At 39.6% G+C, this 72,089-nt stretch overlaps 1 protein-coding gene across 3 annotated transcripts; it reads right to left on the bottom strand.

Moving 5' to 3' along the window:
* Positions 1–12,278: 12,278 nt before the first annotated feature.
* Positions 12,279–69,054, bottom strand: LOC122908964 (myelin associated oligodendrocyte basic protein). 3 transcript variants are annotated; one of them, XR_006385056.1, is made up of 8 exons: positions 68,997–69,052; positions 66,508–66,570; positions 59,567–59,643; positions 39,900–40,109; positions 39,359–39,610; positions 26,501–26,720; positions 15,707–15,790; positions 12,279–15,593 (listed from the first exon to the last, which is right to left on the bottom strand). XR_006385056.1 is itself a non-coding variant. In XM_044252411.1 (6 exons), the coding sequence occupies exons 4-6, from the start codon at positions 40,103–40,105 to the stop codon at positions 28,056–28,058; spliced, it is 501 nt and encodes a 166-aa protein (XP_044108346.1). In that variant the 5' UTR covers positions 40,106–40,109; positions 59,567–59,643; positions 66,508–66,570; positions 68,997–69,054; the 3' UTR covers positions 27,742–28,055. The 3 variants fall into 3 exon arrangements, 1 of the variants encoding a protein (XP_044108346.1); XR_006385057.1 differs by lacking the exons at positions 12,279–15,593; positions 15,707–15,790 and adding an exon at positions 24,143–24,249; XM_044252411.1 differs by lacking the exons at positions 12,279–15,593; positions 15,707–15,790; positions 26,501–26,720 and adding an exon at positions 27,742–28,098 and having other exon boundaries at positions 68,997–69,054.
* Positions 69,055–72,089: the final 3,035 nt, after the last annotated feature.

Raw genomic sequence — 72,089 nt, 5'->3', positions numbered from 1 at the left:
CATGTTGCAGAAACCAGTCCCTCAACTGCTGGTTCCAAAGCCCACACAGTCTCCATACCACTCTGAGAACTGCTTACCATTGATGAGAAAAAAGACAACTTCCAAGCCCATAGAAAGTATCTTAGTAGCATCAAGTTGGTATATAATTTTCAGAAATGACCAAATAATCAATCCATGGGTCAGTACGAGGGCCATCCTGTCTGATCTCAGTACTCCTTCCACTTTATCTGGTGCATTTTTTTAAGGGTTTATTTATTTATTTGAGGGAGACAGAGAGAGAGAGAAAATAAGCGGAGGGAGGGGCAGAGAGAGAAGCAGACTCTGCACTGAGCAGGAAGCCAGACATGGGCTTGATCCTAGGACCCTGGAATCATGACCTGAGCTGAAGGCAGACGCTTAACTGGCTAAGTCACCCAGATGCCCTGCCACCTGGTGCATTTGAATAAAGGGACTGTTAAGAGCCTCACATAGATTTGGAAGAATGAGAAGGTTACTTGAAAGAAAAGAAAAACAAAAACAAAAACTAACAACAACAAAAAAAAAACTTAAAACAAAAACAAAACAAAACAAAACAAAAAAACAAAAAAACCAAACACTCATGTTCTAAGGGCTGGGAACAGGATAGGGATCTGTTCCCTTTTGCTGTTGGGTGTTCCAGGCTGGCTTACCTTGTCTGAGTGCTCTTAAGAGATGATCCCTGTGGCTTTGGGTAGTTTTTCTCAGAACTACTTTATAATATAAAAGGGAAGTTTTTGTAAGACCCAATTCTTTATTTCTATCACTTTATTTACAATCTGTAAGAAGTCAGCTTTATTTAGAGACTCATATACATCCTTAATGTTTATTTTCTAAGAGCTTCTTTTGTTTCTAATCTTTTCTTTCTAAGTCACATTTTAGCTATAAAGATTATAGTCACCAACGAGGGTTAGCAAATTTTTACTGGATTCCAGATGACATCAATACCTTGAAAAGAACTTGGCAGAAAGAGGACCTTCCTTTCTCAGAGGAGGGAATTTGCAAAGTAGCATTTTAAGGTTATATTAGATGTATCAAGATAAATTGTTAGTAATACATATAGAAAGTTGACCACTGAGCAAATACATATCACTGGTATTTTTTGAAATAATATTTGCTTCTTTCTAATCAAGTCTTATAAAAGGAGTAAACTCTAAGATGGCATATGCCAACATGTGCTCCATGGAGTATTAAGAGATGTTTGTGTTGAAAGGATTCTGCGGTCAAATCATTTAAGGAGATACTGTAGGAACCTGTTTGCTTAAAAATGTAGAATCCTCCCCAGAGTTTCCTAACATACTAATGGGAACTATTACTCTCCATAAATGGAATACAATACATAGTGTATTAGTTAGGGTTCTCCATGGAAGCAGAATCAATGAGGTACATAAATATAAAAGGAAACTAGTTTACGAATATTTGGTTCACATGATTGTAAAGGTTTAGAAGTCCCGGGATCTGCTGTCTGAAAGGTAGAAACCCAGAAAAGCTAGTGGTATCATTCAGTTCAAGTCCAAAGGCCTGAGGACTAAGAGAGCTGATCATGTAAATCTCAGTCTGAGAGCCTGGGATGAGATGAGGTGTCCTGGCTCAACAGTGAAGTAGAAAAAAAGAAGGACAGAGTCATTCTTTACCGACTTTTAGTTCTTTCCAGACCTTCAGCAAAACCAAAACGGAGGACCTTGGGACGGGCAATCTGCTTTACTGAGTCTCTGATTCAAATGCTAATCTCATCCAGAAACACCCTCACAGAAATGTCCAGAAATAATGTTTCATCAGGGCCCTGCATGACCATCAGGTTAATATATAAAATTAACACATAAATTTAACACATAATTTTTTGCCCAAAATTGTTCAATCACAGAACCAATCTATTTATAATTGAGTGAGGTGAAGGCCTGGCATTCGTAAAATATCTTTGGGAAAGGTGTTTTGGTTCCTTGATAGTTAATGAATTCCTTCTCTCATCATTGTCTTGGTACTCTGGCAAAGCACTGAAACAAATTTGATAAATGTCGACGGAACCCATTCTCTTCCTAATCCAGCAAGTTGCCAACTGGCAATGAATGTCAGTTGCAAGTGGCAGTATCAAATATCTTGGTATTTTTCTTGAGTTTGATAAAAACCTTGCAACACATTTTTGGCCCGAGGCCTGATCAGTATTTAAGCTTTCTGTGGACCACTCAGGAAAACACTTCTGCTTTTTCTTTTCTGCTTCATCAATTTCTGCCTTTATATTCATTGTTCCTTTCTTCTGTATTTCTTTGGATTATTTATTGTTTCCGTTTAACATTTGAGTAGCATGCTTATTTCATTTACTTTCATTCTTCTTTTCCTTGAAATAAGAATTTAATGCTGTTAACTCGTATCTCAGCAGAGCTTTAACTATATCCTTACAATTTGTATTGTTTTCTCAAAATATTGAAATTGGGGTTTATATTTCCCCCCTTTTTTTAGAGAGAGAGAAAAGCAGGGCACAGAGGAATAGGGTGAAAGAATCTCAAGCAGGATCCACAGTCAGTGCAGCGTTCAAAGTAGGGCTCAATCTCATGACTGTGAAATTGTTAGGAGTTAATTGGACAGTAGGTAGCCAGGACCAGGGTTCACTACAATAAAACATGGAGTCAGGACAGCTAAGACAAAACAACACTAACATCCTGTTTTGCAGCTTAGACAAGACCATCAGCCCATGAACATTAACCTAATGGGTAGGCGGATGCTTGATCAAAGCCCTGATTGGCATGCTTTCGCACACTTTGGTTGCTTAAGAAGTTCTACAAAAGAGCTCATAAACCCCCTAGACGTAGAAACTCCAACAACAAACCTCTTGGGTCCCCTCCCTCTTTGTGAACTTTGTACCATCACCCAATAAACTTGGCTTTGTTGCCCATCACTCTTTGTCTGGTCTACCTCTTCATTCTTCAAAGTGTTGTGACCAAGAACTGATGGCACAAAAGGAAAAGAAATCTGAAACAAGATCATGACCTGACCCCAAATCAAGAGTCAGATACTTAACTGACTGAGCCACCGAGGCACCCTTATATTTCCTCTCTGACCAAAAAATTGAGAGAGGCAGAATGGTGGTGGTATTTTTTTTTTTAATTTTTACTTTTTCTTTGTTCTTATTGTAGGTTCATTTCCCAACGTGGGGCTCAAACTCACAGCCCTGAGATCAAGAGTCACATGCTTTACCAACTGAACCAGTCAAGTGCCCCCCCTCACATTTTTGTTTATTTTTTTAAATTAGTAGGCTGTGGTGGTATTTCTAAATTTCTGGGTTTTATCATTATTAATTTCTTTCTTTTTTCTTATTTTTTTTTCTTTTACATTGAGGAACTTAAGGATTTTTTCCAACTTTAACAAGGTATACCTGACAAATAAAATTCCATATGTTTAAAGCATACAATATGATGATGGATACACATACACATTGTGAAATGATTCCCACAATCTACTAATTAACATCTATAACCACACACAATTAATTACCTCCTCTTTTTTTTTGTTGTTGTTGAGAATGTTTAAGATCTACTATCTTAGCAGATATCAAGTCCATAAAGTAATATTATTAATTATAGTTACTATGCTATACATTAGATCCCAAGAATTTATTCATCTTATAACTGGAAGTTTGTATTAATATCTTCCTATTTTCCCTGCCCTCCAGGCCCTGGCAACCACCATCCCACTCTCTATTCCTATGAGCTTGACTTTTTTTTTCCCTGCTATGTAGGTGATCCCACAAAGTGTCTTTACCTTTCTCTGTGTGGCGTATTTCTCTTAGCATAATACACTCCAGGTTATCCATATTGTCACAAAGACAGGATTTTCTTCTTTTTGTGACTGAATAATATTCCTCTGTGTGTGTGTGTGTGTGTGTGTGACACTTGTATATATTCATCCATGAGCGGACACTTATGTGTTTCCATACCTTGCCTACTATGAATAATGTTGCAGTTAACATAGCAGTATAGATCTCTCTGAGATAGTGCTTTTGTTTCCTTTGGATATATATTCAGAAGTGGGATTCCTAGATCATAGGGTAGCTCTATTTTCAACTTTCTGAGGAACCTCTACATTGTTTTTCACGATGGCTGCACACCAGTTTACGTTCTCACCAACAGTGTAGGAGGGTTCCGTTTTCTCTGCATCCTCACCAACATTTATTATCTCTTGTCTTTTTGGGAATAGACAATAGGTGGGATGTGGTATCTCATTGTGGTTTTCATTTACATTTCCCTGTTGATTAGTGATGGTGAACATCTTCTTATGTGTCTGTTGACCATTTGTATGTCTTTGAAAAATGGCCAGTTTTCTTAATCTTCCATAGTCACCTATATTTGCAAGAATAATGAATCCATACATGTCAATTACACCTATCTCACTAATTGTGTTATTAAGATTTCTATATTCTTACTTGTTTCTTTGCCTTCTTTCTCTGTTATGGACTGGGAGAAGGAAGTTAAAGTTATCTACTATACTTTAATCTTTTTATTTGCTTTCTTGTCCTTAATTTCAGTTTAATAAATGCTAACATTGTATTATTTTGTGAATAGATATTTGTTACTTTTGTTATTAAGTACACACTACCATTATATAAAAAGCACTAGTCTCACTTTTTGGCATTAATTAATATTCTTGTTTGATATTAATTTGATATGACCCTCCCTCTTGTTTTTTTTTTTTTTTCCCCCGCGTAACTCTGTCTTTTTTAAATTGAGGTCGGGTTCATGTTTCAGGTATACCTTTGCCCTTCCTTTTTTTTCTCTTTTTAACTTTTCTGAATCACTCTATTTCAGATGTTTTTCTTATATAAATTGCTTTGTGGTTTAATCTGATTTTTTTAAATAAGTAATTTGAATCTATTTACATTTAATAATATAACAAATGTATTTGGCCTTTGGTCTGTCACATTATTAAATGTTATGTGTTCTCCATTTTCTCAAGTTTTGCAGTGTGCATTTATTTTTTTGTGTGTTTATTTCTTCTTCAGAATGTTTGATGGGGTTATAGTGGCCTGAATTTGTCCCTTCCTCCTTGGGGATGCCTGAGGCAGTTTTTGTCCTGGTTGAAACTCTTACAAATATTCATTGATGGAATTTACTCATTAAAAGAAAAATGAGGGTGTGTCAGGGAAGGTTGAGGAGGAACTGCTGGTTGACCTATGAGCTGAGCTTGGGCACTCTGCACTCCTTACTCCCACCCCTGTCCTTTGAATGTGGGTTCCACTTGCCTCTCCTGCTCCCAGAGGCTGCTCCAAGGACATGACCTTGAGATGGTGCTATGGTGAGAATACCTGCAGGGTATGTGTTACTGAACTCAACTAAGGCCTCTGTATAAACTTTTAAGGTTTCTCAAGCAGGTACCAAGATCCATTCATCTTGCTGCCTTCAAAGACAAGCCTCTTATGTGAGTTCCCTTCCTTATTAAACCTGCCACCTACCAACCTGGAGTGCCTGGCCAGCCTCTTTCTTCCATCTCTCCCTGCCCTCCGTGTTTGGGGGCTGATTTCAGATTACATCTGGGAAGATCCCAAGGAGCTTGCAAACCAACAAGGTATTACAAGGTTGCTTTATACAGAGATTGCTTTTTATTTTCTTCTTTTTTCTTTTGACAGCTCACTTTGTGTATCTTCCTTTGGGTTTTTGTATTTCTGCTTGGTAATCTTCCTTCATAGGAGCAATTTATTTTTTTAAGAGGTTTGTTTGTTTGTTTTTTAACTCAAGACAAAATATTTTGTTAAAATGTTCATCTATTGCCTTGCAAGTTTCTTTGCTATCCTTTATCTGGTCAGTTTTGCTGATTTTTAAACTTTTATCTTTCCATGATTCTCGGTCAGCTTCTTTTTATTATTCTCAGCACTGGTTAGTTGTATTTCCCTGTCTGTTTGCAGCAAGTAGGTATTTTTGTTGTTTAAGTTTTAGGGGGTTTTGGAGGGGATTTGATTTGTGGGGGTCTTTTGGGGTTGGTTTCTGAGATTTGCCTTTGCTTGTTTTCTATCATACATTTTCTTCGTTGATGTTGTTTAGAATCAAAGATCATGTATTTTCTAATAATAAAGAATTGAACTATCTGCTTAAGGTTCTACCATGCATTTCCTCTCCTATCCTGACATAGTCACTATTCAATCCTCACCCCAACTTCCCAAATCCTTCAGTTCCTGACATGTGCAAGAAATGTTTTTGTATCACTTCATTGTGCATCCTTACCTACAGGATGTACAGTTTTGAAATCCACTACCCTATATCCACCGTTCTACTCACTTCCGTTAAGCAGACTATGCTTATTTCTGGTGCCTTTGCAGCCCTTGAAACTTAGATCTTAGCTCTCTCTCTCTCTCTCTCTCTCTTTTTTTTTTTTTTGCTTAAATGATATTTAATATATTGTCCCCTCATCTGTTGCTTTCTTATAATGTATAAGAGAAGATTGCTGTCTCACACAAATAAGTTCATATTGAAATTTCAGGTATATTTTCTTTAAAGAGATTTCTTTTTATTTTTTTTTCCCCAGCAGTTCCTGAGCAGTAACCCAATTATGTGGATCTCACAGAAATGTTTGCTTTCTCTCAAAACAAAAGAAAACAAAAAAGCAAACCAAACAAAAGAGTTGGCTTTTTCTATGGGGAGAAAGCAAAAGCGACCCACGACTCCCAGTCTTCCCATTTCCTTCAACTGAAAACTAGCAGGCATTGCTGTGAATCTAAACCAGGATTTTGCTTTCTTCATTCTGATGTCTTGGAGATTATCAATAATATCAAACAAAGCTTTCATTCATTTTTCAATATTACATATTTGTCCAATATATGAATTCCCAGTAATTAATCGGACAAGTTTTATTAATGAAATTCAAGTCAAGATATCTGTATTCAAGTCTGAAGGTAGAATGACATACATTAATTAGAGATGAATAACATTTCAAGGTAAAAGAAAAACACTGCCTTTTAGTATATGAAATATTTATAAATAGAGGGGCTTTTATTTGCTCTGTCTTCATGAAATATCTGTAACTAGAACTCCAGGTAAGCCTGGATGTCTGCATTCCTCAGTCATCTACATCTATAATGTGCCTAGTCAATGAAAGTTTTCAGGTTACCCAGATTATAATTAAAAAAATACCAGTTTAGAAGTGAACAATGTCTAGGGTGCAACCCAACACCTGTAAAATCTTGGGAACTGTTACCCAAATGTAGCTTTTTCTTCAAAACCCAAACAACCTGGTACCCTCCCATTTTCCCTTCCACATATGACAGGCATCCATTTTATACTTTGCTGCACATTCTTTGTGCTATTGCTCATTTACTTAATTTCTTTTCTTCCAACTTCCATAGACTTAAAGAGTAGGCACACTTCATAAAATAGAAGACTATGAATATATAAAAGTTGAGCCCAGGAAAATTCAGAAAAGCAAACTGAAGAAGAAAATTAAAATATGAATGTATAGACTATTACTTGTTAGAAGTGGAAAATGGCAAGAATAGTTTATTGTTTGCCAGAATCAGGTTTTTTCCTTGGGCATGCATCTAGCTTACCTTCTCCAGCCTCCTCTGCAGCTGGAGTCCTTTGTTTGAATTTCACCTAATAGGAAGTATACACACATAATATGTGCTACTTCTGAGCTGTGGCCCATGAAAACCTTCCGTGTGTATTCTTCCATATTCTATCCTCCTTCTTCTTGACTGGAAGGGACTTGACAATCATGACATCAAAAGCCCTCTACTGAGGATGGCAGAGCCTCTGTTATGCTAGGGCCTTAAATAACTCTGTCGGGGAGAGGTGTCCAGCCAATCCTCGTAATTGCCCAAGACTGTCATCTGAGCCAAGGCAGAAATTTTGATTGTCTTTGAGCCACTAATCATGTTGTGTTTGTTACTTAGTATAGCACCAATAATATATGTGATTGATACCAAGTACAATAAGCCCACATTTTCTATTTGGATTTCAGGTCTTTTAACAGCTAGGAAAAAGTCTAGACAGATATTTACCCAACAAATAACAGTTCAGGACATGAGTTAGTCTTGGTTTTCAGCTTTGGAGTACGTCTGAACTGGCACAGGGGAATAAATGACTTTCCAAACCAAACCAAGAGCACTTGGGCAATGTTGCCATGAGCCTCAAGAAGCTTCTGGGACAGGAGGCATCCAGTGAAACATTACCAGTTCTAATTTCCTGTAATCTCCAGTTACAGTCCTGTAACTGGAGATTGAGGAGCCCACATTATCTGTGAGACATTAAGTTGCAACCAGGATAAAAGCTGTGGTCAGTTTCTGGAGTCAGGCACTGGCAAAGTCAAGAATCCCAGGGGATGGTGGGTCAATATGGAAATTGAGAAAGCCAGGATCCAGGCTGCTGAGTTCAAATCCCAGTTTCACTCCTTACTAATTAGGGAGTCTTGAGCAACTTCTTAATGTCTCTGGGCTGATTTCTTTCTTCTTCTATAAAACTTGTATAATATATATGTGTCTCAAAGGGTTATTGTGCAAATTAAATACATCTAAATTTCAGTGTCTGGCACATAGTAAGCAATCAATAAATAGTAACTTTTTTTTTTTTTAAAGATGAATGAGAAAGATGATGGAGCATACCTGGGGGAATTAGGCTGTGGCACAAACCAGGAGCAAAGTCAGAAAGGGTGAGAACCAGGGTTTTGCTCAATAAAAATTCCCATCTGAAGCTGTAACATCTGACTTTTGGTCTTGCCCCACCTGATATAAAGTGTGGAGTAACATATAGGAGCAAGCCACCACTTACATGGGGCAACAACAGCAGGAATCACCCATCCCTGAGGGAAAGAACTTTAAGGTCTGGCAGCCTCACAGTGGGACACCAGGCAGTGTCGGTTCATTGAGATATACCAGGAAAAGAGGGCTGAAGAATGGAGCTTGCATTGGTGTCAGAGTTTCAGATCTTCTAAATATCATCTGTGTGACTTTGGGGTGAGTCTTTGAAACTAATTTTTTCTCATCTAAAATATGATAGTATTTAAAGAGCTGCTTATGATTAACAAGATAATGCATTATCTTATAAAATATCTAATAAGTCATAGCTCAATAAATCTTTAACACTTGTCAGTGGAAGGGAGGGCATGGTGTCTATATGGTCTCCAATGATGGGTAAGTGGCTGGGCCAGGCATGGGAACCATTCAGCTTATTCTAAAAACCACACTTGGGAGCATTACTAGTTGTTAGTAAGCACTTAACAACATCCAGCTTGTGCTGAGTTGGCTTTGATCTGTAAATACATTTAAGACTGTGAATAAGTGTATGCTCTGTCCAGTAGGCCAGCCTCAGAAATTTCTATTTCCTCAGCAGTACCCCTCTGTTCCCAGGGCTGCTCTTGGTCATGGTTTAGGACACTTTGTTCCTTCCCCCATGGCCACCATCAGAGTCTCCATGGTTTCCTGTGTTATGGCTCCCAGTTCACAGAGAGAAGTTATGGATAGTGGCTCTGTTTGCATTCTCTTTAGTATGGAGCTTTCAACAACTCCACTCTGCTGCCTTACGGGCTCAGATGACACCTATGCATGGGAACATTTCTGATTCTAAAACTTTGCTCACTCTTATAAGAAACTGTAGCATCTGGGACACCTGTGTGGCTCAGTGGGTTAAAGCCCCTGCCTTTGGCTCAGGTCATGATCTCGGGGTTCTAGGATTGAGTCCCACATCGGGCTCTCAGCTCAGCAGGGAGCCTGCTTCCCGCCCCCCCCCCCCGCCTACTTGTGATTTCTCTCTCTCTGAATAAATAAATAAATAAGTAAAATCTTCAAAAAAAAAAAGAAAGAAAGAAAGAAAGAAAGAAAGAAAAGAAACTGTAGGATCCATTCTGTATAATACTAATGTTAGCAAAGAATTAGTTCAAGAAATTTTTTCTGGAATATAGGAGAACAGAGACAGATTAACCCACAATGAGAGAGATGATCAATCTGGTCCAGTTGTTTCTTGAGATGGGGGCGTGGAGGCCCATGGGTATTAAAATTTAGTCAGAGGAGCAAAGTTAGAAACAGAAGGCCCAGATTCTCAGTGTCAAGTAGAAGCCACTGCCCAGGATCTGGAGGGAAAGATGTATTGGTCTATATAAAAGTAGTGATGGCAAGAGCCAGGAAGAAGTAGGGCATCATCAGAAACCACAAAATAAAAATCCATTCAGTATGAATAGGGAAGCAAATAAGAGAAGAAGGAGAGTGAGGGTAGGAATGAGTGAATTTGTAAGAGGAATATTATTCGAACTATGGACTCACCAGCCTATGACTACAGAAAAGAGACATCTATATTTCTGTTCCTAAGATAGCTCCAGTCCTTACCTTGTGAAGGAAATACCCCTAAGTTTTTCTCAGTGTTCACAGCAGGGCTGGAAATGCAGTCTTCCTCAGCAATTGCTATTAAAGCCAGTCAGTCTTCTCTTCATACTGGTGTTCACCACCTGCAAAGGTCCCTGTTTTTCCTGCTTACCAAAGGCCTAGAGATAGAGCCTTCTGAATTTTTTTTTTTAACACATCCAGGCAGCAGATGTTCAGTGGTGCCCAAAACACAAATTCTGTGATTTAAAGAGCCAGTAAAGAAGGGATGTTCATATGTTGAAAGCCTCCCTTTACATCCTCTCTCCAGGGGTCCTACCTGAGATGGCAGGAACAAGGACAATTTGGTTACAGCAGTTGGCTCTCCCCATTACTACAAATCATGTTTGACTTATAATTCTCACAGTGACTCCCGGGCAGAGAAGACTAAGCAGGGCAAACCTGCCAATCCCGAGTAGCTGATGCTGACCTTGGGCAGTGCTCACAGACTTGAAATCCCTCATTCTTTGGTTTACACATTTTACAAGGCCAAAACCCTCTATTCCTTGTTCTTCCCTAGATCCCATTGAGTTTCCAACCAAGTACTTCCAAAATGCCTCCACCAGACTGCCCCACAGCACTGCTGACTTCTTGCCCAAAGCACACTTCCACCACCACCTCCTTTGAGGAAAGTGGTTTGACCTCCTACCTGCATATGTTGGGCATGGTGCTATCCTTTGTTGATGATAAATCTGTTGTTAGTTGGTTTTATTCCAATTTTGTATAACTATAGTATATGTCTAAGATACGAATTCTGCAAAGAAGAAGATGCTAATCATAGGCAAGAACTGGTGCTAAAATGACCTTTTCACTTGGTTTATCATACCTTTAATTCTTACAGACATCAACTGGCATTACATTGACTCATTTTCCACTTGATTTTGGTGCTTTTGGTTGTTTTTAACACAAACACCTTTTTCCTCATATATTTATGACCAAACTTACTTCTTACCATTCTATTTTCTTTTCCTTCACTCATTTTTTTTGCTTCTTTAATTTTTATCTAATAATTTATCTAATTTTTAAAACTTTATTTATTTAAGTAATCTCTCCACCCAATATGGAGCTCAAACTCACAATTCTGAGATCAAGAGTCACATGACTCTCTGCTGAGCCACCCAGGCACCCCTGATTCTTTAATTATAAAATCTCCTTAGAAAGAAAAACCTCATTCAAAATTTATATTTTTATGGCATATTTTCCCTTTATTTCATCATTTTCCTTTTACTTTTTAAATACCTTTGGTACTTTTTCACCAACATGGTTTTTTTTTGTTTGTTTGTTTGACGTTACACACCAAATATTTTTTGTTCATCAGTGTCCATTTAACATTTTTCTGACGTCAGTAGGATTTTTTTCCCTCTTGGAATGAGGCCAAGGGGTCTACTACAGGTAAAAAAGTTTGTTCTGATTGGCCATCTGAGGCATATAACCCCATGATAATAAAAATAATAAAGAGATAGGATGCAGAGCCCCTTCCTGTGCAAAGTGAATAATTATTGGATAAATGGTTATAGCAACATGGCATAATTTGCAATAGTGCACATGTGCTGGTTAGTTGATAAAACTCAGTGCAGCTTTCAGGAGATGCCTCTATCCATGGTGCAGACATTGCTGGGCATACTTAGGCAAGATTGTGATTTACTGCTGGAAAGATAGGAGGAAAAAAACTCTTAAAGATCATCCTAGAATAACCAGAAACCCTGGTTCTCCCCAGTCCACTGGCATCCTTGACTACCCACATATATCACATTTCACAGAGATTTTTATAATAGTCATAGTGTACGGTGATATCCTTCTGACTATGTCCCGCTGCAGGTCCACAGCATCTGATATTTTCAAACTGTTGGTTATAAAACTTAAGTGTAGGCCTCACATGATTTGTATTAATCAATACACAGCTTTTTAAGTAAAAAATTTCAGAGACCAGGTATGTTTTTCAGGCAAATCTATTTTATCTTCTTTTTTACAACATTATGGACTTACGCCTCTTTGATACCATAGGGCAACTTTGCTTTCTTTCAACATCCCTAAGCTAATCCTGATTTTTTTTTCCTCTGCCCAGAATTATGAAATCAACTATCCCCCAAGGGTATTTGTCTTTTTCCCTAGAGAATAGTTTTAGAAGCCACAAGCACTAGTTCTACAAATAAGCTTGTTCCACATTCTGACTGGAATTTGGCAAGATGATAGCAAAAATATCCAACAGCATGAATCATTGTAGGGACAGAACAGATAAAGTCTCCTTTAAAAAATGTTCAGAATTTGTATTGATATTTTCAATTCACCTCTATTTTAGTAAGTTCTTCTTTCCTTACTCTGATAGAAGAGTTTATTCATCCATTTCAATTTTTCAACAACTCATTTTCCTTGTTTTTATTAATGTTAATTTTAAAAAAGCTCTGTATTTATCATACCAAACCATGGGTCTAAATATCAGCATTGCCTCCTCCAAATTCAGAAGGCTCATATCTTTTCTTCTGTTTTGAACTTCAGCTCAGCCATCCTGAAACTGACTCCAAAGTGTGGAGCTCCCATTGATTCTTTGGTTAGCACTATCTTCACACTAATATCTGGAAGGAAAGCAGCCCAAGCCTTTGTGTAGGAGAACACCAAAGAAACTAAGAGTTCAGAGCACTCAGTGTGATATCCCTGATGCCTTGTTTGCATAATAAAAGACAAAAAAATGCAGGTGATACACAAATACCCCTTCTTAAAATTAAAAAAAAAAAATCCACTGTCAATTATCTCTGTTTGAGCTCCCAGTTTGATTTGATTTGATTTTTCCTTCTTATTTATTCTTTCACTAGTGCCTTTGTATATCTATGTGACAGGATTTTTAGTTAAAAAAACTGCATTTCCTGCCCTTGGGTACTAGTGGGTACACCAACTTACAAGAGTCGGCTGCATTCATCACCCCTGATTCTGCACTCAGTGACATCATGCTCACAGCCTGCAATCAACCATAGCAGAAGTGTTTACACCATGGAAATTGGCAAACACTAAAAATCAGGGCTTTCCACCCAAAAATCCTGTTGTCAGGCATTTACAGGACAACTCTGGGTTCAGCTTTGGGACAACTCAGTTTTTCCAAAACCAGTCAAAATATCAGAACATAAAATCAATTAACATACAGAATTAGCAGAGTTAATATGCCAAACATTATGGTCAAGAATCCCCACTTAAGAAGTTTACATAGAATAGCATTTGGAGCTTTATGTAATCTTTGCAGTATTCATGGCATAATGCTTCCCAGAACCAACACTTAGAAGACAAAAAAAAAAAAAAAAAGAAGGCCACAATTGGATTACAGCACATTTTAGTTATAATATCCATTTAGTTATCCACTAGTTTCAAGTAATTTCCAGATATTTTTGATCCATCCCCAGGGGTTTTATTTCCACAACAGACAAACACAGACAATTCAGTAATTTCTAGTTATTAACATTTCTGTGGTATTATCCAGTTTTTTACATAAGTTAATATACACCATGCTCTTTCCTTCTTGATTTTGCATTCTGTAATATCTGTATCTTCTGAGTGATATAAAGGATAGAACCAAGGAAGTTATTAAGTATGAGGTCTGGCTCTGCCAAAATCTAAAATGGGCTGAAGGAATATTAAGTTTCCTTATTAGGTTTGAGTGGGGTTGGCCAACAAATTTGATCTTTCTAGTGGGCTGTCATGGCACCCCTGGTGTCATTCCCAGGAATGTAATGGCTTCACATATCTCATTGTTAAAAAGTGTTCATAGTAGAGGTTCTCATTTTGTTGTTCATTTAGCACCCGAGGTTAGGCAGGAGAAACATTTCTACCTGAGGGCTTTGTGTAGTTCAATTCCCCTGCCTTTTTATTGCCACTTGCCCAGAGAAGTGGCCTCCCCAGCTGAGGAAGCCAAATGCTCTGACTTGTTCTTCCAGTTGCCTTGGGAGTACTTGGCCTGATTCTGCTTTGCAGAGGAATAGTCTTCTGAGCTGGATCATACCTGAGTCTAGCATTTTTCCTCCCTACTCTCTGGTTTTCCTCTCCCCCAAACCCCACACCTTAAGCAGACTTCCTCTGGCATTGCTCCATATTCCCACTTGCCTTTTAAACTTGGCTGGGTCTGGCTGTGCTCACTCAAGGACACAGAGCCACAGCCTTGTTGGAGTGTCAGGCATCTGCCTGCGCTTGGCCACCCAACCCCCAGCACAAGACTGCTTCAGATGCCCTCATTCTCCTGAGCTTCCCCTACTAATACTACCCATTTTACATCCCTCCACATTCTGCAACATTCCATTATCTTCTACTGTGCTTTCCTACCTATTGCTACAGGAAGGTTGGGAGGGATGGTGTATTCAACTCTACCCCTTTGTCCACATGTCAGAAATCTGCCTGAAGCCACAGCACAACCCAGGTCCAAAATGAGTAAGTGTTCTGTTCTCTAAGACTTGTAACCTTAGAAAGACCCCAGGCTGATCATGAGTCTCCCACTTATCCCGCCAAACTCCTTTGTGTCTGGCTAATATTGTTGACTATTTCTATACAGGTTTTAATCTCTTATTTATTCAAGCCAGGAATTATTTCATATCTTCCCTTTGACTTCTGGGGGCTAGATATTTTTTAGATAGGCTTTCATTTTTTGTTGTCATTTTTAAAAATCTATTCCATTATAGAGAGCATTTGAGATATCATGGTTTCTGCTTATCACACAATTATAGTATTATGGGTCATTAAAATGTATGCATGGGGCATCAGATTGCATTTACCATTAATTGTTTGCTTTTTATATTCTTCATTTGTCATACAAATTTGTGTACCTGGTGTAGGTATATATGATTCATTTGTTTTAACTGCTGTTAAGAATTTTATTTATAAGTATACCATTGTTGATTTACTCATTCTATTAGTGAACATTTTTATTAATTCCTTTCTCTTTCTCTCTCTTCTTTTCCAATGGCAAACAATTCTTTACTGAATAGATGTATGTGTGCCTCCTTTTCTCATGAATGCAAGTTTTCTCCAGGATCAGTACCTAGAATTATAATTGCTTGATCATAAGTTATATAATATCTTATTTGGCTAGCATCCCCATTTTGTACCCCAGAAGTATTACAATAGTTTATAAATTTTTATCAGTGGCTTATCAGAATTTTTCCCAAAACTTGATAAATTTTTATTTTTGCCATTATGGTGGCTATACAACCATATTTTTTTGTGTGCATCCCTGAAGAAAGATATATATCTTCAGATTGAAGGAACTTGAGTCCTAAGCAAAATAAATAAAAATAAGTCTATACTTAGTGACATCATAATGAAAATTCAGAAAATGAAAGACAAAAAGAAAAATCTTAATCCAAGGAAAAATAACAATTTACTTACAATGGAAGAACAAGTAGACTGACAACATATTTCTCATTGGCAGTGACAGAGGTCAGAAGACAACAGAGGGGTATCTTCACAAGGCTGTTAAGGGAAGAAAAACCTGTCATATTAGAACTCTATATTATTCTCCCAGAGGTTGTATCTGCACATCCTCAACTTGCCTCCCCCATCTTGCTTCAGAAAGATATTTCCCAGGTGAACCATGAGAGACTATGGACTCTGAAAAACAATCTGAGGGGTTTGAAGTGGCGGGGGGGTGGGAGGTTGGGGTACCAGGTGGTGGGTATTATAGAGGGCACAGCTTGCATGGAGCACTGGGTGTGGTAAAAAAATAATGAATACTGTTTTTCTGAAAATAAATAAATTGGAAAAAAAAACAATAAATTGGACTTCACTAAAAAAAAAAAAAAAAAGAAAGAAAGATACTTCCCCTTGACCAAATGGTAGAGTAGGTGTCTGAGGCTGGGCAAATCTTAGAGCCTCATGCCCTCTGGTCACATGACCTGTTCAAAGGGTAGGTATATAAACAAAGAAAGAAAGAGCTCTCTTTCCATGCATTGTCTTCCTTTTGGTCTGTTCCATCTAAGAGTACTTATAGGAAGATTTTCAGGAAGAAAGAGAGAGGAAGAGGGAGAGAGAGAGAAAACTTTAAAGTTTCTAGTCAGAGTTCATTTTTTAAGTGACTGGATGTATAGGAGTAGCAGAGGGCAAGTAGGGTGTATAGACGGGAAAAATGTAGCCCAACCACTGTGAGAGATGGGAGACAGAGGCAACAAAAAATGGCACCAGATAAAAATGTTGACCATCGGTGGATGAAATTTAATAGGTTCCACCTACCAACAACTTAGCCAAGGAAACAGAACATCTTAATGTGTGCATAGTCCCTTCATAAGTACAGAAACTGCAGATCTGATATCCTTGTATTGTACACCTATGTTCTTTTTATTCAAATGTAAGACAACATAGTCCATTTACATCACAGAATTTCAGACCTGGGAATTTTCTTTTTTTTTTTTTTTTAAAGATTTTATTTATTTATTTGACAGAGAGAAATCACAAGTAGATGGAGAGGCAGGCAGAGAGAGAGAGAGAGGGAAGCAGGCTCCCTGCTGAGCAGAAAGCTTGATGCGGGACTCGATCCCAGGACCCTGAGATCATGACCTGAGCCGAAGGCAGCGGCTTAACCCACTGAGCCACCCAGGCGCCCCCAGACCTGGGAATTTTCTTAAAGGTACCCTTTCTTTGCATAGATGGGTGAATCAAAGGCCAGAGATTAAAGTATTTGGAGCAACATAGCTGAGTAGTGACAGACACAGAGACAGAACTTGGATTTCCTAACCCCAAGTCACTTCTTTTCCCAGTCACACCATCTCTGCACCCATAGGGACTGAGTTTTTGAAGTGGCCTTCCTAATGTTCCTGGGATAATTCTCTGTAGTAGACATGTTCTAAATGCTGGCTATCCACTATGTCCTTCTTTTCTCTTCCCATGTCTCTCCATTTTCCTCTGCTAGAAAGTTCTTGGCTTTAATGTTAAAGCTGATGTCCTAAAACCCTGCTATTAAGCTGAAGACCCCACCCCTCCTTAGAAGGGGGGTTAGCCCATGCCATCATAATAACCAAATGGAGTGGGAAAAGGTATCTTGCAGAAGATAGTATACTGATGTGGGAAAACCAAAGGTGACCCAGCAATTTGGTGTGGACTCTACTCCAAGTCCTCCTTAAATTGATGCTCAACATGTTAATGCATCTCAAAAAGAAAAAAATCCTACCCCAAAAGAAGTGAAGCCTTCAAAAGACACTATAGCAGAAGACCACCTCATAATCCAATTGGTAATACTTAGATTTTGTCATCAAGTCTACTTTATTCTCTTTCCAAAGTCTTTCTCTTCATATGTCTTATTCCTTTGGAGTTTCTTTCCTCCTCTGCCATGAACTTCCCCTTCCTTTGTCCAGAGCCCTTTGCCTCCACCCTAGGACTGTAAACACCACTTGGCAAGGCACAGTGTTTTAGTTAGCCAAAGATCTCATGTTCCTCAAGGTTTCCCCACCTCAGGGAGCTAAGTTTGTTCAGTGAGGGGTATGGATAGTGCATGCAAGGTTGTCTGCCCAGAGTATGGGACCAACACATTCTTTTCGCAGTCCAGTGTTGCTCTAGGTATTGTCCTATATCAATAAATAAACCACCTAGACTCTATTTGATCACAATACTCAGGTTCCTGAAGTTTTGTATGACTAAGAACAGGTAAGCTGACCTCTATCAACTAGAACTCTTTATAATATTCCTCCAGAAAATTTATTTCTATGTAAGTGTGTTAAATTTTTTAGACTCAAAAATTTCATCTTGTTTGGTCTGCACAACAGCCCTGAAAAGGGAAGTTTGGCTTAAATGACTTGCCTAAAGTAATGAAAAACAAAGCCATGCCCCAGCTCAAGTATTGTTATGCACATAAATGGTCTTTCCAGCATTTCTGCACATTTTCCTGAAACTTTCTTTGAACCACTACTTTGAACACCAACAATTGGAAAACTTACTAATTTACTATATTTACTCCAACATGAATGTATTGAAATTGTACAGAATAGCCAAGATAGAGACAACAGGATAAGAAATATCAAAAATTTAGAAATTAACATTTTTAGAAACAGATGATAAGTTTTTTTTTATAAATCAGGTTATACTAAAGGTTAACATATTCAAATGAAATCTTACTTTATAAGTATTAATTTGGATAAAACTAAATATGAATACCAATAGTAATATTGCTTGGGGCAGAGGAAAAGTGGTTTGGCCCAGACCCATACTCACACCCTTCCACCACAAGACTATCAACCAATAGAGCAAGCACCTGTATACAACCTGTATACAACCAATAGAGCAGTGCACCTATGAGCCCTGGTCTCTGTCCAGTATGGGTAGAGGAAATGGTACCATACACTTTGGGGCTCTCAGTTATCCTCTGGAATATCTGAGCTTTGTCTCTAAAGCCCTGATGGCTGGAAATTTCACTTCTGAGACTCTAATTAGTACTCAGTAAGTCTCAAAACGATTTTTTTCTTCAATATATATTTTCATTATTTATTCAATCAGCAAATATCAACCCAGTTGACCAGGGATACTTGTGATGGCCACACTTATCTCTGGATCACCTGCAGACACTTTTGTTTTGATCTCTTAGATACAAGTAAAAAAGTACTTAGTGCTCCTGGGTTCCAAGTAAGGAGGGTTCCTGAAAAAACATGGATGAAGATCAAAGTTCAGGTGGTCCCCTAAAAATTTAAAGTGGGAACTCAGATTTTAAGACAAAATGAATTCTGTATCTAAAAAGAAAACACATACACACAATCCTGATTTTTCCCCTGTGAAAATAATGTTCTCAGATAGGGTTCCTTGATGGCCCAGTCAGTTAAGCATCTACCTTTGGCTCAGGTCATGATCCCAAGATTCTGGAATCGAGTCCCACATCAGGTTCCCTGCTCAGTAGGGAGTCTGCTTCTCCTTGTCCCTCTGCCTCTCCCCCAGGTTATGCTCTCTCTCTCCCACTGTCTTAAATAGATGATAGAATAGATAGATAGATAGATAGATAGATAAAAAATACTGTCCTGGAGTAAACAAGTTTGTGGCATAATGCATCCTTGCATGAGAAAGTCACTATATAACATGATTCCAAATCAGTTATATCCCAGAGAGAGTTAAAAATGTTCAGAACACAGAGCTGCCTTGAGAAGCAGCTATATGAAGATTTGTTGGGTGATATATGTGGACTAATGTTTTTTCATTTTCACAGCAACTTGAATTTTGCAAGTCAGAAGAGGAAATTGGAATGGCATGTCAACCAAATCTCCTTCTGTATGGTAAAAGACATCACTATGTTTACCCCCCTACCTTCCATCTGCATATGATTTTGAGCAAGAGGAAAACAGGGAGTGGAAGGGAAAGAAACCACCTCCCCCAGGACACACGAAGCAGCAGAAGGAAAGAAGCCACAAAAAGGAAAGAATATCTCTCCCTCCCCTCTGCTACTCATATACACATTTGATGCCAAATGCTTCCAGATCTTCCTTTGGACTCCAGAGATTCTCTTATTAGGACTCCAAGAGTTCACTGAAGTGAAACTCACACTAGAAGAAAGGGGTGAGTATCACGTGAGAACCCAAGTTCAAGTATTTGACTGAGAACTTTTGGAAGTATGAGACAATGCAAATATCAGCAAATTAAAATTGTAGGTGAAAGCAAGTTAAGGAAGTAGAAATAGCCCTGACATAACCATCCTAATGGAGATGAGCACATTTGCAAGGCACAGTGAGTGGTAGCTTGGCACCAAGCCATGTGGGAAGGCAAGGAAAACTGGACTTGGAGGGAACTGGAGCCAAAACAAACCCGGCTTCGGGTCATCACCCCATCTGGATCATTCTTGGTGACCTGACAAGTGGGGATCCGATAACTCAAAGTGTTGATGGTTTGGGTAGAATCTCAGCTAACATCTGGGAATAAGATCTGGGGAGGACAGAATGAAAGCCAGAACAATAAAAATGTATGAAAGTTGTTGGTAGGTCTGCTGGAAATCTAAAAACCAAGTTCTTTTGTGAATTTAAGTTGTAGAAAAACAGATGAGTGAGGAAAGAGATGCAAGTTGGAAGAAAGACAGGAGCTGGAGGAGAGGAAGCTGTAGCCATTGGAAATGGTGGAGTGGAGACAAGGCTGTGGTCTCCTCCTGCCACTGGCTGTTCCTACCTTCCCAGCCCTACCTCCTGAGATCAGCAAGCAAATCAGGGGAGATATCAAGTCTCAGAAAATAGCTGTGGCTTAGGAAAATAATGGAGTTGAAGTTCTGAATAAATGTGCTTTGCAGATGACACTACTTGTTCTTCATCTTTGCATCAGAGGAGAAAAATCATAGAGAAGGAAATAAACAGGATCATTTAAAAAATAAGAGTGAGTTGGCAGATTACCATAGTAAAAAGATAAAGAGTCAGGGAAATTAGATGGTACCAAAATCCACATTAAAAAGAGTTGAAGAAAACAGACACCATTTATATTCCAAGCCAAATAATGAGTTATCAACAAGGCAGCAGCTGGAAGACAAAAGTTGGAAAATTATTCTTTTTTGTTTGTTTGTTTGCTGCTTATAGGAAAAGCTCTCGTTTAAAATTAAAGGCAAAATCTTGCAGCTGGCAGTAGACATCCATAATGATCTCCATCAGCAGACAACTAAGATTCTGTTAAAGGGTGTGACTCAGAAAGTTTATAAGCCACAGGGAAAGAACAGAGGCTTTTGGGGGCAGAAGGGGATGTTCACAGATGATTCAAGAAATGGAGAGGGAGCATAGATTGTGTATAAATCTATTAGATCACTATGTGAGGGTAAAGAAAGCCTAAGATACCAGATTTTTTCTTTTTGGTGCATTAAAATTTATTCCTGGATGGAAAAGAGTTGTTGCCTTCCCTGAGACAGAAGTTGCAAATAGCAAACCCAGAGTCTGGTGTACTTCAGAGATCTCAGACATAAAACCAAATCCAGGAAGATCACTAAACAACTTCTATCAATAAGAGGTCCTGGCTCCCATGGGACACTCCCTGTGAGAACTGGGGTATTCTACTCCCCACTGTGCAATTCACTTGGAAGAAGCATGCCTGGAAGTGGATTAGCTGTGAATGGGCTGCCACCCATGTAGGGTAACCTGGGGGGTGTCAGGAAAAACTTTATCCCTGATCTTTGGGCACACAAAATTTAATTGATGAAAAGTAGCCATAATGTCTACTGAGTGCTGCACCCACTGAAAGACAGACTACCCAACCCTCCGTGATGGTAGTAGGCACAATAGAGATATCTCTATTTCAGCATTAATCAAACAGATTTGCTTAGAGTTCAAAGTGGGCTGTGCATAAACCATCACCTGGGCCAAGGGATCATTTCTAGTTTCTGATAATATATATACCTCTAATATTGTTCAAGTGTGGCTTCATTAACAAAGACTGGGCCCCAAATCTCTTACTTTTTGCAGTGAGGGCTGGTTTTGACTAATGCTGATGCAAATAACTTCTTATCAGGAATATGTGTCACTAACCTAACAGATGAAGACTTCCAACAGTCATCGTCATCATCTTCTCAAACATGGACCCAGACAGTCCCAACTTTTCCTCTGGGTGAGCTTCCATCTCCTAACTAAAGGAAATCTTGGAAACCTAGACCCTCTTGCTGTAAAAGTATCTTCTTTCTAGGCATCATTACTTGAGATTATCTACCTCTCTTTCTACAAAGTATTTATAGCCTTTGGGCTCTAGAGAGGAGTGCACTATTCTCTCCAGATACCACCGTTGGGCTCCAAGGGCTTCCAGCCTCAGTTATGAATGGACTCTTGGCACAGTGCATGTGCCAAGTAATATTTGCAGTTCTTTGGTACTTAAATTTAACACTATTTTAGAACTGAGTTTTATTGTTCTGAGATCTTTTTAACCAAATGACTCAAATCTGATAGATATTTGATTTGTATGAAGACTACCACTTACACTCTAACCTCTCATTTTCTCCACTCCCTGCAAACCTATTTTATGTGTTATTGATGTAGTTTAGTTAACGTAGCTTATACTACAGAAATGGATTTTTAGTACCATGTTGAATATAATATTCCAACGTAAATTTGCTTAACAACAAAGTATAGGTATAATTATCAGGACTGTTTGCTGATCTATGTACTTTTGCTCATCCATTCTTTGGATAAACCTAGTCAGTTGATTCTAAGTCAAAACACTCAACTTGGCGGTGGGTGAGTTGTTGCCCAAGAGGAAATAATTTGTCACTGAAACACCAGTCAACTGAACCCAAAGCTATGATGCGATGCCAAATATTACACTCTTTGATTCAATGAATCATTTAGAAAATCACTAGCATAAGTATTGTACCAGTATTTGCTCTCAGTTGTGACAGCAGAGATTGTCAGACCATTTGACTTCAGTGGAACCCTTCATCTATATAAAATTAGAAGTCAGCATAGACCCTAGAAGCTGCCTTAGTTGATGTGGAGCTGCAGCTTAGAGCCCCGTTGGCTCCATCTCCCTCTCATGATATTGTACCCCAAGTGCCCCAGGTCGCCACCAATCTCAGTTGGGAAACTTCTAGGTTGCAACATAATAACAAAAAGGCCAAGATCATGGTTTCAGTGGTCATGGCAGCCATGGCCAACCTCTCCCACTTACAAACCCAAAGTACCATGTAGTATAGGATGGATGTATACTTGATATTTAACAGAAAGAAATTATTTTTATCACTATACTTAACCAACCCTCCTACGAGTGTGTATTTATGTTACAAACAAGAGTGAGTATGCAAAATCTCTCCAACTTAAAACCATACACTCTATTGTTGTGTTAATAGAATCATCTTTGTCTATTAAGGATACTTCATTTTGTTTAGCAGAGATAATAAGTACTCATTAATGGTGTTATTAGTGGGATTGAGACATGTGCTATGGAGTCAGTCCAGAAACCCTCCCAGGACCCTTTAGGCCTGAGTTTCCACATCTGTCTGGTGTTGGAAGAGAGTCCAGATGGACATTCAACAAACTACTCTATCAGAGCCCAGTCCCATCTTGCTGTGATTTGTCAGAATTTTTATGGCTTCCCATAGTGAAAACTTCCTTGTGATTCTTTATTCCTTGAGAAGTTTAGATTCTGCCTTTCTTTCTCTAATTCTTTCATCTTCCATCTGAGACCATATGGGACTTAAGTTTAGATCTGGGATTTATATCTAAATATGAAATTGTAGGCAACCACTTAGTGGCAAAATGTTGCCTTGAATTGTTAGTTAATTAATTAAATTCCTCTGTAGAAAGTTTTTTTTAAAGAAGATTTCAAAGATCTGAAATGAAGTGATCTCTTCATAATCCTGTTCACTGTCCTTATATCTCCGACCCTCAACACCACCTACTACCCCATCATGAATAGCTCACTTCACCACTGATATCAAGAGGAAATCAAAGCCATAGGCAGGAACTGCCTCAAGCTCCTGCCACTAACACTGCAAACCCACCAAAATCTATATCCTCCCTTCCTCCTTCTCCCTTTTCCACTGAAAAGGAACCCGTACTCTGTGCCTGATCTCCTCACTTGTGCCCCACTTCCTCCATTCTTGACTCCCTCAATATCTCTTCCTCCTTTGTATACCCACTCTGCTGCTTCCTTACCAGCAGCTTTCACCATACTCAAGCATCTCCTGAGTTCATGGAATGCTCCAGCTATTGGAGTATCTTCTGCTTCCCTTCATGGTCAAATTCCTGTTCCCCACCTCCTATTTACTCCAAGAGTGCCCTAAAATGTCACCAAATAGTTCCTTATTGTTACATATAATTTAGCAATAAATTTTGAGATACTTCTCAAAAGTATCTAAACTTTTGAAAAATTATTCCTATTTAAAAAACAACAAGAAAACATCTATTCAGTCAATAAGTATTTATTGAGTTCTTCCTAGTGCTGGGAACTGAAGATGTAGCAGGAAACAGGTGTTGGTGATCATCGAGGTTACATTAAGAGCAGAAGGAGAGCTAAGCAATAAACAAGTAAATAAGTGAACAAGATAATTCCCAAGAGTGATAAGTGCTGTGAAGACAAATACAACTAAAAAATCTAAAGTGGTGGGATAGAGAGTAACTATGGAAACCTCAGTCAGTTTCCAAGGGAAACATCTCTGAGATGATATTTGAGCTGAAGTCACCAGTGCAAAGATCTTGGACCAGAGCATCACAGGCAGAGTGAATAGCAAGAACCGAGCCCCGAATGAGCATAAGCACTGAGTAGCTATGACAACATATTGTTTGTACATACAAAAGTGACAACAGAAAGAAGACAGGAAACTGTCATCTTGCTGGGTAGGGAAAGGGCTTCTGAGCTGCAAATGGGGTAGATAAAACCTGGAAGGGCAATAAGGCTTGTACCCTTAGGGCTGGAGCATAGCTCCAGCTCCCCTCCACTGTTCTTCTAAGTAGAAAAGTGTTGGAGGGTTGAGGATGAGTGGGACTTGGATCAACTGTCTATATTTCTCACCCTTTGGTCCCAACTTTAAAGCCAAAAAACAAATCAGCCAAGCTTGGGCTTACAACAGGCTGAGATAGCTTCTGGAGTGGACCCCACTAGAGCCTCAAGAGAGATGGGCCCACCCCAACCCCTCTCCTTCCATCCCCCAACTCTGAGATGAGTAAGGAAAGTGGTCCAAGACAGGTTCCTGCAAGGCTGCTGCTGGGCAAACAGTAGAACCCTAAGTCAGGGTCAGGCCCCCGAAGGGAGACTATTAGTGTGTGATCTTCTCATGTGGTCAGAGTCCTCTTGGGGGAAACGGAATTGCATGAGACTTGGAGGGGCTCTCCAGGATCTGTGCCTGAGAGAGAAAATGAGAGCCCAAAACTATTTCCCCAAAGCCAAGTTCCCCAACAATACACAAACACACACACCAGTCAACAGAAGGGCAAGATGATCTGAGAGTCCTCCAATTAACCTAGGGGCAACCCCCACCAAAAGTGTGTGTGTGTAGGGATGTAGTCTAACAAGGGCAGAGTCAGGGGTTATTTCCTATGCCCCTGACTGAGAGTTCATACTTAAGGTTAAAGTTCTTCCCAAGAGTCTCTGGCTATAAATATTGGGAGAAAATTAGAGAGGAAATCAACTCCCAACCTTACTCCATTATAATTGGGTTCAGACCTGCACACATCATGGGTTAACCTCCTACAAAGGAGGGAAATATTGGACTAATTATCTACCCTAACTTCCCAATTCTTCACCCCTATGCCCCACTTAATTCTCCTTTCCCCAGGGTCAAGCTCCTGTCCTATTTTACCTGATCCCACTGTAGTACGTGGAGGCACCAACCAGGGACAATAAAGAGGGACCAGTTCAGATCTCCCCAGGAATTTGGGGCACTAGAGCCTGGAAATAGCAACTATTTGAGTACCCCTTCTGGTCCTATGAAGGGCCCTGGGGCCATCTGTCTGTGTTCTGAGGTGGGAGCACAGGAGAACAGAATCTCTGCTTCACAGATGGCTCCTCTCAGCATCGTTGTCTCCAGGAGCCTTTAGGAAAGGGGCAGGGAGTAAGGCATTGAGTAAGCCCAGACAACTTGCCCAAGTTGAAGCAATTAATTCTAGAGTTAGATCTGTCCATATGGGTTAGAAAGGCTCAAAAACAGTGTCTTGGAATATTTGCTCTCACCCAGGCAGAGACCAGAAGACATTCACAAATCCCTGTGTGAGGTTGGTGACAGGGGCCTGGGGAGTGGGAGGGAGTTGCTTCTTCATGACTTTACTCTCATCTCTGACAGAGCACATTGGCTGAATTTAACATGTGGATTTAGACAACTCCTACCCTCCTTGGGAATTTCCTTGCATGTCTGGTTCATCTGCTAACCTAATATCTTACTCAAAAGAACTTGGATCTTCCCCAGAGCCAACTGTACCTCTGACTGTGTGCTAGTACAGGGGAACTGGTTGAAGAGGTCAAATGAAAACCAAATGGCACGGGGAAAGAGAGGAACCAGACAGAGGATTAGTTACAAAGAAGATAAAGAATCAAATGTCAAACTAGGCAACAGGATGCCGAAGATAGAGGGGAAAAGATATTGGAGGACAACAAAAGGGCTGGTGCCTGACTATTCTGATCCAAAGACTCTGGAGGTCGGGTGCATGTTCTGGGAAATACAGGACTGCAGCTGAGACCAAAAGAGCCATGTATTTAGATCTGGAGCCCAAAGGGACACTGCTGGGACCCACCAACTGGAGTATGACACATAGAGATGCCCCCTCTCACCTCCAGGCAGGCTGCCCGGCAACCCCTGCACCGAGGGGACTGTGGGCATTGGTAGTTGCCACATCAGCAGGTGTCTGCCCCTGCACCATATTTGAAGCTAGGTGACTTGCCCAAGAGCACGTGAGTCAAGAAGCAGTGAGTCCAGGTCCTGAGGTGGTCCATTCACTTGAAACTCCTCCCTCACTTTTTCCGTGGGGTTGGCTTGCTCCTCCTTTTCAATCTGGTTTACAAAGAGAAACAAAAATCCATAGCGTTTCTAAGTGATGAACATTTTCTCTGTGCTCAGTTAACATAATTGTGAATTTATAGATACATTTAGGGTTATTATTTCTCTGGGAAATCTAGCCTTAGAATTTCTTGTCTTAATTTCACAAATCTGGTAGTATTTGGCCAAAATAATATGTTAACTTTTTCCTGGCCTAAGCCTAGGAAAAAATATTCTTTTGAAGTTCTATATTTTGTACAATAATTATTGGTTTTTTGATTAATCATTGAAGATAATTTTAAGACACAGAAAAACACAAAGGAAATAAAAAATACCACCCCACTCCTTAATAAAAACTAGTTTTACTGACAATAGGCATAAAGACATGATGTACACTTATATACATTAAGGTATTTAAACTCACATTATAAAATTATGGCCATATTAACATGTTGCTATTTTGATGGGGAACAGATTGTGTTCAGGAGATAAACAACACCCAGTAAAAACATTATAAATATGAGTCTCCAAACAGTTGCTTGCAAGCTTGTTCTCCAACTGAGGGATTACATTTTATTAACCACAATTTATTTAGACAGCAGAACTCTATGTGACTACCTTGGAAATGAGTCCATGTCAAATAGTTTCAGAACATCATCAAAGTTCTTAATTTAAAAATCAAACAAGAAAAAACCCCACCAAGATACACACATTAGGAATCCCAACTTTTGTATCAACATGGATGGGACTGGAGAAGATTATGCTGAGTGAAATAAGTCAGGCAGAGAAAGTCAATTATAATATGGTTTCACTTACTTGTGGAGCATAAAGAATAACACAGAAGACATTAGAAGAAGGAAAGGAAAAGCGAATTGGGGTAAGTCAGAGGGAAAGACGAATGGTGAGAGACTGTGGACTCTGAGAAACAAATTGAGGGTTTGGGAGGGGAGGGGAATGGGGGAATGGGTGAAACTGATGGTAGTTATTAAGGAGGGCACATATTGCATGGAGCCCTGGGTGTGGTGCATAAACAATGAATCTTTGAACACTGAAAAAATAAAATAAAATTTAATTTAATAAAAAAAGAAATGTGCCATACTTTTAATACTGAAAACTAAACTTATGAGAAACACAGTTTTTCCTATAACTGAGGGGTTTTTTAAAAGCAGAAATAAGATTCATAGTCAGGTGTTAACAATACCATTTTCCAAAACCCAAAATTATATATCAAGCTAACAGGACTGGATACCAAGAAAAATAAAAGAATAAATACTTTATTTTAACCTGTAGAATAAATTATAGCTGGAGAAGGTTGGAACACATCCCTGGAAATTTGAGAAGAAAATCTCTTTACATTTTCTGGATTGCTTCCACGAACTCGAGGCATGACAGCCTGTTCATAAAAGAATGTTCCATAAATCATGTTAGATATGAAACCCTGGGTGCTGGCACTGACATGGAAGACCACAAATCCCAGGCATCACCCTGTGCAGGTAGCACTGCAATCAGCCACTGTGGCATCCTAGATGGTGTGAGTTCCTTATTATCTAATTAGCCCTCCACTGGCAATGGCAGCTACATAGGTGCCCACTAAGGGTAGCCAAATTGTGCAGCAATAGCCCGTGAACTCCAGTTCAACGAGGGGAAGCAACTGAATTGGGGAGGATCTGCTAGTGGCCAGGATTAAATGACACAATGTGTCTATTAAATAACAGTTCTAATAACATCCACTTACCTAACAGTATAAGATGATGAACAATGCACTTTACACTAACAACTGATGAGGAAGGTAAAATCCTCATTTTACAAATGGGAAAAATATAGCTTTCAAAGAATAACTTTGACAGACAGCAGAGCCTGGATTCAAACCTGATATCAGAGTCTTTGTCCTTCCCACTGTGCCAGAATGATAGCGAGGTTGTATTTTCAGGTCTTATTCACTCAGTAACATCAGCCAACTCCTGAATCAGGTCCTGGGGATATAAGTGTTAAGAGTACCAGGTCCTGATTCATGCAGATTCTGGCAAGAGAGATGCACACTACTGTGTCTGAAATGTAGTAATGGAAGTAAAAGACAAGCTCAGGAGAGAGGTGGCCATCTGATAGCAAGAACTGTGAAGACCCTTAAGTCAAAAGGCTATGCCAAGACTCCTTAGAAATTAAAATATGATGAGTCTGCAGACACAGGAGAGGAGGAGTTCTATGCCTACATGAAATACTCTGTACATCATCCTCATTGACCAAGTCAAAACAGGAACATAACAGGTCATTATTACACAAAAGTCAAATCTTACATCAAGTGTCCTAGTCATCTTATTGTAGCACAGCTTTGAGGGATGAAAATTATAAAGACTCTCCATATAACAGAGCATCTAATTTGGGTTCTAGCCTCCTTTAATGTTCCAGAAAGCCAATTTTGCAAGGACTTAATCTTGTTAAAATATTTCTCTTTAAAGAAAATGTTCAAGTGAAATAGTAGTTTAAACCATACAAAAATTAAGCATACATATTGAAAAGGGAAAATAAAAGCACCAAAAAAATTCACAGACATGATTGTCAATGTAGAAAATCCCAGAGTCTGCCCCAGAAAAAAAACTAGACTCAGTTTAGCAAGATCACAAGCTACATGATCAATATACAAAAATCAATTGTTTTATATATTGTTAAATACATTTTATATATTGACAATTATATTTTATATATTTTATATACATTGATATGTATTATATATCAGTTATGTTTTATATATAGTATATATTTTATGTATATAATGCATGAAGTGTTTCATTATAAAGCAAACAAAATATGTACAATATCCGTATGCTGAAAATGCAAAACAAAAAATGTCTAAATGAATGGGCAGATATACCATGTCCATGGATTCAATATTGTTACAGTTCTCACCAAGTTGATTTATAAACTCAACACAACCCCATTCAATTCTACCAGAATATATTGTATAAATTCACACAATGACCCTAAATTTTGTATGGGAAAGTAGAGGAACTAGAATAATTACAACAAATTTCAAAAATAAAGAAGAGTGTTGGAGAATTCACACTAAACTGATTTCAATACTTACTGTAAGGCTATAGTAATAAAGTTGGTAAAAGAAGGATATGTAAATTAACTAACGGAATAGAAAGTCCAGAAATAAACTCATACATTTAGTCAACCAATTTTTGACAAAATTGCAAAAGTAATTCAGTGGAGATTCTTCTCAATAAATGGTGTTGGAACAACTGAATGTCCATATGCAAAAAAAAAAAAAATTGAACCTCAATCCATACTTCACACTATTTACAAAATATTAACTCAAAATGGACAATAATGTAAATGTAAACTTAAAGTTTTAGATTTCTAGAAGAAAACATAGGAAAAAAATTTTTGGGACCTTGGGTTAGGCAAAGAATTCTTACATATAATACAAAAAACATTATCTATAAAAGGAAAATAAAATTGATAAATTGGGGTTCATCAAAATTTAAAATTTTGGTTCTTCAAAAGACATTGTTAAAAAAATGAGAAAACAATTCAAGCTAGCCAGAGACTGGGAGAAAATATTTGAAAAACATATATTTGATAAATATGTTAAATTTCTTGGGGCACCTGGGTGGCTCAGTGGGTTAAGCCGCTGCCTTCGGCTCAGGTCATGATCTCAGGATCCTGGGATCGAGCCCCGCATCAGGCTCTCTGCTCAGCAGGGAGCCTGCTTCCTCCTCTCTCTCTCTCTCTGCCTGCCTCTCTGCCTACTTATAATCTCTCTCTGTCAAATAAATAAATAAAATCTTTAAAAAAATATATTAAATTTCTTATATTTGATTATATATTTAATATATATCCAGATATATTTTTAAACTCTAAAAGCACAATAATAAGAAAAATAGCAACCAACTTTCTGAAATGGGCAAAAGATCTTTTGTTTAAAGATTTTATTTATTTATTTGACAGAGAGAGACACAGCAAGAGAGGGAACACCAGCAGGGGGAGTGGGAGAAGGAGAAGCAGGTTTCCCAATGAGCAGAGAGATGTGGGGCTTGATCCCAGAACCCTGGGACCATGACCTGAGCTGAAGGCAGACACTTAATGACTGAGCCACCCAGGTACCCCTAAAATGGGCAAAAAAATTGAGCACACACTTGACGAGTAAATATCACCCATCTTTGGTGGATGATATATAAGTTCATTTAAAGATCCTCAATGTCACTAGTCATTAAGAAAATACAAAATTAAAATTATAATGAGATAGCACTATACATTTATTGGAGTGGGTAAAATTTTAAAAGCTGACAAAATGCATAACATCCCACATTGCTAGTGGGAATACAAAATAATATAACCACTGTCTAAAACAATTTAGCAGTTTCTTACACATTTAAACATATATCTACCACATGGCCCAGCAATACCAGTTCTACTTATTTACTCAAGAGAAAAGAAAACTTACACTCACATGAATGTTTACAGCAGGTTTATTCATAATCACCAAAAACTGGAAACAATCTAAATACCCTTCAACTGGTTAATGGAAAACTATGATAGGTACATGCACAGAATGGAATATTACTCAGCAATAAAAATGAAAAAACTGCTGATTCATGCAACAACATGGTTCAATCTCAAATGCATTATGCTAAGTTAAAGAAGACAGACTCAAGAGGGTACATACTGTACAATTCCATTTATATGACATTTTAGACTTCTAAGACAGAACTATAGGGACAGAAAAGATTATTGGTTGTCAGGTGTTTGGTGATTGACTGCAAAGAGGAAATATGAGGGAAATTTGGTGGGGGGATGAGGTGATGTCTCAATTGTGATGGTGGTTACATGATTGTGTGTGTCCAGATTGTGTGTCCAGAACTGTTTGCCAAAAAAGTCAAATGCTGCTGCATGCAAATTATATCTCAATAAACCTGATATATGTAGGTTATGTTTGGGGTGGGTGGGTGTATTACATACATATATATGACACTTGTGGGGTCCATGCCTTTCTCCTTTATCTGAATGCACATAACTGAACTATGACTGCCCAAAAGTTAATAGTGCTAGGTGATATGATGAGCATAATTCTGCTTATACCCAACTACTACTGTCCTGATGTGTGTTATTTTCCAATGCGACACAGCTGCCTGGAAATAGACATGGTGAAGACAGATGGCTGGATTCACCCAAAGTCAGAGTTCTCCCAAAGACATGAGACAGATATTCAGAGGGTAGTGGACTTTAGGGTGCTTTTGAAAGAGATTAAAATGTTGAGCCATGGATTCTAATTTAGAGAGGGAGAAAAGTGAAGAAAGGAGTTTGAATAGGCTTTTTTTTCAGAGAAGACAAACAGATGGCCAACAGGTACATGAAAAGATCTTTAACATCACTAATCAACAGAAAAATGCAAATCAAAAACACATGAGATACCATCAACACCTGTAAGAATGGCTGTTACCAAAAAGAGTGGAAATAACAAGTGTTGGTAAAGATGTGGAGAACAGGCAACCCTTGTGCACTGTTGGTGGGAATGTAAATTGGTGCAACCACTATGGAAAACAGCATGGAGTTTTCTCAAAAAATTATACAATAAAACAGCTATATGATCCAGCAATTTCATTTCTGAGTATTTACCCAAAGAAAATGAAAACACTAACTCAAAGAGATATAGGCACCTCCATGTTTATTGCAGAATTATTTAAAATAGCCAAGATATGGAAATAAACTAAGTGTCCATCAATGGATGAATGGTTGAATCGATAAAGAAACTGTGGCTTATATATACAGTGGAATATTATTCAGTCATAAAGAAGAATGAGATCCTGTCATTTGCAATAACATGGATATGCCTTAAGGACATTACACTAAGGGAAATAAAGAGAATGGATTGATGGTTGCCGAAAGCAGAGGGTGGGGAGTAGGGGGCAGGAGAAATGAATGCTGGTTTTTTTTTAGTTTAAATAAATTGGCTAATCTCTAATACAATACAGTACTATACAATATAATAAATATAAAAATCAAAATGCCAGAGGGAAAAAGGGAGTTTAATGAATGGAGAATGAAAAACAAGGGTCAGAGCACTAGTGACACCCAGTGAAGTTTAAGAACAGTTGTGGAAACATTAGACAAAGCAAGCTGTAAGAAAAGCAGACTTGATGTGGAGTTGAATGATTCCACTGTCAATTGTGGAGATGATAATTTGTTTCCCTCCCTGGAGAATAAATTCCATAAGAACAAAAGATTCAGATGCAGCTCCAAGGATCAGAGCTCAGCTAGCTCTCAGTACTTTTCCCAGCCTGGTCTCTGGTATTCAAAACCTACCCTAACTTTCTCAACTCTCCCCACCTCTTTCATCCTTGGTTAAAACTTGCCTTCATCGTAATGACCATTAATGTGTCTCTCCTTTGCTAAACTGAATGGTTTTTCCTGCTCCCATAAAAGGCCAGTCTCCACACATACTGTGAAGGAGCTTTACTCTATCAATGATCTCCATTCCCCCTCTTTTATTTTCAGTCTCACTCTCATGTCCATACACCTTCTCATCAACTTTTAGCATACTCTAAGTTATGGTTCAAAAAAAAATTCTAGAAGTAAAATTAGCCGTCATTTGTTGGGGATGTTTGAAAGTTAAGATGGTGGTTAGGTTTTCAATGGGTGAAACGAGATGAAATGAGAGAATGAGCATGTCTTCATGGGAATGCAGTCAGGTGGGAACAGCTGGGTTTGGCAACATCCAGAGTGATCTGCCAGACAAACAGGCCAAATGTGGCCTGGAGTAAGGTTTGAAAGTCATCAGTGTGCTAGTCATGAAAGAAGGGAAAATCTCCCAAGCAGCAGGCTCAAGATGGAACCCCAGCAGATTCCAAGGTTTATCAATTAGCAGGAAAGGAAATATTCACAATAAGGACAGAAGGAAAGTCCACAAAGAGAATTACGAAACAGGAGGGTCATGGAAGGCATGATATATATGTATATATAGTGTATATATGCATATATGTACATATACATATATGTGTGTATATATGTATACATATATGTACATATATGCATATATACACTATATATATGTATATACATGTATATTATATATATATATAGAGAGAGAGAGTAGTCAACAAATTTAGCAGACAGTACCATTGATATAAAGACGGGATTCAGCATTCATCAAGTAAAGCAGCACAAAGAGCACAAGGGAGCCGTTAGAGCAGATGTTATTGGGGCTTTGTCTACAATTCCTTGCCCTTACCACTGTATGCACATTGGCTGAATTTCCAGATGCCTTTCTCTGTCTGTGGGCTATTTCCTGCTGCTGTAGCCCACTTGCCATCTGCTTGGTAGACCAAAGGGTCAAGGAATTAATACCTCCACTCTCGAAGTAGCATTGGTTGACCAATGACTGACAGGACCTGGTGTAAAAATAACCCAGTTCCTTCACCTACTGCTTAGATAGGAAAACTGAGTGCACATCTTACACTGGCTTCTAGGGCTCCTTAGCAGGATTAAGCCCCAGGAACCCACAGTGAGAACTGGTTTGATAACATAGAATCAGCTGCTTCTTTTCCTGTCACACTTCCCTGTTTCTCCAGCATTACCTTCCTTGCCCCAATGAACCACCTGCCCTTGCATTGTTGCTGCTGTAGGAACCTGCATAGGAGAAACTCCATTGAGGTGCTATGGGAAGAAGCAGAGCAAAGTGAGCTGAAGAGTTAATGCAATGTAGAGAAGTTAAGGTGATGAATTTACACTACTTATGCTGAAAATAAAAAATAGATTAAAAAAAAAAGAAAGAAACCAGAAACCAAATGGGATTACCCAAAGTAGTACTAAGGAGGGCACGTATTGCATGGAGCACTGGGTGTGGTGCAAAAACAATGAATATTGTTAACTGAAAATAAAATAAAATAAATAAATAAAGAAAGAAAGAAAGAAAGAAAGAAAGAAAAACTTGCCTGAGAAGAGGAGAGATGGGACAGGGCCAGAGGCAAACTCAGTCATTAAGAGACAATTCAACATGTTCAAAAGCTAAAGTGCTTTCTCTTTAGACAATAGAAAAAGGCTGAAGTTGTCAGGGAGGTTCAGCAAGACCCTGGAAGAAACATGAGTAGGGGGAGGAAGATTACACAGATCACACATAAGCAGAGGAAACGAGGGGTTGACTGCTCAGGAAAAAAATTCTTTCTCCCCTAACAAGAAGGATTGAGAGACAGATGCATGTCATAATAAACATGTTGGGTCTGGTGGAAGAAAACTAGTCTGGAGAGAGGCAGGTGCTCATCCACCAACACTTATAAGCTATAGGCTTTTCCTAGCTGTGCTCAGCAACTCTCCACATCCATGAATGGACTCAGCATCTGGAAGTTGGAGTAGAGCACATGGACCATCAGCTTGATCTAGGTGAGGGATTTGTGGGATGAGTGTGGCTGGATGATGGACAACAATGGCATTAAGGCTGTTAGAGAAAGTAGTTAATCATGTGGTCTAAATTAAGGACATGGGACCAGGCAGGAGTTGTCAGAATAGAAGAACAGACACAACTCATTGAACCAGAGAACTCTCTGGTTTACCCAGGCCTCTGTGAGTACTTGCTCTACATAGGCACTATGCTCTGGGGACCGCCAGGATGTGTAGAAGCCTGCTTCTGGTCAGGAAGGAATTAATGACTTAGGTAGGGCAAGACTTAAGGGTTCAGTCATCCAAACTCATAAAAGCAATAATGCGATCTGAGAGGCAGGCAGAAACACCAGAGCCTGATCTAAGAGCAAAGTGCTCAGGCCCTTTTCTGAACTCTGCTATTACCTGGGAAATGGTAGATGAATTTCTGATTCTGTTTGGCTGATGAGACCAAAAATAGATTGCCAGGGTGTAAACATAAAGATACAATTAAGCATAATATATGTCTGGGTGACGTTTTTCCACAAGCATGTAAGACATTTTTTCTAAGACATGAGTACAAAGTGAGTGTTTTTGCTTGTGTAAATACAGGGAAGGCTCAAAAAGGGACTGGAAGGACAAGTTTAGCCAGTCTTGTACAAAGAGAAAATGATCTATGGTTTTCCAGAAGAACAAAGTGCAGAGTGTACCTTTTGGTATCAGGAAGGACAAAGAGAGGACATAGAAATTGTCCGGAGTAAGTTCGGGTCTGCACACCTGAAAAGGAGACAGGTACCCCCATCTAACAGTTGAAGCTTAGCCCCAATACCCAGTTCTGTCAGTGCACACTCAGACCATCAGACCATCAGAGTAATTGCTCTGGGTCAGTAATCTTCAGAAGTAAATTCTAGTTTGTCAAGTATGTCAGTGTTTACAATTGCATTATAAACATGCATGTTGTTTGTCAGTCCTAATAATTCCAAGCAGGCTCACAGCTATATACGTATGTGTGTGTGTGTGTGTGTGTGTGTGTGTGTGTATATAGAAATATATATATATATATATATATATATATATATATATATATTTCTTCTTCTACAGTGACAAAGGGAAAGTAGACTGTTTTCTACTCCATTACCAATGTAACCAGCGTGTTGTCATTCAGTGAGTGGGCTTGTCTTAACCTTTAGAAGCAATGCAGTGCCATGTCTCGTTCAGGACAATGCATGGTCAATAAAACACCACACACTGCTTGCTTCAATATGACACTCAAAGCTAAAGCACTCTTTCTCTGAAAAATCAAATTCTCTGGAGAGCCTGAAACCACTTAGAACCTTAACTCTCTACCAATCAGCTACTTTCCTGGGCTTTGATTTTATCATCTGCTGAAGTGAGACAAGAGAGTAAAAAGCAGCTGGAGGAGGGGAGGGACCAGACAGGGACCAGGCAGGATGGAAGCAGCCAAGCTTTGCGTAGTTCTGGAGGGAAGAGCAGCATCACCAAGGGAGGGGCCACTCACCAATACCATGAGCAGCTGGACCAGGGGCATACATCATTTCCTTTGATTGCCCAGAGCTTGGTGTAGTGCTGTGCACATGATCTTGATGAATAGGCTTGCAAATACATGTAGAAATAGATTGGTTCTCCAAGCTTCTGGTGTGCAGGGCTCAATGGGTACAAGACATTTTGTGAAAGAATGAGTCAAAGGCACACTGCTCAAAGTTGTGCGACTGGTCCCAAATCAATCACAAAATCACAGATCACTTGCACCTAAAGCAGAGCACTGAGGAGCCAAGAGAGGCTTGGCCCAGGAAACGTGTTAACCCTAAACAAGGATGACCTGTGAAATCCTAAAATCTTGAGGAATTGAAAGTAGAATAAATTAAGAGGAAGATCCAAGGTTTCCTCCCATCAGATACAAGAATGCTACCATGTTCAATCAGGTTGCAAGGAATTACACCAATCAGATCCTAAGATTTGAATATTCTCTGTTTTTTGAGATCTATCCAAGGGAGCTACTAAGGATCCAATAGGCCTCTGTCAGCATTTATTTAACCTTTAAAGGTCAGAACTCAGGAATGGGAATGGCACCATCTCAGAAAGTCTGTTTAGAAGCTCTTTATTGACCTTTTCTCCAAGTGCAATTTAGTAGCTCTACTTAAGAGTGATTTTATTTTTTTTCCCATTAACCTTCCCACCCCTTTGATTTGGAAACAGCCAACCAGTAGCAACAGAGGGAATAAACAGTGTGGTGAAGCAATGGCTCTAATGCATTTCCTCAGAACATTTAGAAATCTGAGAAGGAAAAATGAGTGTCTCAAGAAGGGCTCAGATGGTGCACCCTCAGTGTTGTGGACCATTACAAACAGGGGTTTTCAGGTCCCCTGTACCAGTGAACAAAAAGGACTGAGGAGGCAAGGGCAGCCTGAAACCTAATAAGAACAGTTAACTTGGGGAATCAAGTTACACCAACATTAGGATGTCTCTGGAGTTCAGGTGGTTAAAACCAGCAGGATGGGTGCAGACAGATAAGTTGGCCTTCATGGTCTTCCATCTGTGTCCTGCTTGAACTCCCAGTCGCCCAATCAGCCATCACACAACTCACTGCAAACTGTGGCTTGAAGCCACCTCCACAGATGACCTGCCATGTATCCAGTTAGTTTCCTCTGCTTCTCACACTTCCTAACCAGTCCCACATATCTTAACTTACCTGGCCAACACCCTTGGACTCAGGCTCCCTGGGACATCTTGATTAATGACTAGGTAACCTGGCATACAACTTCCTATTCCAGGGTTAAAGATGGCAGCCTCTTACCTCCTTCACAAATTAACCTCACCTGATCTTGCATCTTTTTAATTCTTTCACTTTTGGTGTCATACACATGGCCCCTTTCACATGTCTTTACTGCACATTACAGATAATGTGGATCATTTATTATGGATGGAAGCATCACTGCTTCTCAAAGGGTGGTCTGTGTACCACCTGTGTCACTATGCTGGGATGGAGGTGCTGCTTTTTGGAAATAAATATCTCCAGACCTCATCGGTGACCCAAGGAATTAGATTCTCTGGGGGTATTTCTAACATGATCCTGAGTTGATTCTTCTGCATCCTAAACTGGTAAACAGTGCATGACATGCACACACAGTAACATGCTATGCAGAATAAGTATGAGAATCTCAAATACAATGAGCACCCGCTTATTAACCCAAAAAACAGTTTCATTTCCAAATATTAAAAGGACTAAAAGATTGGCCTGCCATGTGCTTTGGCAGGGGATGTATGGAAAGTCTCTGTACCCTCCACTCAATTTTGCTGTGAACCTAAAACTGATCTAAAATTGAAATATATTTTAAAAAAAGAAGAAGAGGAAGGAGGAGAAAGAGGTAGAGGAGGAGGAGGAGGAGGTGGTGGAGGAGGAGGAGAAGGAAAAAAAAAGAAGGAGGAGGAGGAAGAGGAGAAGGAAAAGGAGAAGGAGGAGGAGAAGGAGGGGGGAAGAGGAGGAGGAAGAACCTGACCTGTCTCAGATGGGACAGATAAACATGTCTCTGGCTCACTTTTTCCCTCTGCAATTCCTAAAAAAAAGCCTCCTTTTTTTCCTCTGCTTACCCTAGCCTAACCTCCTCTGTGAGGCTCCAGATGAGCAGCCTGCTCCAGGCTCCTACAGCCCAGTATACTTACTGACTATGACAATATTAAGGCAATATTGCCCTACACTTTGACCAACTATTCTCTAGTTTCACCCTGGTGAGTCACAGCCTAGCTGGTTCACTGCTGTATTCCCATCCCCCTGCATAAGATATGGAACTCTGGTATGCAATCAAGTTTGCTGAATGACTCAATAAATGAACGAATGATCTTGCCACTGAGATTAACATCAGATGAAGTGTGTCAGGAGGATGAATAAATGAACTGGCTAAACCTTTCTGTTTTTACACATGCATTTTTACACATGCACATCCCTAGAGTCACCCTTCCTCCTCTCTGAGGCACAGCAATGGATGGCCTCAGTCTCACAATCTGTTACTGGGGTGGATACTCTGAGTTGATAAATTAATTAATTGCAGTCCTCCTAGACAAAAGAAGCAATGGATACTGCTATCTGAAGTAGTGTACTGGCAGCTCTATGAGGAAAACAAGCCACACTAGGTATTTCCAATAAGAGGATTTAATGCACGAAATTGACACAGGTTTGGTAAGGTCAAGAGAGGGCCACTGAGGTAACCCGGATGTTAGTAAACCCAGGAGCAACTACTAACCTTAGGGCTGGGGGAAGAAAAGGGAAGAGATGGTGTTACCAGAACCTAGAAGCTTTGATGGGGGACCCCCCACGGCTGGTGCCTGGCCCTCTCTGGGGGCTGCTGCGCGGCGGCTGCTTGGACTTCTGAGGGGGGCGCTGCTTGGCTGGTGGTGATCGGACCTCTGGGCGGGGGCGTGGTTGACGCTCAGACCTCGGAGGGGACCGTGGCTTGGCTGGTGCTCTGACCACCGCGGGGGGTGCAGCTGGCTGGAGCTTGGGCCTCTGAGGGGACGTTGCACGGCGTCTGGTGCTGAGGGGGCCAAAAGAAGCTGGAGGCTGGCGCCATGGCTCTCTTCTGCTGCTTAAGGGATACTGACAGGAGCTGGAAACAGGGAGGCAGGCCCTGCTCCCCCTCCCGCCTTTCAATGGCCCTTCAGTACCTTCCAGTGGCAGAACCTAACAGGGAGCGGACTGCAGGGCATTAGGGGATTAACAGCTCAGAAATCACTGAACTGAACAGGATGGGGGGGGGGCGTGTTGCAGAGAGACCGCAGGCCAGTACCCAGCCAGGAGCTGAGTGGGCGGTGCAGACCCCTTACCTGGTCTTCTGGCAGGCACAGCAGATCCAGTCCTCTTCTTTCTTCTGGTAGAAGCAGCCACTTTTACAGATGCTATATTTCCGATCCACGATCTCACGCTTGGAGTTGAGGAAGGTGAATGGTGGGCAGCAATGTATGCTGAAGTGCTCTGTAAACTTCTGGTTCTTGGAGAGTCTGGGACCCTCCTTAGTAGTTTTCTGACTCATCTCACTAGAAATCGTTGTAGCAAGTAGTGATGGGGAGACATAAAACAGCACATCAGGTGGGGAGCTTCCTACTCAAGAAGCCTACTTCCTGCTATTTCCATAGTCCAAAATTAACATTCAGCCTTGCCTTATACCCTGAATATGGAAGATCAATGTATTGCCAAATCTGTGGAAAGGAACTAAATTAAGGGTTTATTTTTATTTGCATACTTGTTAATCATGTTTTCTGAAAATGAATAATTTTTCATTTATGTTTTAATGACCCATTTAGGGTATAAAAATATTATAAAACCAAACATATCTATAGAAAAATATTAGTCTAGGTTTAGGAAAGGCCTTTTCTCTAAAATAATAATAATAGTAATACTAGTTTGGTACTAAAACCATAATCACCATTCAGACAAAATTACATCATAGCCATGAAAAAGAATGATCAATATGTTTGCATCTCACAAACATCATGTTGAACAAAAAAGCTGGACACAAAGGAATGCAAGATGTATGACTCAATCTACATGAGGTTCAAAAACAAAGCTAGTCTATGGTGTTAGAAATCAGAGCACAGCTATGTTTGGAGAAGCTAGGAAGGGGCATCAAAGAAGCCAGAAAATGTTCTGGATCTGGGTCTGAGAGGGATTGCTTGGGTGCACATGCATGTCAAATTTCACTTTGGGGCACCTGGGTGGCTCAGTCGGTTCAGCATCTGACTCTTGGTTTTGGCTCAGGTCATGATCTCAAGTAGTGAGATCAAGCCCCACCTCTGACTCTGTGCTGGGTGTGGAGCCTGCTTAAGATTTTCTTTCCCACCTCTCTCTCTGCCCCTTTGCCCTCCAAAAATTAAAAAAAAAATTCAGTGAGTACACACTTAAATTTTGTGCGTCTTTCTGTTTATTTCAGCTTATTTCAGTTAAAAAGAAAGAGGAGAAAGAGGAGGAATGGATGGAGGAGGAATCAAAGAGAAATTTGAGACTTGAAAAAACTCCCAAGCAGGAATAAATAGTTTAATTACTGCAACATGATTTTAGGAATGTGGCAAATGCAGAAATAGTCCTACAAACACTGTAGAACATAGGGGACTTAAATGACTATTAACTGACAGGAGTCAACAAATATACACAAGTAACATGCATATATTAGACCCTGAGAATGTCCTTGCTCTCAACAAATCCAAGGTCAAGTTGGACACACAGTTGTGATGTATGTAATTACTGTGTGATGGTGATCAAGAGAAGTATGTACAAAAGTCAAGGGACGCACCGAGAAGGGATGGATTCTTTGAAGATAGAAAAGATGATCTGGGCTTTAGGGATGAATACATTAAAAACAATTAAGTTACACTGAAAGGATATTCTAATTGCTGTGTTTTTTGATGGGGCAGTCTTCTGCAAACAGAAATGAGGGCTGAGGAGCAAGTTGAATGCAGTTAAGAAAATAAAATAACTTTTTTTTTCATTTCAGTTTGTATAGTCCAAACCATGCATTACACCTATTAGGTGTGTTGCAAATGTTCTTTCCAGTTTTACCTGTTTGTATCATGCAAAAATATTTTTTATGTAGTTAAGTTTCTTAGTTCTTTATCCACTCCTTCAGCTTTCATATACAGTTTGATGTATCCCATTGTAAAAGAAAAGTCCCTCTCAATCCCACTTTTATATCTTTTCCCCTCTTTATAACTCCTCCTCTCTATAGGCAGAGTACTTGAAAAATTATTGATACTATTTTTGTCCATTTCTACATCTCCTCCTCTGTGTACTCCAAAATGACTCCTGTTCCTTCCACCCAAAGAAAAATCAATCTCTATAACCTCCCAAAGACCTCCATGCTGTCAAACTAGTTGTATTCTTCTTTGATTCCTCTCTTCATCTAAAGTCTTCCTCTCCTGTCATACTACATTCTCCTAGAGTCCCATCTCCATCTCTAGCCTCTCTTTATCATTTGAATAAAGGCTCCCCTGCTTTATCCAAATATTTTAATGTTACAGTTCTTCGAGGTACAGTAAACACTAAGTGATTAATGGGGTTACCTTCAACCATTCACTTCAACACTTATACTTAGGTCAAGCCAGCACAGTGCTCAGCTGCTGCCACACAGAGCTGAATCATGCTTAGTCCAGTCCTCAAGAAAGTTATCCACAAGCTGGGGAGATAGGCAAGGATAAACAAAGGGTGTTGATGGCCACAACCTACTTATTGGCCCAAATTATATACTAGACTCTGAGGGAGTAAAGGGCAAGAATCAGATAAACATCCTGCTGACACTGAGCTCACATCCTGCTGACACTTGAGGATACAAAGAAAGCATCCTGTACACCATGATAATATGTGGGTAAACTGTGTAGAGGGTCCATAGGAGAGGGACAATATGCTGGACTGGGGAATTAGGTAAAGCATCATAGGGACAAACATTACATCTCACCCTAAGGTTTGGACAAAGATAAGAGTTTGTGGAGGGATGGGAACGGTTGATACCTAAGAAAGACACAGGGGGGTTAACTACAGTCCCCGCCAAGAGCCCACACTGTCTGCAGTACAGTGTGGGAGATGAGAGAGTGGCTGGATGCAGGTGATGAGGCAGGACAGGAGTTACCTGTCACCATGAAGGATCTAGTCCTAGTGACAGGGAACATTGTTGGGCCATCAGACCATCAGTAGTCTAAATAGATGAGAGGGAAGGAGAGTATCTCATTATCTGGGATACTGTGAGTTGAGGGCTCTCAGGACATTCATTGGGAAGTGAGCATCCAAACCACAGCTGCTATGGTCTTCATCTTGACAGTCCCTCACCTTATGGAAGAGGCACAACCTTGGGAATGGATGTGGTGAGTATGAACTGAGTGAGTAGCCAGGCGAGGGAAGGCTCCCAGGATGGGTAGTGGGCCTACCTTCAAACTGCCAGGAGAGGGTCAAGGGAAGAAGGAGCAGCAGAGGCAGCCAGAGAGGTGGGAAGAGCAGCAGCCTCTTAGAAGAGGAATTTCTAAATTTGCAGAGAAGGATATGGTTAGCAGTACCCAAAGAAACCCTTCATACAAACAGGCATTTTTAGACCATTGAGAAACTAAGGTTGATTCTTGGGGTCTGATTCATCATAAGACCCAATCAAACCCTTAAAGATATGCCAGATTCTTATCCAAGTCCTGCACAATGTGGCAAAGTTCAGCTCAAGTTTCTGCTCTTGGGGGACAGGACAATCCTGCAGGACTTACTTCTTTAGACTCCCAGCACATGGAGACAATGTTATTCAACTTTTCACAGCCAACCCGGACATCTGCCAGTTCCTCCAGCTTTCTGGAATCCTCTTTTCCCAAATGGTTCAGGCATTCATCACAAATAGCAGAAGATCTAGCACGTGTCCCAAATTTTTAAGAATGACTAGCATGGGGTCAGAGGGAGATTTAAAGTCTCCTGTGACTCTGAATTCCTGCTCTGACTGAATTCTCAATTCCCACTCACCTGATGTGATGCCATGTCCAACCCCATGCCTGTCCAGACCTTCATCCAGCCATCTCTTCCCCCAGCACATCAGGACAAAGTTCTCAAATTCTCCTTCCACAGGACTTTTCTCACCCTCTGCCTTCCCCTACTGTGTCCAGCAGGGGGCAGCCTCACTTTCTGCTATCCTCTGTGTAGTTCCTTAAAGGAAAAGCCGTTCTCTTCCGTGGACACTGACATTCTTCTGGGGCAATCAGCTGAAAATTCATACCCTCTTTTCCTTAGTGAAGTGTTTATAGTCTGTGGAAAGGTTCTGGCTACTGTTTCTCCTGGTAGTGGAAATACAGCGTTTAGCTGAGGTAACCTGATTAATTGGGAATATGCACTGCCTCTCCAACTCTTTGCTCCAGCCATGCTTCAGTTTAGGAATGTTGAGCCCCACACACTAAGCAACAGCAGCTCACAGGTGAATCATCCTTTCCCAACACTCCAGACTTACTAGAAAATTAGTTATAACTACAGACAAATAACTAACAGCAGAGGCGAGAACTCACATTTACTGAGCACCCATTGTATGGTGGTTGCTTTAGGCTCTTTACCTCGTTTCAGAACGTGGCCATTATCACCAACAAACTGAAGAGGAGGGAAGCTAAGGGACAGGACCAACTTCAGAAAGCGGAAAGAGGCAGGCAAGGAGTATGAATCCATGTCTGTGTGACTCCAATATCCTGTGTCCTTTGACCAGGCCCAATACTATCTGTTGAGCCCCCTGTGCTCAGCCCTTCTCTCCCCAAAAAAGCCTGGACTTTGGGGAACTGGAGATGGTCCAGGGAAATAAGATAAGGCTGCATAGAAGCAAGGGTCTCTGTCCTAGGGTAAGAAAACCTGTAGGTTGGAGAAACAGCTCACTGAAGAAGGAGGGGTAAAGAATGGGTTTGGGAATGTCACACAGCACAGCGGCCTGGACCTCCCTGTCAGAGCAAGAGGTGCATGATGGGACACGAGAATGTGAACTCCAAGCATCCTGTGAACTCCGAGGGCTTTCTCCATCCCTCCTCAACCAGCCCTTAGTAGGCTTTAAAACCTATATTTACTTTTGAGAATCAGAAAACTTGGATGGATAAAAATAAAAGTTCCTAAATTTGTATCCCATAGTTAACCACTTACAAAATATTTAACATTTTTTTCTTTGATAATATTTACATATAAATATATAGTTAATAAAATGCAGGACCATGCCTTACATATGGTTCAGATTTACATATTTGGAAAATTATTTAATTTACTTAAGTTTTATAGATATATACATTATTTATAGCATACTTACAGCTTTTAAAAGCTGTTATAAATTTATAGTTATAGCCCCCTTTATAGTCCATATCATATATTTGAATCTTGTCTCATTTTTCTTCAGTCATCTTGGCAGCAGTTATCCTACTTTATTACTCTTTTCAAAAACAAACTCTTGGTTTTCTTGTTTGTCTTTGCTCTTATTTTTTCTAGTTTTTTTAGCTTCTGTAGGTATTATTTCTTTTCTTCAAATTTTTTAGGTTTATGTCCATGTTTTTTTCTCTATTTTTTTAAAGTTTATTTATTTCTAAAGTGATCTCTACACCCACTAGGGGGCTCAAACCCACGACCCTGAGATCAAGAGTCACACCCTCTTCTGACTGGTCCAGCCAGGTTCCCCTCTCTATTCTTGAGTCAAGCATTTCTCACATATATTTTTATGGTTGTAACTTTTCCATTAAGTGCAACTTTAGCTGGATACCACAGATATTCATGTAAGTCATTTTTACTCCATTTTAAATATGGCTGAGTTCTTTGATTCATCCATTATTTATAAAAAACTGTCACAAAATTTCCAAGTGTAAATTAACTTCTAATTTTAATGCATTCTAGTTAGAGAAAGTGGCTTGTATGATAATGTCTCTTTATGTATGAGGTTTGCTTTATGGCCTAGTTCATAGTCAATATTTTTAAATGTTCCTTATGTGATTGAAAAGATTGTGACTTTCAGAACAATTTGATTTTATCTAGTGAAGTTAAAAATGGACACAAACTACCATCTAGCAATCTATTCTTGGGCACAGCAGCCATCTTGGATCATGGTTCAGCACCTCAGAGGAAGCCCCATGGAAGAGCACAAAGACTAGAGGAGCCTGAGTCCACTGACTTGTGGAGTTGCTGTTCTAAGTTTAACTCTTGAACACTGAACATCCTTTTAATATTTTTAAGATAGTGTGACATTTAATAAACAAATCTAATTCGAGCACTTGTTCACAATACATTATAAATTAAATATATTTTAATTTAGGGGGCTTCCTAATACCTAAACATTTGAATCTTCTTATATATCTACCTACAGGATACAGCTTGCATTGTGGTCAAAACTCCAACTTCTGGTCACAGGATAACTGGGTTACAACTTGACTGTCCCTTAACCAAGAGCCAGTCTGGCTAACCTCTAAAAAATCTACATCTTCATTAAAATTGGACATCTTTTGGGACGCCTGGGTGGCTCAGTTGGTTGGACAACTGCCTTCGGCTCAGATCATGATCCTGGAGTCCCGGGATCGAGTCCCGCATCAGGTTCCCAGCTCCACGGGGAGTCTACTTCTCTCTCTGCCCTACTCTTCACTCATGCTCTCTCTCACTGTCTCTCTCTCAAATAAATAAATAAAATCTTTTAAAAAAATTGGACATCTTTTACATGAGAGAAAAGTCAAACTTCCACCTCATTTTAACCACTATTATTTCAGTTACAAGCAAGCAAATACAATTTGAATAAATATGCTCAATTTATTCATCTAACTGGGTGGTTTACAAACAACAGAAATTTACTTCTTACAGTTCTGGAGGTTTGGGAGTCCAAGATCAAATTGCCAGATTTAGTGTCTGGTGAGAAGATGACCTATTTTTGAGATGATATTTTTCTTGCTATGTCCTCACATAGTGGAATGAGCAAGGGAGCTCTCTGGGGTCTCTTTTAATGAGGACACTAACTCCATTCATTAGGGCTTCTCCCTCAGAACCTCATCATTTTCCAAATGTCCACCTCCTAACACAATCACATTGGAGATTAGATTTCAATGTATGAATTTTAGGGACACTAACATAACAGAGAGGAAGAACAAACAAATAATAATACCTCAGGGAGCCTTTGAAAATATTAAATAGAGTGGATAAAGAACCTAGAGCTCAACCTTATGTAAATCACTTACTTAATAAATTCTATCCCCCTTTCATCAAGAATTCAAATGACCTAATTCTACAGACTTCTCCAGACACATTCTCAAGAATCTCAGTATGTATCTCTGATGACATTTAATTCAAGCATTAATTACATCCTTATTTACATTAATGGCTAAAGACAAATCATTATAAACACTACATGATGTTTTCAAAAAAGATATCACCTAATTGAAGAGCAAATATAATATGAACCATCTGGCAGGATGAAGAATTTTAATTAGAAACTGTAAAATATAGTTTCCACACTCCCAGATGTTTCCATATATCCTAAAACTTAGAGGAGGAAAGTAAGGCAGATATTTGAAGAAGGAGAAAAAGGGAGAGAAGGAGAGGAACCAAAGGGATAGGAACAAGAACCTCCCCACACACATTATTTATTGCATAACTGCTATATCCCAGATCCTTATATCCATTATTTTTTGTTCCCAAGATAATCATTTTAGGTAGTTCCCTACTCACCCCATTTTAGAGATGAGGAAACTGAAGGCTGAAGAAGTAAATGCTCCAAGATCATAATAATAATAAAATAGCAAACTCGTCACAGTCAGTATGACTAGTTGATTGCCCAATATCCACTCTTCCCTTCAACAGAAAATTTGGATTTTGTTTGGTACCATGATAGGCCCAGTTAAATCTCTACAGATTCCCATGTGATCATGTTCTGGCCAATGAATTGTAGGCAAAAGTCCATAAGGAAATGACCTTTCTTTAATAATAAGGCTTTATTCAAGAAGAGATTCTTCTCTGGTGTGTGCATCCAGCCCAAACCAGCTGGACCCAGCTCCCAGGAGGTAAGATTATTTCAAGCTTTTGGAGCTTGATCCATAGGACTCCCCTGCTTCCTTCCCACCCAACAATTAAACAGAAAACACCTCCATCATCTTTGCCCAAAAACAGGTCACTTCTTAGAGCCTTTCCAGAGCATCCCTTAACCCAAAGAGAAATTATCACTCCTTCTTTCATGCTTTGAACTTGGTGCGCTGTACATAATTCTAGGGAAGCATCTGGAAGCTTTACTTTACCCTTACTGTTTCACTGCTTCCTTAAATTTTCTGTCCTTATTGAATGCCTGTTTCAGAACAATGTTCTGACACCTGACATGTGATTAAAATGAGAGAATGAACAAAGATGTCTCCCACAAGTGCTGTCTCCAGATGTCCTCATAGGGACCTCTGTTCTGGCTTAGACAACAGTATCTTTTCAGTGAGAAGGGCAACACAGAAAGGGACCTCCACAAATGACCTTGAAACTTATAAAAACAAGGTTCTTTAAAAAAAATTTAAAGACTCTGTGAACCCACTATATCTTTTCTTAATTCATGCAAATTAATTAGCAAGCTTTAGTCAACACACACATTTAATTTAATCACACATTCTAGAGATGACATTAGCAGCTCTATATAATCACCAGCTGTTTTTACATATAGCTTCATTATTCCCTAAGGAGACTTCAGGTGGATATTAGAACCCTAAATATAAAATGGATTTTCTTCCTTTCATCCATCCTTCCTTCCTTTCCACCATGTTTTCTTAAAAGAGAATTGGAATATGGGTTAGTTAGTAGAAGTGACATGTGACCCTTGTCTCAGACAGTCCTCTGGCAAGGAAAGACAATGCACGTAGTGAGCTGACATGTTGCAGCCATGTACTCTTTATGGTATCACAGGAAGTCAAACACAGAAATGGGTACAAGCTCTGTGAAGTGAAGAGTGGATGCAGGTCAGTACGGGGGAAACAGAACATTCCTTCAGTTCTTGTCAGTCAGAGCCATGAGCAAGGGTCTGCACTTGTCTCCTTTAAGAAACTCAACATGGGGGACGCCTGGGTGGCTCAGTTGGTTAAGCAGCTGCCTTCGGCTCAGGTCATGATCCCAGTGTCCTGGGATCGAGTCCCACATTGGGCTCCTTGATTGGCAGGGAGCCTGCTTCTCCCTTTGCCTTTGCCTGCTATTCTGTCTGCCTGTGCTTGCTCTCTCTCCCTCTCTCTCTCTAATAAATAAATAAAATCTTTAAAAAAAAAAAAAAGAAACTCAACATGGGAGAGACAGGAGACAAGACTTCACCCTGATTATCAGAGTCTGATGCCTAGTGAGAACAATATTCTGGCTTCAGAAAACAAAACTGTAAAGGAAGATTATGATCAGTCCCAAGGACTTAATATGCTATATGAATTAAGGAATGGGATGCTTAATATATACTTGGGAAAATTTTTTAATTAAAAACCATAGCAAGATGGGGCACCTAGGTGGCGCAGTTGGTAAAGTGTCTGACTCTTGGTTTCAGCTCAGGTCCTGATCTCATGAGTCGTGAGATCAAGCCCTTGGTTGGCTCCATGAACAGCACAGAGTCTGCTTGAGTTTCTCTCTTCCTCTCCCTCTGTTTCTCCCCTCCACCTTGCCCTGTGCTCACTCTCAATCCGTCTCTCTCCCAAATAAATAAATCTTAAAAAAATACCAAAGCAAGAAATTTTATTTTATTTTTTAGTAAGAAATTTTAAATTTATTCAAAATCATCTCCATTGTACCCCCCAAAAAAGGACTTTTACATTTTTCTATAATTATATAACTGGTACAGTATTACAGATACATAGCATGCTGAATATTGGCTGGGAAAGGAGAGACAAAACTAATTTCTGAATTTATTCTGCCTTGATCACTTCTGGCATAAATTATCTCTTCCTAATAAGTGGTCAGTTAAAGTTCAGCTCCTTGGGATGCCTGGCTCCGTTGGTTAAGCTTAACTGGCTCAGTGGGTTAGTGTCTGCCTTCGGTTCAGGTCTCCATCCCAGGGTCCTGAAATCTAGTCCTGCATCAGGTTCCCTGCTCAGCTGGGATCCTGCTTCCCCCTCTGCTGGCTACTCGCCCTGCTTGTCCTCTCTCTGTCTTTCTCTATTTCTGACAAATAAATAAATAAAATCATTTAAAAAAATAAAATAAAAAGAAAGTTCAGAACCTTGACAGAACTATTCCCTGCCTCCCTCTGATCCTTCTAAAGGTGGATACGGGTTTGGAGAACTGGTAGTCTTCATGGCTTCTTGTGGGTGGGATGGCTGGTCTGGGTAGTATCCTCCTCTGCTGGCCATGGAGTGCCATAGTGTGAATGACACAAGTTACTGCTGGCCCCAGCAAAGCCACTGGTCATCAGAGTCTCTGTTCAGTAGTCGCCTGCTCTGGTCCAGCTATCCTCTCATCTCCTGCATGTCTAACTTGAGGCAACATCTGGATCCCATGCACACCCTGCATTATAGGTGGGTTGTCAAGAGCTCTGTCTTGGGGTCATTGGCCTAGACTGCTCCCCAACCAAAGCTGTGCACTCACTCATGGATCACGCTGGATGTGGCTGAGGGCAGGGGGCTTGCAGCCTGTCCTCACTGTTCCTGTTCAAGTGTGTCAGCAGGAACCCCCCCACACACACATGCACACAATTTCAAACCTATGAGGATGATTCCACTGCACCATAACCTATCACCTGCCATGATTCTGAAACTTCATCTGGAGAAAAGAGAGAATATGAATGTTTCCTCCTTAGCTTGCCCTCTCTCCCACTACCTTGAATAAGCTTCACAAAGTGCAGAATTCCTCCATAAATTCACAAAGTGGAGAAGGCTTAAGCAAATAATGACATGCTCTTCTTAGGCCTTTTCTTTCATTTACCCAACTTCTCCCTGTACATGGCTATCAATTCTTGTCAAAGCCCCCACTGCCACCCTTTTTGCCTTCAAGTGATTAGGAAAGCAGTAAGGAAGAGATAGGAATAACCAGGAATTGCAATTTTCATAGACTGATTTCAAGAACAAGATGAAATGTCTGATATTTAAAATGCTAAATTAGGTGTACCTGTCTGCCTCAGTCAGTGGAGGGTACAACTCCTGATCTCAAGGTTGTGAGTTTGAGCCTCATGTAGAGATTACTCAAAAATAAAATCTTAAAAATTAATTAACTAATTAATTAAAAATACTAAATTATTTCAAAGCATGGATAATTACTTCAAGTGCTTAGAATATTTAAAAATCTTGAATGAATTTCTGTCAAAACTTGCCTCTATTTTACAATTTAACATTTATCCTTTGAAAAGCGAACCCCTTAATAATAAAATCTTTTAAACTTTAATTCTATGAGAAGAGACAGAAGTAAAATACATTTTCAGTAATCATATAAGAATATGGAAGGGAAATAGTAAGTAGGTTTTTACTCACTGTGAGGGACATTTTCTGGGGAGAATGGTAGGAAAATCCCCAACTTAATTTCTGCATACTCCCCAGTAAGAGGGAATCTTCTTTCAAGAAATTGTTGTAACAGAAAAAGTACAGCACTCATTATTCTAAAGATTTCTTAAAATCAGGCTAGCTTATGAAAGGAGAGAAGAAGGGCAAGAGATTCTTAGCATTTTTGTACAAATACAATGGAATCAGTAAGGCTTTGATTTTTGTTTAATTATTAATATTCTTATAAATGATAATCACAGAACTATTAGGGAGCCATTTGAAGACTGACTGAATATTAGAAAACCCTTTTACAAGGTGAAAGAAGATGTATTAACATAGAAAATACGTTTGAAATATCAAGTGAAAGCCACGAGAAGCTAGATTACTTATTGCATGGCATCAACCCGAGGAAGCCAGACATGCCAACTAAGGCTAGCTCACAGCCCATGTGATAGTGTCTCAAGCACCCCCAGACATTTCCAGTGGTAGCAGCCCCAACACGAACTGGGACAGGAGCCAGGGGCCTTCAGCAAGGTGGCTGCATGCTCAGACCCTGTCTTGAAGAGATGAGATACTGGTCTGGAGACCTCAAGCAATCTTGGGCAAATTTTCAAGCTGGTGACCTCTCTCTGAAGTGTCAGGAGGAGTTTGGAAATAACTTGTGACCACAGGTGACAGAGGGGCCCAGGTGACATCAGGCTGCACATGTAAAAATGATATACAGAACAAGACTGAAATAAATGAAGCTAAATACAACACTAACACTCAGCCATTCTCGAACATATGTTGAGTGTTGAAGTGCTGGGGATGAATGAGACAGAAGCTTGGGTACTCACAGAGCTCAGGGGACAAGGGACCGAGACTCATCAGACCATCTCAGGAACAGAATAGCCAATGTATGACTGCAATGTAATGAGGGCTCTGGAGGAAGGGAGTGGGGTACTAGGAGAGACTACAGTGGCAAGACCACTATAGACTGGGGGCTAAGGAAGGGCTCCTGATGAAGAGACATCTGTCTGAGATCTGAAGGATGAACCATGAATGGGGAGGACAGAGTTCCAGACAAAAGTACCAAAACTTGATGTACTGGAGAAAACAGAGAAAGGATATAGCTGGAGCATTGTGAGGCTGCAGGGGAAGGCTTGGGAAGACCATGCAGGGCTATGAAGGTGAGCTAAAGAATAGGAAGAATGGGAGGCATTGAAAGATCTTGACTGGAGGAGGTAAGTCTTCCCACTTTTGCTCCATAAAGATCTGTCAGGCTTCTTGCAATGTAGGCTGGGGACAGGCGGGAGGGAAAGCAAGGAAACCAATGACAGAGGACAGAGACTCCAGTCAGGGTAGGGGAGCAGAGCTGGGTCTTAGAAATCTAATAGAACTTGAGGATGGGTCAGATGTGGGGTTCGAAGCAAATGATCGATGGAGACATTTACTGAGGTAGAGAAAGCTGCAGGAGAGGGGAGAAACATTCGTTTATTCAACATCTTAACTGAGAACATACTGTGTGCGAAACAAGTTAAACCTGAGATGCTTAAGAGGATCTAGTGTCGATGATGACACATGGCAGAATGGAAGCATGGCAGATGCCTCCAAATTGCTAAGGGTTAGAGCAAAGTTGTTTCCTACAAGTTAACAGTTTGATTGTGTCCCATCTGTTGTTATTATTATAAATGATGTTTTCGTGAATAAAGTTGTGCAGCCATCATTTCACACACATGAAATATCTGAGGGATGTATCTCTAAAAGTGGGATCACTAGGTCAAAGAATCTGTGCCCTTGTAATTCTGCAGATTTTAATAGATGTTTTCTAATTTGCTCTCCATGGGATTTGTACAAATTATTATTCTACAAACAATGCATGATAAAGCCCATTTTCCCATCACCTCAACAATAAGAGTAGGTTATTAAACCCTCAGATTTTTACCAATCTGATAGGTAAAATGTCTCATAATGCAAAGTAGACAAGGTAAATCTCAAATGTTTTAGATTTGGGAAGTCTATAATTATGACTTACCATATTAACAAAATAAGGGAGAGAATAAGAACGGTAATAAATACTAAGAAAGCATTCACTAAAATTCAATACTGAATCATGATAAATATTCAATATAGAAGGAAAAGAAGGGGATGTTCCTAATATTATTAAAAGCTAGCTACCAAAATATCTATAGTAACAACTTACTGGGGTGAAATTTGAGAAATATTTTCATCTAAATCAGAAACCCCAGAAAGAATGCTCTCACTTACTATTCAACACTGTACTTTAGTGAAATCTTAACAAGAACAACAAGCAAAACAAACACTAAAACTCCACAAACTAATTAGAATTAAAAACAAGATTTCTGGACACAAGATCAATGTTTCAAAATCAAAATCATTTCTATAGATTAGGAAGATTCAACTAGAAATGTAAAATAAAAGAATTTCATTTAAGCTGGCCACAAAACCACAGAACACCTTCAGGCAAAAATATATCTAATAAAAGAAATGCAAGACCTTCATGAAGAAATTTGCAAATCTTTTTTGAAGGCTGCAAAAGAAACCATCAATGTAAGTATACTGAGTATCTCCCAATAAATCTGTAAACTTATTGCTAGTCCAATAATTATCAAATATTCATGTCATTGACAAGATGATTACATCATTCTTATCAAACTTTAAGAGACCAAGATGAGTCAAGACAATTTTGAATAAAACATAAAGTCAAGCAGAGAAAGAGAACTATCGTATGATCTCCCTGATATGAGGAAGTAGTGATGCAACATGGGGGCTTAAGTGGGTAGAAGAATCCATGAAACAAGATGGGATAGGGAGGGAGACAAACCATAAGTGACTCTTAATCTCACGAAACAAACTGTGGGTTGCTGGGGAGAGGGGGGTTGGGAGAAGGGGGGTAGGGTTATGGACATTGGGGAGGGTATGTGCTTTTGGGTAAATTGGAAGGGGTGGTGAACCATGAGAGACTATGGACTCTGAAAAACAATCTGAGGGGTTTGAAGTGGCAGAGGGGTGGGAGGTTGGGGGTACCAGGTGGTGGGTATTATAGAGGGCACAGCTTGCATGGAGCACTGGGTGTGGTGAAAAAATAATGAATACTGTTTTTCTGAAAATAAATAAATTGGAAAAAAAAAACAAAAAACAAAACAAAACAAAACAAAACCAAAAAAACATAGAGTCTTGTCCTACCAGATGGAGACACTCATCATAAGCTATACTAATTTAAACAATAGAGTATTGGGGCACCTGGGTGGCTCAGTCAGTTAAGCGTGGGACTCCTGATTTCGGCTCAGGTTATGATCTCAAGGTCCTGGGTTTGACCACCTCTGGCTCTGCCCTCAGCGGGGCGTCTGCTTGAGGATTCTCTTTCCCTCTCCCCATCTCCCTGTTCTCATGCTCCATCTCTCTCTCTCTCACTTTGATTCTCACTCGCACTCTCAAATAAATACATAAATAAATCTTAAACAACAACAACAATAAAGGATTGCCTTGGAAATAGACGAACAGATCAATGAGACCAAACAGCTTAGAAACAGACCCACATAGGTATAGTAGAATGGTTCATAACATAGGGTACTTTTTTTTTTTTAAACTGGTAAACGGACTCAAAAGGGAGACGGCTAATAACCCCAATAAGAATTTTATGTGTGGAAACAACATGTGTTGGAGAGGATGTGGAGAAAGGGGAACCCTCTTACACTGTTGGTGGGAATGCAAGTTGATGCAGCCTCTTTGGAGAACAGTGTGGAGATTCCTCAAGAAATTAAAAATAGAGCTTCCCTATGACCCTGCAATTTCACTCCTGGGTATTTACCCCAAGGATACAGATGTCGTGAAAAGAAGGGCCATCTGTACCCCAATGTTTATAGCAGTAATGGCCACGATCTCCAAACTATGGAAAGAACCAAGATGCCCTTCAAAGGACGAATGGATAAGGAAGATGTGGTCCATATACACTATGGAGTATTATGCCTCCATCAGAAAGGATGAATACCCAACTTTTGTAGCAACATGGATGGGACTGGAAGAAATTATGCTGAGTGAAATAAGTCAAGCAGAGACAGTCAATTATCATATGGTTTCACTTATTTGTGGAGCATAACAAATAGCATGGAGGATAAGGGGTGTTAGAGAGGAGAAGGGAGTTGGGGTCAATTGGAAGGGGAGGTGAATCACGAGAAACTATGGACTCTGAAAAACAATCTGAGGGGTTTGAAGTGGCGAGGGGGGGTGGGAGGTTGGGGTACCAGGTGGTGGGTATTATAGAGGGCACAGATTGCATGGAGCACTGGGTATGGTGAAAAAATAATGAATACTGTTTTTCTGAAAATAAAAAAATTGAAAAAAAAAGAAGCTAACACTGAAAAGAACTTTTAAAAATAAATAAAAAAAATAATGAATAATGTTTTTCTGAAAATAAATAAATTGGGGAAAAAAATAAATAAAAATTTTTAAAAAATAAAAAAATAAAAAAAGAATTTTATGTGTTATATATATAATATATAAAATTCTCTCATATATATGAGAGAAATATCTTTCTTTTTTTTTTTTTTTGAGAATTATCTTTATAAGCCAGTAATTCTTTACAAATACCCTTAACTCTGGAAGACTCAAGGACATGATGGCAATGAAATGTAAATGTAAATCGATGCCCACTTTGGACTGACCCCCAAAAAAGAGTTAAAGAAGGTCTTTGCGAAAGGTGAGCAAGAGGCAGCGGACCAGTGGGCCTGGGAGACACGCAGGGGGCGAGAATTCAGAGAACAGACACTGGGCTGGAGCTCCGCCCAAGGAACCGCCTGGGCTGTCAGAGCCCGTGCTGCTGGCACGTGAAGAATGCTTTGTGGAAGAGTTGTTTCTGGAATAAAACCCGGAGGTTCGGCGGTCTCACTCACCTACCATTGCTTTCCAAAGGCCGCTCAGCCCTAGCTCCTCCTCTACAAAAAGAAATATCACTGTGGCGCAAATTTATTCCACATTTCATAGAGATATTTTTTTGGAATCAGGGTGCTTTCGACAGACAGAAGGACCTTGCCAAACTCCAGCACTGAGTTGGGAAGCAGCTGAGGCTTTAAAATATCAGCATAAAAGGGCCTCGGTTTGTCTAGGGGTTGATAGCCCATCTGGAGAGAGAACAAAGCCCTGCTTGCTTTGCTCCGTGCCAGGCGACAAGGACACAGCACAGTGGTTCACTCTTGCATAGACTTATGCAGAGCCCTTTCTGACAACAAACTACCTACTCCTGCTATTATAGGAAAAGGAGCAAGTGTGACCTAGGATTGGTATCCTTAGGACATAGCTAATATATTCAGCAAATGTGTTGGAAGCAAAAACCTTGCTTATTATAGTGGTGGCAGATAAACATGTAAGAAGCGTAGTAATTTTCTGAATGTAATTTTGATAACATGACATTCTTTTTTTCTAAAAATTATGCGATACACTGCTGTGGTATATGGGAAGGGAAGCTTCCACTAGAATTTTATGTGGATGACTATTTCCACAATTTTCTATAAACAGGGTTCAGGAGAGTCCAAGAGAAAGAACTAAAGGCATGAGTTTGTTTTCTCATGCATCCGTTTTCTACTTAAAAACTTCAGAGGCTTCCCGCAATTACAAAGTGAAGTCCTGTGCTTCTTAATTAATATGTCACACAAGACTCCTTGTGATTTGGTCCCTACCCACCTTTTTCCTGTACAGGGAACCAAGTTTCCAGATTTACATTGTCTTATAGAAAAACCTAAATGTTAATTTGGCCTATGGTCCCAGCGGGGCAGGGGTGGAGGGGGGACCTAAATTAACTGATGGACGGATTTATTGCTCCACTGACAGCTGGGGAAAGTGAGAGATGCTAAACTGGGTTCTCCAAAGGGCATCAGTCTCAGGAAGACAAGGAAAAGAACCAGCCAGAGAGAAGCTGAAATGAGAACCAGATTGTTGAATTTTTGTGTCCAAGGCTACAATCTGACTCACCCAATAGCAGCTATACTAGTAGACTTCCACAGATAGATAAAATGTCACTTATCTTTGTTCCATTTTGTAATTTTTATGCTCCCATCTTTATATTTATTCTATTATATTGAAAGCACTCATCTAATCAAAGAAGCAGGAATGGGGGTCAAGAACGAGTCCAAGGTGTATAGTTCATGGAACTAGGTGAGTGGTAGAAGCATCTTCTAGAAGAGAAGCTTTAAGGAAAGAGGATGAATCATGAGTTCAGTTTTAGGTGCACTTCATTTGAGGTGTTTGAGGGGCATCTAGATGGGGATAGCAAGTGAACAATTCAAAAGAGAAATCTGGGTAGAAGAAAGAATTTAAGATGTTGGGAGTATAGATAGCAGTTGAACCCAGAGGCATGGATGGGATTGCCTGGTTGCAGAATGTGGAATGAGGAGAGGGTAGGACAGAGCCCCAGGGCCCTCCCACATTTGCAGGGCAGGTGGAGGGGAAGTGTTTGGCAAAGAGTAAAGAGAAGAGTCAGAGTAGGGTAGGGAAACTGGAATGTGTGGTATCATAAAAGCCAAAGGGAAGAGTTTCAAAAGAGAGAGTGGTCAACTTGGTGGAATGATTCTAAGAGGTGGTGTGATATGAGGACTGTAAATAATATATAGAGGGGCACCTGGCCAGCTCAGCCAGTAGAACGTGCAACTCTTGATCTTGGGGTCATGAGTTCAAGTCTCATATTGGGGTAGAGATTACTTAATAAATAAAAGTTAAAAAAAAAGAAAAATAATACATTGAATTAAGTGATATGGAGATAACTGATGACTTTGACAATAATGTTTCCATGGAATGGCTGAGACAGAAGGTAAATTAGAGGGTTTGTGAAGAGAATAGTGGCTGAGGATAAAGAAAGACACTGTAGACAACTCAGGCCAGAGATCTGAGAGCTAAGGGCAGGAGAGCAGTAGTAGCTAGAGGAGTATGTGTTTTCCAGACTTTTGTTGTTGTTGTTGTTGGGGGTGGGGGAGAATTGGTTGGCTTCTTGATTTGACTTCTTTGTTATAATGAGACTGATCAGAAGCATAAGTGATGAGAGGAAGAGATTGAAATAAATAAGAGAGAATATAATTAGTATGCCTAATAAAACCCTGAGGAGATGTAGTACAGAGCACATGTAGAAGGTTTAGCCTTTGTTGACTGCATGAAGTTTCCATCTAATGGATTCCATTTTTCTAGTGAAATGGGAAGCAAATGTACCTGAGAATGACAAAGCTGAAAATTTGAAAAGAATAAAAGAGATTTTGTAAACATTTGAAGACCAGGCTGCCAGGTAGTAATGATGACCTGGGTCGGGTCATCAGTGGTCTGACCATTAATGTGTAGTGGTTTTCCCAGTTGTTCTCAACAGCCAGGGTACATACAGGGAGAAGACATATGGTTCATCTAGGGTTGGGAGATAATTTGCAGGAAAATAATTGAAAAGATAGATTCCAGAATCTATAAGTAATAGAAAGAAAATAGGTAGAAAGAAACAATTGATGAACAGATTCATTAATTGATGGAGAAATGGAAGGAAAAGTCGACTCAAGTACCTAGTAGAAGAATAGTTGTGGTGGAGTACTTAACAAAGCAAGTTGAAGGAAAGGAGGGTTGTGGATGAATGCTAGATGTTTGCACCATTGGATTCAGAAATGGAGTAGTTTCAAGAACTGCCAAGTTCCATAGTATGCAATGGATGGGTGAAGAAGAGTGGGTAATTCACTGGAGGGATAAATAGTTCGTTCATATGGACATAAAGTCACGTACACTGATGGATGGAGGTGGGAGGGCAGTGGGTAGGGGGCTGACCACAGAAGCATCAGTGGAGAAGATATGACTAGAAGTCAGGGGAAGACCGGCACAAGGAATGAAGCACAAGTTTCAAAGTACAGAAGACTAGCCAGAGAGGGAAGGAGTAGTGACCTGACAGTGGCAATGGGGAGGACACTGGTCCACTAAACTCTGGAGCCACTTGGAGTGTAAATATTCCCCATTTGACAGGCTGACAGATAAAGCTTGTTCTCAGAAGACTGTCTAGGTTCAGTTGAAACAAAGAAATAGAAGGAATCTCCTGAGTAGGGTTTGAAGATACAGGGGAAGGAAGTCTCTCTTTCATGGAATGGCTCTTCCCCCATGCGTTCATAGTGCATGAGTTTGCCAAAAGTGGATAAATGGTGGCTGAGGTCATTATCCCTCTCATGCAGAGACATTTTTTTTTCCATATTTCTACCTCTCCAAACCTAGGATACTGTGAAACACCTGGAATAAGTTTTTCTAAAGTGTTTAACTCTTTTTTTTAATTTTTTCAATTTATTTATTTTCAGAAAAACAGTATTCATTATTTTTTCACCACACCCAGTGCTCCATGCAATCCATGCCCTCTATAATACCCACCACCTGGTACCCCAACCTCCCACACCTCCGCCACTTCAAACCCCTCAGATTGTTTTTCAGAGTCCATAAAGTGTTTACTCTTATTGAAAATTTGATTGCTCAGTCTTTTGCTGATTCTGCATTCTACTTTGACATTTTAAATACTAGTAATCATAATACAGCAATTCAGATGCAGATCCAAAAGAGTACAAGAAATTCATTTGTACCTGTATTTTCATCCATACAAATTTGGTGATTAGATCTTTGTTATGAGCTTGTCTTGGTATCATTTGCTCCTTTTTTCCTAAAAGTGAAGCAGTAGAATGTGTTCTGGTTAATTTAGCATTTTGGTTAAGTTGTAGTTAATCCAAAAGTATTATACACAGAGATTATATTATACACAGAGATTCACTTTCACCATCCTAGGAAGGATTATGATGATTAATTAAGATATTACCTGTCATTTGGGGGCCAGAAAGAGAATATAATAACAAAATTGTATGCAAACTTAATTTATCATTATAGAGAATGCTATATGTCCAGGTAATTCACTGTCATTAAATAAACAGTCTTCAATCACTTTTCCTAGTAAATCTGATGTCTACAAATCTGATTTTTGCTTATAACACTAATGAATGGAAGTCCTAAAATAAATGAAATTTTGGTGTCTGGCTTTAAAAACGCAAATCATAACAATTAAATAAAGCATCTCAAGAAAGGAGTTGGAATGTCCTCCTCCCGTGGAGATCTGGAAGAGAGATGTGTTTTTTACATTTAAAAACTCGAGGAAGGAATCCAATTTGATAAGGCATTAAATTGAGAACTTCACAATATCAATCCTATTTTCCTGGGCAATATGGAGATTTGTGGCCATCTATAACCATTTGCCCCTTCTTTCTTACTATATATCAGATCTTGGAAGTGTTGTTTGAACAAAGAGGTCTTCTAGATACAAAATAACCTGCAAAAGAAACCTATCATTCAGAGTGGTTGTTCTTTTAAGGTTCCTGTACCCAATCCCAATGTTGTGGGGGAGGGGCATGTCCCTCCATCACGCACACAGCACCAAGCAATTCTGGGACATCAGCAGGGTGTCAGGGAATTCAACTCAGTTCTGACGCTATCTGCCTGAAAATAGCATCAGATTCCACAGGTTAAGAATTCCGTCCCACAAGACTGCCTCCCCCCCACCCCCACACTTCAGACTCCAGGCCAGTGGCAAACCCCAGGCTGTTACTCATGCTTCTGACCAATGCCCTACGGCTTGGAGGTTTTAACAACCTCCACCCCACCCCACCTCCCGCCCTTAGGTTCCCTTAATTTACTAGAGTGTCTTACAGAACTGGGGGAAATATTTATTACTATCGACAGCCAGGTGAGGAGATACAGTGGATGAGGTTTGGGGAAAGGAGGAGGAGCTTCCATGTCCTCTCCAGGCACCTGTTGTCCCCGCATCTCCAAGCATTCACCAGCCCAGAAGTTCTCCAAACCTTTGGGGTTTTATAGAGATTTCATTATACAATCATGATTGACTAAGTCACTGGTTAGTGACTAAGTTATTGACTAAGTCAATTCAACCTTCAACTGCTCTCCCCTCCCCAGAGGCCAGGGAGCAGGACTGAGATTTCCTCTCTCTAACACATGATTGGTTCTCCTGGCACCCTGCCCCCATCCTCATATATCTAAGGCATTTCCAACCTCATTTTATTATCACAACACAAGATACCTTAATGCCCTTGTAGAAACCTTCAAAGGTTTTAGGAACTAGAAACCATAGACAAAGACCGAACACACAATAGAAATATGTTTTGGTCATGTGAATGACCAAATATATGTATTTCTTATAAATCACAATATTACAGTTGTCTTAGTTGATCATTTATCTTAGGTGATAACTCATCTTAGTAATAATGATGCAATTGACGACTCTGTATTGCTAACTGTAAAAATTATTGTAATATTTCTCTGTCAAATCAGATGAGATGTTCCCTTTGAATTTAAATTAATTTTTAAAAATAAACTGCATGGAGCACTGGGTGTGGTGAAAAAACAATGAATACTGTTTTTCTGAAAATAAATAAATTGGAAAAAAAATAAACTGCAAAAATAATCTATTGGGATTACAGTGAAATAAAAGCTTTTGCACAGCAAAGGAAACATCATCAACAAAATGAAATCAATTGGGAGAAGATATTTGCAAATAAATAAACATTTATTAATTAAAAACAGGGCACCTGGGTGGCTTAGTCAATTAAGTGTCTGACTCTTGATTTCAACTCAGGTCATGATCTCGAGGTCCTGGGATCAAGCCTTGCATTGGGCTCTGTGCTCAGCATGGAGTCTGCTTATCCCTCTTTCTCTGCTCCTCCCCTCACCAAGCATCTCTCTATCTCTAAAATAAATAAGTTAAATTTTTTTAAAAATTGTAACTTTATAATGGAGATTCTTGCAAATACCTTCTTAACCAAGTGCTCAACATTTTAATCATAAACCCTCTGGGGTAGGCAACGTGGCCCTCCCAAGCAATTTCCAAATCCTAGTTGATGACACCTATGAATTACATAATCTTACATGGCAAGAAACTTTGCGGATATTCCTTAAAATAGGGAGATTATCCTGAATTATTCAAATGAGTCCTTAAAAGCCAAGAATTTTCTCTGGCTGAAATCAGAGAAATATGACAAAGGAAGAGGTCAGAGATAGTTGAAGCATGAGAAGAGTTCAACCCACCGCTGCTGACCTGAAAATGAGGGGCCCAGAGACCTGAGCCACGTGGAAGTGAATTCTGCCAACACCGAGAATGAGCTTGGTTATAGATTCTGCCCCAGAGCCTCTAGCTAAGAGCCTAGCTAGCCAACACTTTTATTTCAGCCTTGTGAGACCCTAAGCAGAGTACCAATCCTATAGGATAATTAATTTACAAAACTGTTAGCTAATAAACAGGCATGGTTTTTTAACACACTCAGTCTGTAATAATTTGTTACACAACAATATAAAATGAATATTCTCACTGCTGTGCATCACTGAAAACCCATCTATCTTCATAATTAATTTTTGAACTGGCATAAGAAATAGATACACATTCCATGAACCTGTCTGCATCAGAGGTCCTGGGTCTTAAAAGCTATTGCTTCAGAGTCTGAATGCTGCCCTACTTTCCCCATGCACATTCACACCAAATGTGGCTGCTGTGTATGAACTATATTTTCTTTTCTGTATTCTTGATACCCTGGCACCTATTGATCCTGGAGACATTGTGCCTCCCCAGGGTAGCTAATTCCTAGGGAGTAAAGGACTCCCCTAAGAGTGTGACTTTCACATGCAAACCAACCAATCCAGAGCCTACACTTGCCAATTACCCTTTTGATCAAGGTCCCACAGATCAAGCCAACAGTCCTCTGTCCCAATCACCCCAAGGCCAGGAACCAGAAAACTCAGGACAGCCTTCACATACCAAAACCCACTGAAATTATTCAAACTAGCTCATCCTAAATTCACCTAGTCTGTTTACCTCACTTCGCCCAGTCCTTCCTGAAAAAACAAAAACAAAAAAACGCAATAAAGTTCTTGTCCATGCTTTTCCCTCATTCTCTCTGGCTCCTGATCAATGAGCCAACGTTGTTGAGTCAACAACGGTACTTCCTGCATGGTCAAGCATGCATCCTCCTTTTGGGAACTGTGAGTAACAATGGCAATCATCTTCTGATCTGCTGCCCTCATCATGCATGAATGAAAACAAATCCTGAGTACATTTTTTAAAAACAGATTGGTCTTTTGTGAGATTAAGAGTTTCTTACGGTTTGTCTCCTTCCCAATCCCATCTTGCTTCATTTTTCCCCTCCCTACCCTCCACAACTTCTCACCCTGCCTCTTAAATTCCTCATATCAGAGAGATCATATGATAATTGTCTTTCTCTGATTGACTTATTTCGCTTAGCATGATACCTTCTAGTTCCATCCACATTGTTGCTGGGGGGTGGGAGAATAGGTATAGGATGGCTGGGTTATAGACATTGGGGAGGGTATGTGCTACGGTGAGTGCTGTGAAATGTGTAAGCCTGATAATTCACAGACCTGTACCCCAGGGGCAAATATTATATGTTAATAAAAAATTTTGTTAAATTAAAAATTTAAAACAAACAAAAAAACCCAGATTGGTCTTTTAACCATGCAGAGCACAGCTAACACCACCAGGTTTTACCTAATGCACTAGGGGTAACAGAGCAACAGAAACCAGAGAGGACTGGGAAGCCAACAAAAGAGGTCACTTTTGGAGCCTATACAATGGAACCTAATCCTACAGTCCCAGCTAGCCCAGCAGATTTCTAGGTTGTGGAAAGCTCAATTCCCATCCACAAGACACTTCTGGCTTTGCAAACCTTCCATGTCCTGGCCCCTAATTCTTTTGACTGAATGACAAAAAGAGGCCCTCATTTCCCAATCCAGGATGGCTCATCATGGGAACATACAATCCTTTAAGAAAAAGTCTCTTTCTCAAACTCCAAGGTGATCTCTGTGGACCAGATAAGGCAACCAAAATAACTAATGTTTATTCTCCCCAAAGCTGAGTTTCTCAACATTAAATTGTAGCATGTGCAGAACTCCAAATTTCTAATCTAATTCCATATTAAGAAAATAAAGTATTTATCTACCTCATCCAGGGTGCAGTCCTATTAAAGCCATAATACATTTACTTGACTACAAAGATTATATAACAAGTTAATGAACTGCCCTACATTTATATTTATGATGACTTTGGCATTTCCTCGCGGGGGTGGGGGGGAAATGGATGCTTTATACTTGGAAATCCTAAGAATCTATTTTAATACCTTTCCCCAATCAAAGGAAGTCTGCTAGGAAGTTGGTCTCTATCTTCAGAACAATAAAACAGCCAGCCACCTACAAACAGAAGTTTTCTAACTTACAAACAAAATGGAAGTTCTTTCTTTTCTCAGCACCCTGCCAGCATGCTAATGGTTGCCAGGGAGCCTGGAGTGGCCATCCAGGACCACTCTTGTGAACAGTATCTGTTTTCAGCAGATGGTTCATGAAATGAACACTCATAAAGCAGTAGATATGAACATAACACATGCAAAGAAGCTATGTTAAATACTTTACTATATGACTATCAAGTTCATGTACATATTGTTGCAATTATCCTTTTTAATACAGGACAGCACTTACACACTTTTGGTGAATACTTGGGAATTACCTGTAAAAGCTCTGATTTAAATTATTTTTGTATTTTCTTGTAAAATTTTAGGTACTCATTTAAAATTCTAGTTACCATTAAAGAAACCAGACTTCAAATTAACAGTCTGTACAATCAGGGGTGCCTGGGTGGCTCAGTCAGTTAAGCATCTGCCTTCAGCTCAGGTCATGATCCAGGGTGCTGGGATCGAGCCCTCCATTGGGCTCCCTGATCAGCAGGGAGGCTGCTTCTCCCTCTCCCCACTGCATGCTCTCTCTCTCTCTCTCTCAAATAAAGAAATAAAATCCTTTAAAAAACGAAAAAGTAAGTAGTCAGATTCAAGTATGAATTTGGAGGTGTATGATCTGAAATGCAAGCATATTCCTTCCAAAACTGCATAATCTGGACTTAATCATGAGAAGACATTAGACCAAACCCAAAACAAGGGACATTTATTTTTTATTTTTAAAATTTTATTTATTTATTTGTTTGTTTGTTTACTTATTTTTATTAACGTATAATGTAGTATTTGCCCAGGGGTACAGGTCTGCGAATCATTAGGCTTACACATTTCACAGCACTTCACCATAGCACCCTCCCCAATGTCCATCACCCAGCCACCCTATCCCTACCCCTTCACCCCCCTGCAATCTTGTTTGTTTTGTGAGATTAAGAGTCTCTTGTGGTCTGTCTCCCTCCCAATCCTATCTTGTTTCCTTTTTTTAACAAGGGACATTTAACAAAATAACAGGCCTATACTCTTCTAACTTGTTAAGATCATGAAAGAGAATGCCCATCTCAGGTAGAGACTAAAGACACATGGTAATCAAAGTGATGCATGATCTGGGAATGACACCTGGAGCAGTGGATAAAACCTAGATTTTTGTGGATTAGATAATAGTATTTTTCTTAATGTTTGTTTTCTGATTTTGATCATATCTGAAAATTAATCTCAAATGGCTCAGAAAAATAATATGTATGTGTACATATAAAGAAAGAGAATGATAAAGCAAATGTGGCAAAATGTCAACATTTCAGTGATCTGGGTACATCTGGAATTTTTGTATAGTTTCCAATTTTTCTGCAAACCTGAAACATTTTTTTTCCTGTAGGCTCCACACCCAATGTGGGCTTTGAACTCACAACCTTGAGAACAGGTGTTGCATGCTCTACTGACTGAGCCAGCCAGGTGCCCCTGAAACAATTTTTAAAATCCACTAAGGCGTTGTCCTTTTAATCCAAATAAACATAAAATAGCATCACTATACAGCGAACAGCAATCTGCTTTTTTCTTCCTGTTTCATTCACAAAGCAGTAAAAATAATTTTCCTTATTTTTCTCCTAATATTTTTGGCAAGTTCCTTGCTTTATTCCCTTGACACATAATGTTTTCTTTCTTTGTTCCACCCACCATAACACTGGAAAACTCTGGTCTCTAAGAAATTCTGCACAAGACAAAGCATTAATATCTTTCCATCTAAGGTTGCTAATCTAGAGGGAGCAAAATTCTTACAAGATTTGGGCTTTCTTGTTCCATTAGTATACCCCACAGATAAACCCAGCTGCATGAGGGAAGTTGTTCCTAGATAAGAAGAAAAAACTCATTTTCAAATCATGACAAATAATAAAAGAAGAAATAGAAAAAGAAGAAGCCAATAGCTCCATTAATCTAGCTCTAGAAACATGAGGCTTTAAATCTGAAAGGATCTGAGTGTGGGTTTGGAGCCTCTCCCCAGGCTCAGACAATTTCCAAACATTAGGTGGAACACTCCAGAAGGAGACCTCTGCTCCCATTAGAATAACGTTGGTGTCCTCTACTCTTGTTTTCTCTATCATTTTAAGTTCTCCCAATCTTGACTGCTATTACAGCAAGTTCCCCCTGGAATATAATGAAATGGCCCCCACAAAAATATGCAGTTGCCACTTGAAGATGAAGGACAACCTGAAGTTAGATGAAAACCTATGGGATTCCCTTACCTTCAAGTACCAGTTGTGTGAAACAGGCTCCACGTCTGTGCCAGGTCCCTGGTGGAGTTGAGGCTACCTCAATGCATGCAGAATATATAGGGAGAGATTATATATTCGGGTTTTTCATTACAAAAGGTATTTTTGATGGGTTCTCAGCCAAGATCCACTTAAAAACAAAAGCCACACAAAGACTACAAAAAGGCCACACAAAGTTTAAACAAAAGGCTAAAGAAAGACCAAACAAAAGCCAAAGAAAGTTTAAACAAAGAGTGAAACAAAGACAAAACAAAGGCCAAACAAAGACAAAAACAAAGACTAAAACAAAGGGCAAAGGAAAATCTAAACAAAAGCTAAGCAAGGCTACAGCCATACCACACACACACACACACACACACACGACACACACTGATGCTATATCTTTACACACATCCACATATTTCAGTCCCCTACCTTCTACATCCCACATAATCCACTCCATGTGAAATTCTTCACGAAGGCACACTCCACACCAACTCCTCACACCAAACCATATGCCAGATCCAACCAAACCATACTGGCTCACCCTACCAACAAACCACACACCCTTCATCCAGTGCCCACACATGTGGACATGGAGATGCACATGGAAGGGAAACATTAAGAAGACAGGGGGGGAAGACAGTCATCTATAAGTTACAGAGAAAAATTTGGTACAGATCTCCTCTCACAGGCCTCAGAAGAAACCACTCCTGCTGACACCTTGATCTCAGATCCTAGCCTCGAGAACTGTGAGAAAATATATTTCTGTTACTTAGGCCACCATTTGTGGTATTTTGTTACTGCTGCCCTAGCAAACTAATACACCATAGTCCCTGTAAGTACTACTTCAATTAGTTTTTGTATTTATCAAAATAATACTAGCATGAAGTTATTTATAATGTTATTAAAAGATTTGTGTGTCAACCATACACCATTTTAAAAGGCTTATATTGAAAAACAATAGCCCTTTTTCTACCTCACCCTATTCCATAATCCCACTCACCAAAGGGAACCACACTTAACTTTTTTTAAGCTGTTTTTTCTATATTTATTTCCACATTGCTAAATAATTACATAAACAGCCATTTATATACTTGTTTACTGAAGGCCTTTGGCTTCTTGATGAGGATTTGGTTTTCTTACTCTCTCCTCTTTGCTCTCTTGTCTCCTTCATCCACTGAATGTAGTTATCTCAGTATCTATATTCCTATAAATATGTAAATATTTCCTACAAAAACTTCTGATCAACTGTGATTTTTTTCTTTCTCTTTACAACTTTGTTTTTCCTGGAGTTAATAGTTGTCCTGTTTTTGCTTTCATTTGTTTATTTTAATTTGCTTAGTTTTTTATTTATGTGTCACTCATTTTTTTCCAAATATTCCAACAGATTCCAATAATTTTCTCAAGCATTCTAATATATCAAATAATCATTTCCATCTATTGTCTTCTGTAATTCTCTGTTCTTATGTTCTGTTTTGAGACTGGTTGCTCTCAAAGCCAGTGCAGGTGGGGGCTTCCTTTCATTGCTTTGCTGTAAAGGATCACCTGTGCCTTGGATCCCATGTCATTCTCATTTTTGGTTTTCTCCCTCATTTTTCTGAAGAGCATCTTCTAGTTAATCTTCCTTAGAAAGGAGACACACACACACACACACGATATATCTCTAACTCTATCTCTATCTCTATCTATCTCTATTTCTATCTCTATCTCTATCATCTCTATCTATATTTGTATATCTTTTTGAGTGCTTGAATGCCTGAAAACTGCTTTATTCTATTCTCACTACTTGGTTGCTTGTTTGTCTGGGTATAGAATTCTGAGTTGAAAATAAGAGCCAAAACTCTGGCTGTATTGTTTTTCTGTATTTTTTTTCCCTCTAGTGCTGTTGTTGAGAAGTTCTAGACCTTTCAGATTTCCATTCTTTTCTGATTTTTTGAAAATCTCTGGAAATGTCCAAGATCTTATTTTATCCCAGTTGTAAAAACTCCCCCATTCTTTCAATGTCAGTCTTTTTTCATCTGCATTTGGTGGATCATTATCCTTTGGAAAATTATAACACTCTATCCTGTACTTTTTCTGTTTTTTTATTAATTTATTCCCTCTCATTTTCTTGCTTCTGTCTGAAAACTTATATTAGTTGGCTATTGAAAAGTAAAGACAGAAAACTAAATTGTTCTAAACTGTTCCTCATTCTTCTCTCTAGGAAACTGCCTATTCTTTGATTTTTAGTTCTGCCTTTTATGACATTTTCTTATTTTATTCACCAAATACCTCCTATTGAATTTTATATTTTCTTTTGGAATCAGATTCTTAAATCCTAAGACCTCATTCTTATTTGCTGACTTTCCTTTTTTCAAAGCACATAGTCTTTTCTCTGAACTCTAAGAAAATAGTAATTACACTATGTGGAGGTTCCTTGCTTACTTGTTTTGCTTGTTTGCTTGTTAGCTTTGTTCCTTGAATCGAGTTAGTCAGCTTACCTCAGTTTCCTTCATCCTTCTTTTGTTTTCGTCTCTCTCCCTTCTTGTTGAAAGCCTTTTCCTTTGTCTGGTGATCTTTCACTGTCCATTTCTGTCTGTTAGGCATTCAAGAGGTGACTGGATGCTCTGAGTACAAGCACAGGGTTTACTGATAGGATGGATAGCCATACTGTCCAGAGCTCAATGTCTAAATGGCTGGAAGATTTTCCCCTAGGGTCATTCAGTTTCTTCAGGGAAGAGTAATCTGCTTTCCAGACTGGAAGGAGTAGGAAAGGTATGGGAGTTTGAACATCTTGCTACTGATTCTGTGATCAGGAGAGACAAGAGACCACATGACTGTGTGGATGTATCCCCTTTTAAGCTCTGCCCATCTCTCCTGTGCTCTCCACAGATTCTGAGTCTGGAAATTTCTCCATAATAAACTTCCAGGGACCACACCAAGCTGGTGCAGTGAAGCCTGAAACCCATTAGGAATGTTGGCTTCACCAGGCCTTTGTCCTGCTTCCTGCCATGCCTAGTGGCACATATTTTGGCCTGCTTTTTTTGGAACATCAGCCCTGAAAACACTTAAATTGGAATTTCCCCAACTCTGCCAAATCACTTACCATCCTCTACCCACTCTCTATATCCCAAAACTGTGTTAGATCTCTCACTTTTTAGTGTCTCCTTTTCCTGGGGGGCTAAAGCCTTGAAAAAAATTCTCTACTGCCCCTCTGGAATAAAATATTTAGTTCTTTACTTTTTTAAAATATACTTTTTACTGCTATAATTTTAATAATTTTTTTGGAAGGGAGAATAGATAAAATAAGCATGTGTAATTAATCTGCTGCTTTTTAAAATACATTTTTAAAAGATTTTATTTTGTTTTTTGAAAGATTTTATTTATTTATTTGACAGTAATCACATGTAGGCAGAGAGACAGGTAGAGAGAGAGGGGGAAGCAGGCTCCCCGCTTAGCAGGGAAGCCCAATGAAGGGCTCGATCCCAGAACCCTGAGACCATGACCTGAGCTGAAGGCAGAGGCTTAACCCACTGAGCCACCCAGGTGCCTCTAAAGATTTTATTTTTAAGTAATGTCTACACCCAACATGGAACTCAAACCCACAACCCCAAGTTTAAGACTCCCATGCTTCACCAGCTGAGCCAGCCTGGCACCTCCAACATATTACTTTTTTGTAAAGATGTATTCATTTTAAAGAGAGAGGGAGAGAGAGTACACAGGCAAACAAGGGGAGGGGCAGAGCGAGAGGGAGAGAGAGAATCTTTTTTTTTTTTTTCAAATTTCTGATATTTTTATTTTTATTTTTTTATTTCTTTTCAGTGTAACAGTATTCATTGTTTTTTGCAACACACCCAGTGCTCCACGCAATCTGTGCCCTCTGGGAGAGAGAGAATCTTAAATGCACTCTCTGCTAAGCACAGAGCCACTCATGGGTCTCGATCTCAATACTTTAGATCAAGACCTGAACCAAAATCAAGAGTCAGACACTCAACCGACAGAGTCACCCAGATGCTCCAACCTGCCACTTTTAAACAAAAAATGAAGTAATTGGTTTTTTAAAAAATAATCTACATACCATAAAATTCACAATTTTGGGGTGTAAAATTCAGAGATTTTTAGTATATTCACAAGGTTGTGGAGGCATCACAACTACCTAATTCTATAACATTTTCATCACTCTAAAAATAAACTGAGACTCACTAGCAGTCAGACACAATACCATTTTATATCAGCACATAGAAAGTCACGCATACAATGGGTTAGAGAGTATAGCAAATGTTTTGTTAGGGGTATTACTGAAAATTAGTATAAAGTGAGTTATTTATCTATGGAAGAAAGTTACCTTAGGAAAGCCATTGGTGAGATAAGGACATCCCCACATTTCACCTAAAAACTGAAAGGTACATAAAGTCATATTCATAATTAGACAATAGTTGCTTTTGAAGAAATTATGTATCAAAATATGTGTTGTGAAAGTTGTTTTTTGATTAAAACGATAAAAGACAAGTCAGAGATTTTCAGGTTCATGACAACAATGCTATCTTTCCTATAAAAATACGGGGGGCAAAGTTTTATAAATAGCTGTATGACCATTTAACTACTGTAAGATGGAATTTACTAATGAATTGGGTGATCAAACCTGAGAGAAACAAACCTAAATGGTTCCCCATTTGCCTTTCAATCTTCACTTTCAAAGTAAATCTGTCTCCTCCAAGACTCTGACCTTCACCTTACACATTTTTAACTACACAGTGCCCAGCTTTCAGTAGTAAACAGAGGATTATGATACCAACGGAGCTGCCAGACGCTCAGACAAAGCCTCTATGTTCCCAAGCTGCACACCAAGGTCTCCCTCTCCCTCTGCACTATGCTAGGCCCAGTCACAATTGTGTTCTGGCCAGTGGGGACCTGTGTAATAATGTACATTGTGTTCCCTAATTAAGGATCTGGTTTTGTCCAACTTGCTGTGTTAAAACTCACTCTGTGGAAGACATGTCTGTGGTGCTCAGCTTCCCCGCCCCGGGCATGGATTTACCCCTTGTAATATTACCACTGGAGAAGGAAAAGGTGGACATGGGGTCGCAAATGCAAGGATTCTAGCAAAAACAGAGACTCAGAATACGAATGTGTCAATGTGATGTGTTAAAGAAAACCAGAGCCCAATAGTAACATTAAAAACAGATTTTATGCATAACAAATAGCATGGAGGACAAGGGGCGTTAGAGAGGAGAAGGAAATTTGGGTAAATTGGAAGGGGAGGTGAACCATGAGAGACTATGGACTCTGAAAAACAATCTGAGGGGTTTGAAGTGGTGGGGGAGTGGGAGGTTGGGGTACCAGGTGGTGGGTATTATAGAGGGCACAGCTTGCCTGGAGCACTGGGTGTGGTGAAAAAATAATGAATAATGTTTTTCTGAAAATAAATAAATTGGAAAAAAAAACAGATTTTATTCAGGAACTATTGTGATAGGGGGAAAGAAACCTCAGTATAAAACTGAGCTCAGTTCCAAATATAACATGTACAGTGGGGATTTGTAGCCAAGGAGCAGGCTGGAAGAGACAGTGGTAAAATTACCGAGAGGTAATTTTCT

This window comes from Neovison vison, chromosome 6 (assembly GCF_020171115.1).
Source record: "Neovison vison isolate M4711 chromosome 6, ASM_NN_V1, whole genome shotgun sequence".
NCBI lineage: Eukaryota > Metazoa > Chordata > Mammalia > Carnivora > Mustelidae > Neogale > Neogale vison.
The sequence above is the reverse complement of the archived record's forward strand: the minus strand, read 5'-3'. Positions and strand labels throughout refer to the sequence as shown.

Bases quoted from the DNA above. Each gene is read 5' to 3' on its own strand.
- LOC122908964 (XM_044252411.1), bottom strand. From the start codon at position 40,105: ATGAGTCAGAAAACTACTAAGGAGGGTCCCAGACTCTCCAAGAACCAG. The intron at 39,611-39,899 runs GTAAGGGGTCTG...TGGCCCCCTCAG, and splicing joins TGTGCCTGCCAGAAGACCAG to CACCAGACGCCGTGCAACGT. The intron at 28,099-39,358 runs GTAACACCATCT...TTTTATGAACAG, and splicing joins ATCAAAGCTTCTAGGTTCTG to GCTGTCATGCCTCGAGTTCG.